This window comes from Vidua macroura, chromosome 5, assembly GCF_024509145.1.
Source record: "Vidua macroura isolate BioBank_ID:100142 chromosome 5, ASM2450914v1, whole genome shotgun sequence".
Lineage (NCBI taxonomy): Eukaryota > Metazoa > Chordata > Aves > Passeriformes > Viduidae > Vidua > Vidua macroura.
Genome location: NC_071575.1, coordinates 7,028,643 through 7,099,739, shown reverse-complemented (window position 1 = coordinate 7,099,739; position 71,097 = coordinate 7,028,643). Strand labels below are relative to the sequence as shown.

Below are 71,097 nucleotides of genomic sequence, written 5' to 3'. Positions count from 1 at the left end.
CCAGGCCTGGCCCGCTGGGCCACAGGTGTGAGCTACCGGTGCTCTTCTTGTTGTTCAATCCAGAGCAGGTTTGAGCAGGTCCAAAGAAAAAGAAAAACCACAGCCCAGGGAACTTCTTTGCCTCAGGTAGCTAAAACTACCTAAAAAGCAAAGGAGAGCTCTGTCTCGCTGTCTGCCCATCTGCAGACAACACAGTCCAGGAGAAGGAACGTGGAGGAGTGAGTGCAGTTTCTGAAAACAAACTCGACGCTTCTTCTCCTTCCCTTCACTCCTGGAACAAGTCTTAAAGGTGCAAAACTTATCATTCAGCATAAACAGAACAGATGATTGGGGATAGAAGCATCATACAGTCAACCTAGGACATTCCACCCCTTATCCCCATATTGTCAGCTTACTACTAAAACTAATATATAGATTCTAACTATACAAACACATCCAATATACAGCTATACAAAGACAATGGTAGTAACCTTCAGCAAACAGTGATATTTACACATAGTTCTCACCCAACAATCAAATCTCCCTGAGGTACACATCATGTTCTTCCATCTTTCTGCATTATCCACCATGTGCAACCTGGTCCTTGAGCAAAGACAACCCCACGAATGGGTTTGTCTGTACTCGAGGCAGAATTGATCCACACTGTCTTCCCTAACAAACCTCTGACAGGTACCACTGGGACTTTGTCTCCATCTACTATATGCAAAGGCTCAGATTGGGCAGGGCCCACTCGATTGGTGGAGCCTTGGGTGTTAACTAACCAGGTGGCCTTTGCCAGATGCTGCTCCCAATTTTTGCCAATGCTGCAGCATCCCAAAGACTGACTAACCAACTAACTATAGATTCATCAGGTCTTTGAGTGTAATCCTTTCTTAGGCCACGAAGGTCCTTCAGGGAATAAGACTCAATAGTGGCTTCTGATCTTGTATCAGTTGCTTTAACTCCAGCTTTTGTGTCAATAATTGGCTTTGAGGGTCCTTCCCCGAGATCATCATCGTCGGTCACTGGCCGACTGGTTTTGCCTTGTGTGCTTCTTTCCCGCAGCGACTGCCAGTGGTTTAAGGTTAGTGTCTGGTTTAGCTACAATCTGAGTACCTGGGCTGTTGGCTGAATGACTGGGGTAGCTGCTGGTTTATCTCCCTGCCCCCCTGTCTCTATCTGCTGCCCTACAGTATCTAGCGGTGTGTGATAAGCATAGGCCAGGGCCCAGCTTATTGCAATGAGCTTTTTCTCCCTAGAGTCATCATGGCACTTCTCTCTCAGGTATTTCCCCACCTCATCTGGGTTCTGAATTTGTTCACGTGGAAAATCCCACTCTACAGAATAGACAATTGGGGATAAAAGCATCATACAGTCAACCTAGGACATATGGCTTTGAGAGAAGCTCTGATGATGGTAATAATAAAAAGAAACTGTAATAATTTTTCATGCACCAATGTTTGGCTGTTCCTGTACTTCATGAAGAAAAGCACCAAGTTAACTTCAGCTTTTACTTCCACAAGCACAAATATCCCCAGCTTTACTCCCTTCCTTCTTGTTCTCCCTGTGCTTATAGTGCAAACAAGGGGAGGTGAGGGAGAAGAGAACTTTTTCCCACTAAATTCTTTGCCGTAAAACACAGAATCACACTTTCTCCACAGCTGGAAAAGCAAAAAACTTCCCTGTACCATCTACACTCCCACAACTCCACATCATATTCCTCCCCAAGAACAGAAGACTGATTTGTTCCTTTTCCCCATAACTCTATAAAACCCTATAAAATACTGGCCACAGGTGCACAGAGAGCACTGCCAGTGTCACTCAGAGCTTCTTGGCACCACATGGGCTCCTGCTGTGGGTAGCTTACAAGGGGCCTTTCACATCCCTGAAATCTGGGGGAAAGGAACACAGAGAACAGGTTTTTTGCCACTAAAAAGGGAGGAAGTGCAAGCTGCCAATTTATTTGAGACAAAGGAAACAAGCAAACTGATCCCATCTAAACTATCATAGAAGGCTGATGCTGAAGGACACACAAGCACCATCAGAAGGTCAAAGCTAGTCATGCCAGAGGCCTGAAAAAAACCTGGAAATCAAGGCAAAAGCTAATTCATTTGATGAACTAGCAGCAGAGTTTATTTTCACTGCGAAAAAAACTTGCCACTGGCAGAACAGAGACTGGCCTGCTGGCCAAAGGCAACATCATTTGGCATGAAAATAAGCTTTAGTTACCAAAGCAACAAAGGATCTCCAGACCTGAATTCTGGCATCACACCAGTCCATTGCTACAGGAACAAGGGACTGGGGGACTTGTCCATACTATGTCACAGCTGACCCCTGACTTGTACAGCCCAAGACTCTGATTCCATCATCCCGGATATCATCCTAGATTAACTTTTGTGCTGTTTGTAGCTGCATATTTGAGGACACAGATAGTTGCTACAGGCCCTGCTAGTTGCATAATAAAACATATATATATTTTTTGAGTAAATGAAAGAGGAGGTACGGGAGGATTTTAATCAGCCCACACAGATAAAAAAATGTCCAATTAAAAAAAAAATGGTTATAGAGACACTTTGGTCTTTATTAATGGAAATATCATGTACTTCAGATATTCAGGATAAAAAAAAACTCTCTGGAATGTTCAGCAGTGACTTTCTGCTGTTGTATTTAACCTCCTTCACTCAGGTAATTAAGACAAGAAAATGGCATGCAATTTAGAAAAAGAGCAAAGCAAAGAAACTTAACAGTCCACAAACAATCCAGAGGCTGGAAATGATTTAGCTGGAGTATTTGCTGGGTGTACATGTTACTCTGGAAGAAAATGAGACCCAGAGAATTTTTCTGCGGTCAAAAAGGAAGAAATTCAGATAACAAACCTTCAGTTATAGATTTCACAGCAGATATCGATTCCTGCCTTTGCTGACTTGTCTGTTAGATTTCCTCCCTGCTCAGCTTTCCAATTTTTTTATTCTATCCTTCTATGTATGCAGAAAGCTCCCAGTCATAATGTGTAAACAGCATTCCATGTCTGTCTTGGTATATCTCTTTAAAGCTTACTCCCTGCTCTCTCCTTTCTAGAGGAAGGACAGACAGCTGGTGTTCCATGGCTGCTGCTCGTTATACTAATCTCAAGCAGTTCACAGCTCCCGTGCAGCCCTCCTGGCAGCTCATCTCTCCCTGGACACGCAGAGAGCTCTGGGGCAAGCAATATTTATTATCATATCGAAGCACTGAGCGTCGCGCAATGGAGCTCAGATGTCTGACGTATCCAGATGCTGTCAGATAAACAAGGGAATCATTTGACACAGCTTTTGTCACCGCCATTAAATCATCTGAAGGGGTTTGGTTTTGGAGAGCTCGGCAGCACAGTTCTGCCGTTGTCATCTTCTATTTTTGTTTGCACAAAGTGCTCTGCATTGCTACATCAGAGGCACAGATGTTGTGCTGCTGCTTTTGGTGGAGTCAGCCCCCACAAATCCAAGAGAAGGTACTGGCAAATTTGAGTTTTATTCACTTGTTTGTAGGCTGGGATATTGTATGGAAGCTTAAAAATACATGCACACAGCAAAAGAAAAAGTGGCAGCCAATGTTACAAAGGCCAGACTTTGAGCTAGGACCAGGAAAACAAATCCTGGTGGAAAGTAAAATGTTTGTAAGTCTTGGTTTAAAAGGTTTCTCTTAAAGCCACCTTTGCAGCATCCTGATTTTGTGGCACGCAGCTTCAGCCTGACCTTTTCCCTTGCTTGGCTCAGTCATGTTTGCCAAGGGAGCAATTGCCCTGCAGCCACTCGTGTTCATTATGAGCCACTCATCAGCTCCTGAGCAGTGGCTGCAATCAGCTGATGGTCTGGCTAGGGGACAGTTTGCTCAGAGACAGGAGAATCCACTTGCCTTAACATTTCTCAGGAGCTCTGTCCAAGTTTCCCACAGAGTAGTGCTTCAAAGGAGACCGAGGCTCAGATGCTCTCATCAGCCAGTTGTCCTTTTGCCTGCTGGCATCAGTGGCCAATTCACTGCTGAGCAAAGGAGCAGCTCCCCAGCTGTTCTGTACGTGTTCTGAGGGAGCAGCAGATGCTCCCACTCACCTTACTGGGAACTGAAGGCACCATCCACCAAAAATTCACATTTACACATGTGACTCAGCCTCTCTCCAGGGAAATCTAAAACTGTCTGGTCACACTTAGAGGAGATTCACAGCACAGTTCAGAGCATAGTGAAGTCAGACCTCATTTTTCACAATGACCCACGATTAGTCTCTAGTTAGAATTCAAACTGTGGATCTCAGAGATTATCCCCTCTATATATCTTTGGCTAACTAAGGGGTTAGAGGAAAAGGGCTGCCAGTATCCAATTTATAACACTGATATTATACTTGGAGCACCTTTTAATGAGTGCAAGGCCTTTGAAACAGCTGTCATTTGGAAATGTACAGTCATCATTCAGTGCAGTGTTAAAAAACAGGCCCTTTAATCATTAGGTGCCTGTTGAGAAATGGAAAGTTTTTGGTTCTGTTTGCATTTTGCTCATAAGAAGAACCACTCTGCAGAGAAATGAAATTCCTCCCACGTGCTATTGCCAAAGCTTTAAAAAACACTGCCAGGGCTGCTTATTTTTTATATTAAGCAACTTGTGTGACCTTACTGTGGACAAACTGAACCTTACACTGACTCTGTCCAGAGGATGACTTTGTCTCCCAGCAAAAAGCCAAATAAGCAGAGAGGGCAGGAATATCTTTCTCACAACTAGGGGTTCAGAACACAGGGTTGATGTGGCCGAAGGAGATGCAGGAGCAGCTACAAGTATCCCTGGATGGGAGTTCCCAGTAGGATTATTTTTTATTCAAAACCCAGAATTAAGCAAGGAAAGCTTTCTGAGAGCAGAGAGGACACAAGTGGTAACTCCTCTGGCCTGAGAGTAAAACATGTGCCATTTGGCTTGAAATGAAATTTGCAGAAAGAGGACTTAGGGGCACTGCTCACACACAATGTTAGAAACAGAAAACTTTCTCATTTATCATGTCTGTGGTTGGACTTGCTCAATCCTGTGCTGGTTGACAATTTCCAGCTCTTGTAGATTCTCTTAGAAGTGTTTGTCAGCTCCATTCAACACCTTCTTTTTCTAGATTATTTTGCCATTTTGTTCTCCTTATCTCTTCCTCTTAGATTTCCTTTTCACCCTCTCAAAAGCAGCACATTTATCATGACTCTCACATGATTTTTGCTGCCAGTGTACTCTGCTCCCTCTGTATTGGTGCTATTTACACCACCTAGTTTGGGGGGCCAGCCTTCCCAGGTGTCCTCTGCAGGGGGAATAAAGGCACGCCACAAATGTAATTCAAATCCCTTGAGAACAGAACTGCCCCTGCATGTGCCTGTCTCTCCCAGCAGTGACTGATGAGGGGTCTAAAGGCACCAGACCTCCACTGGGGAGCAACAGGAACAGAGCTGCTCTATGAAGGACAAGAAACCAAGGGTAACCATGGGCAGATGCAGCACGCACCTGGCCAGAGAACCATCCCCCAGAGCCTGAGCAGAGCAAGCAGGAATGGGTGATGGCAACAAGCTCATTTGATGGTACAAACAAATCAAGACCAAGATCAGCCCTGAAAGTCTGCTCAGCACGATGGGGCTGGGTGCTGGAACACCTCTAACACAGCCAAAGCCACAGGTGGGTGCTCATCCCTGGGCTCACAGATGTCCTGGGGCAATGACAGAAGGTGCACGTGGGGAGGCTGCAGCTCAGGGCAGTGAAAGCCTACGTGGTGCTCAGGGCCACAGTAACCAAACAGCACAGTCAGGGGCCCAGAGGTAGCTCCTGAGAGTTTCAGCCAGCCTCACTTGCTGTCCTGTGTGCTGCAGCAGAGCTTCCTGGATGGATGGCACTTGTGCTGGAAGCACACAAGTGCCAGAGCCCAGGAGCAAGTGCCAGAGCTCCCCAGCATCGCTGGGGTTCATCTGGGTGCAGCTGCGCGGTGGCTGTGCCTCTGCTCTGCCTCGTGTCCCCCATGTCCCCAGTCACTGCCTGCACCTGCTGCTTTGATCTCAGCCCTGGCTCGCTGCTGCAGGGGGTCACAGGATCATTAAGGTTGGAAAAGACCTCAAGGATCAATGAGTCCAACCTGTGACCAAACACCACTGTGTCCCCCAGCCCAGAGCACCAAGTGCCACTGAGTCCACTCATCCCTTGAACACCTTCACATCCTCCCTGGGCAGCCCATTCCAGTGTCTAACAGCCCTTTCAGTGAACAAACACTTCTTGATGTCCAACCTGAAATTCTCCTGGCACAGCTTGAGGCCATTTCCTCTTGTCCTGTCCCTGTTCCCAGGAGCAGAACCTGATCCCCACCCAGCTGTCCCCTCCTGTCAGGGAGTTGTGCAGAGCCACAAGGTCCCCCCTGAGCCTCCTTTTCTCTAGGATGAGCCGCCCAGCTCCCTCAGCCCCTCCTGGTGCTCCAGCCCCTTCTCCAGCTCCATTCCCTTCTCTGGACACAGTCCAGCCCCTCCATGTCCATTTTGTAGTGAGGGGCCCAGAACTGGACACAGGATTTGAGGTGTGGCCCCAGCACAGGGGACAGTCACTGCCCTGGCCCTGCTACCAAATCATTCCCAGCCAGATGCCTCTTGGCTCTCTGGGCACGGCTGGCTCATGTTCAGCTGATTGTCAAGCAATGCCCAAAATCACTGGATTCTTGCCTGACCCAAGAGCCTTGCTTATCATCCCAGGTCCTCTCTGATGTTGTTTGGATCTCTGGGACTGTGCACTCAATGAGAGTGCTACTCCCATCTGCCTTGCCCTTGCTGCTCCCTGACACAGGGGGAAAAAAAAATTATACCTGAAATTCTGGAAATACCAAGCAAAGGTAATTTAGCTGGAGTTTTGTCACCCTGTCCCTGATTTTGACATCCATCTGTTCACACGGACACTCACAGAGCTGCACTCATCATCAACACATTTCTACAACGCTGCACACAATAATGTCAAACAGGTGAGTGTGAGGGTAGGAGCCAGGATCCTGTTTTATGGGAAACAGGAATCCTGGAGGAGTAACTGAACTCCTGTGTGGGAGAGGTTCTCTTGCTGCTTCACAAGAATCACAGTCTAAAGATAAAACTCATTCCCTCTGCCCTTTCTTTTCAGAATTACATTTTGCTCACAAACCAAAGAATTGCTTAATGGAGGATAATAACATTTCTCTTTTTTTTGCAATTCCCAGATACTTAAATTACACAACCTTAAATCACTTCATACCCAGATAGAGTGGGTATTAGAAATGAAAGGACTCAGATTCCAGTAAAGCCTTCATTAAATTTGGCCCATCTCAGTTTCCCTCTGAAATGGATAGCCTAAAATTACAGAAGCTAAAAGAGCCCAGGTGATAGATTATAAAGAGAGGCATTGGCACAGGTCATAAACCAACTGAAAATGGTCCTTTCAAACCCACTGTGAGGTGACCGCCAAGGGATAAAAATGAGACCATTAGTCACCCTTTTGTGACATTTTAAATTAGCTACTTGCATCACTTTCATTGACTTTCTTTTCGGGTGCCATCGCCCCCACTGATTCACAAAGTCTCATTCATTCAGGGAGTGAGGTTTGACTGCAAAAAGAGCCACCTCAGAAAGGGATTAATCGTGAGAATTTGCAGGAAATAACCACAGGAAGGAACAAGCCAATAAAAGGCAAAGGAAAACGACATTGCACACTTGCTCTGGGTGTACAAAACAATGCAAATGCAATGGAGTTGCTGTTGGCTGCATGGGAGCCTGAACTCCTGGGACCATTAACTTTTGCATGCACATTTGGTAAGGGAAGATCTATTTTTAAACAGTTTTAATCACTGACATTTGTTCCATTTTTATGATGAAAATTAAGAAGAACAGAGAAAAGGTTCCTAATATAGATGTTTTTCTATTAAAACTTGTCCCTCAAGATCTTCCATCCTGCCAACTGCTACTTTTCTAGCAATTAGTCCTAATGATTTTCCCAGCAGTAAAGGAAATTACTTCAAAGTGTGTAAATACAAAAACATATGTAGTTAAAAATTTATAAATAATATATTGTCATAATTATTGCATATAATGAATATATGGCAATAATTTAATGTGTATAAAAATATGATTGGCAAAATCCCCAGAGGGAATGGATAGAATTCTTTTCCTTGTCTTTCAATTCCTAGATTTCACATTTCATAATAAAGATATTAGATAATTATGATAAAGAGTATTAAAGTATCTGGTCAAATTCCAACGAATTTCCTTTTCATTTCTTTGGGAAATATTAAAAATCACAATGAGGACAGCAAGCAAAGAAACTTGGCATAAAGTGATGCATTTTAGCTAAAACTGAGATCAACTTCTCAGCAGAATCCAGAAATAAAAATCATGTCATCTAAATGATTAAAACCAAATAAAAACCAAAAAGACAAAAGATAAATATGTTTCTCTTCCTTTCAGCCCAGTAAGACCAGCCATGGGGTGTTCCAGAACTACACAAGGGGAAGATGAACCCAGATGTGTCTCTGCTTTTTTTTTTTTTTTTTGAGCAAAACTCAAGAGAAAGTTACCTTCTCTCTGCAGAGGTGATTTTCCCAGGCTGTATTCCTCCACAGACTCTGAAACACCCAAAATCTGGCTGCAAATTCAGAAGAGAATTACACAAACTTTCTTGGAAAGACCGTCAGACTTTGGGACTTGCTAAGGGTGGAAACTAGAATCCCAAAAATAAAACCCTCTGTGGCCAGAAAAGAGAAAGAAAAAAAGAAATTAGGAGGAAGAAAGAGAGGAAAACAGCAGCATAGTAAGAGAAATAAAACTAGATTCCCTCCAATTTTATTAAACCACCTGCCTTAAGGTCTCTCCTAAGGGCCAAGGAGGTGTTGGGAGAATAGATCTGGGGATTCACAATCCACATCCTTCTACCTCAAAGTGATTTTATTTCCCTGGGACTGCCTGATGCTGGCCACCATCAGAGGCAGAATCCTGGACTCAAGGAAGGTCATGTCTGAATGAGTGTGGTGAATCTTGCACTCAGCCAAGTCCCTTACACACAGGCAGGAGGTGAAATAGGCCCATTCTGCATTATTTTCCCCTTTTCTGTTCATTGTAGCAAACAGCAGTGCAGCATCTTTAGAGCCTACAGGATGAGGTAAAACACTTACACTGATAACACCTCCAAATCCTCCCCAGTGTTAGGGTGGGAAATGAAGCCTCTTTGTGATGCTGTTCCACAGGGTGTCCTGCCAAGCTGTTCCAGCTTAATGCCTCTGGTAACTCCAAGGAAAACATGAGGATTACTGAGCAGGAATGACAAGTGGCATTCACAGGGCACTGCCTCCTACTCCAGACACTGCCCCTTTCTAACCCACGAACACCTTGACCTTCACAAGTCTGCTGGAGTTGTCCTGGTCTACAGCAGCTAAGTCCTCTTAAGTGCTATTTAAATAGCAACAAAATCCCTTTCTTCACATTTTACATTTATCCCAAGGAAAGAAATCACAGCTGATTGAAAAAACAAACAAAACAAAACAACAAAAAAACACATGGAAATATGCTAGGAGTTTCCTCATCCTCAAAACTTGACAATAAGCACATTTGAAACACTCATGTTGTTGCTGGGAAGGAAAGAGTGGTTTAGCCAATATTTAAAGAAATGTTTAAAATCTGAACAGAATAAAGAGGGTTTGTAGCCATGGTAACTTCCACAATCATTTATTAAAAAACTATAATATCCCTGAAGAGTTGTGACACGATGCAGTAGCCATGTCACATTGTGTGCAGTGATGTTATGTCTTGAAAGCCTGAATGACTTGATGAGACCTGGCATGATGCTATGGATATTTAAAATTTTTCAAGGGAAATTCTGGTTCTAGTGGCAGGTAGAAAGAAACAAATTTTCACAGGGGGATGGAAAAGGACACAAACAAATGACAATTGTAAATAAGTCCTTAAAATTCGTGCATTTGCAGAGTAATTTCACAACACAGAAGGTGAAAGATAACAGAACACTGTGGCTGCACAGGAAAAAGTTCTTATCCAACACGTAGCATCTCCACTGGGACTACACAACTCCTGGAGTAAGTAGGCAGTGTCTTATTTTTGGTAAACACAAAGACATCATTACTGTAGAAACATATTACAAATTCAAATGTAACCACTGGAAAGAGATTATACTTTGGATTTTTTTTTTACAAATTAGACAGTCACATTTGGAACTTTAAAGCACTCATTTAAAATGAGAGCATAAAGTCTTTGTGCTTTGACATCTTTTTTTTTCCTATTTTGAATGAAAATTAAGACTTGAAAATAATTTTTTGAGCATATGATTGTGAAAAAAAAATCCTTTCTGCCTGTTCTTTCAGACTGTTCTTTTAATGTTCAGACCAGGCACAATATGTGAGATCAGGTGATTGCCAGCTGAAAAAGGGGATGAAGCTCAGGACTGATCTGACTCCAGTCGGAGAGGGAGAGGATTCCATGGGTTATTATACCCATGCATTGCAATGAGACATCTCTGACAGAGATGTCGTATTCCCAAAATAGCATTTGTCACCACATCAGAGCAGGCATTGGCTTGGTGCAGAACATTTTCTCTTAATTTACTATCTTTTAAGTTGCCTGGGAAGTATCAAGGAATGTGAGATCATTTGAAGCTAGTGTACATATTAACAAAATAGTGGTGAAAACTAAAAACATTCCTGCAGCACTCTCAGAACAACTTTCTCCCCCAAAACAGAGGTACATCAGTTTTAAGAGGATTATTTTATAAGAGAGCTCCAAGAAACTCCCCCTGAAAACTGTCTTTCTAAGGGGAGTTTTACAAATTTCTTTCTTAGCAAAAGTTTGACAAAATACATTTAGAAAGGCATTCTGCATGGAAGAGTCTTGCACTGGCTCCGAAAGGATAATGATGATTTTTCCTTGGAGGGGTATGATTTTGAGAGTGTGGATCTATCAAATAATGGTTAGGAAAGATCATCCACTGTAGTCCTGTTGGACTTGGTCCCAAAGGCCTGAGTTATCTCCATCATGTCCAGAGACATTATTCTCTCTGCCCCAGAGATGAGTTCCCTGCCTGTGCAATGTGTTCTCTTCATTGCAAACAACAGACTGCAGAGCCAGAGCAGCAGGAAATCACAATCAACTTTATTTCTCTTATCTGGACAAGTTGCCTTGTCCCAGGTACTTGTCACCAGAGTCACTTGTGAATGTTCAATGTAGCTCAACCCATATTTGTGCTCGGCATCACCACGGGCTCGTGCATGACTGGTTGTAGAATGGTGAATGAACTAACGAGCCTTTTCTTCTTTCACAAACCTCAGTCACAGTGATTTCTCTCAGGATCTGCCAGAAAATGTTTAGCTCACCCACTGGCAATAGGCTCTGCCTTAACTGTCTAAGCGCATGACCATTCCATAAACTAAAGGCAGATTTCCACCCAATAGACTTTAATAGCTGATATTTGCTTGGAGACCTTTTGTCTGCCCTCCACACGCAGGACCTGCTTCCTTTTGGAGATAAGTCTTAAAGAGATGAACCATAACTGAGACAGAATGTGTCCATTTAAATTTCTTCTCTTCAACATGTGGAACTGTCTAGAACACACCACATGCTCACAGACACTGACAGAGATTTGAAACCCAGAAAGATGAAGAGAGACTATTGGCCTGGCTCAGAAGGACCTTAAAGATCATCTTCTCCCAGCCTCCTGCCATGGGCAAGGACACCTTTCACAACCTGGCCTTGGACACTCCCAGGGATGGGGCAGCCACAGCTTCTCTTGGAAACCTGTTCCAGAGCCTCAGCACCCCCACAGGGAAGAATTTCTTCCTGATATCCAATCTAACCCTGCTCTCTGTCAGTGTGAAGCCATTCCCCCTTGTCCTGTCACTCCAGGCCCTTGTCAAGAGTCTCTCTCCATCTTTCCTGTGGGCTCCCTTCAGGCACTGCAAGGCCACAGTGAGGTCACCCCAAAGCCTTCTCCTCTCCAGGCTGAACAATCCCAGTTCCCTCAGCCTTTCCTCCCAGCAGAGCTGCTCCATCCCTCTGATCCCCTGGGTGTCCCTGCTCTGGCCTGGCTCCAGCAGCTCCCTGTCCTTCCTGTGCTGGGATCCCAGGGCTGGAGGCAGCCCTGCAGGGGGGGCTGAGCAGAGCAGGGCAGAGGGGCACAATCCCCACCTTGATCCCCTAAATCCTCACCCACTGTGTACTGAACCAACTCACTCGTCTGACTGCAGCGCGGTTCTGCCATTTTAAAACCAATAAATGTTTATTTTACTGTATTTTGTTTGATCTGGTTTGCAACAAATAAACCAGTTAAGTTTTATGATACACCCTTTGAGATGTTATTTTTCTTTGGAATCTAAATTTAATCTAAATCAGTCTCTGGTCCACCAAGGACAAATATTTTAAAAGTGCTGCCAGCCATGCCCTTTAGCCTGTTGTCTCCCCTTTATAATTATTGATGTTGGCATTATACCAAGAACCCTTTTCTTGGTGTATCAATAGAGCTGTGTTTAATTTGACATTTTACTTGCTGAATAAAAAACTGGTCTCAGTCATGGCATTAGTTTCAGTGTGTGCTTTCAAGCAACAGAATCCATAATTTCTGTGCTTTAACAGCATTTCATTTCCCTGATATCATTTGACCTCTTGACCTTCAAACATTTTGGCCTCATAGCCCTTCTGTCTTCCCTAGGACCTGCTCCCCACCAGGCTGCTTCCAGTTGCTGTGAATTAATGAACCCCGAGGAGAATTAGGCTTTCAGTCTTGTTCGTATCTGAATGCACACCTTAAAGTGTGGGATAAATGTCTAGTTTTGTCTCATGTCTGGTGATGCAGTCTTTCTGCCACAGCCACCTTCAGGACATTAATTATTCACTAGAAATAATAAGAGGACTGACACTCAATAAAAACCTGCCAGGTCTCCAGGTCCCATTCAGATGCTAACATTAGCTTTTATCTTTCAAATAATATAAATTGAAATTCATTTGCTAACTTATTATTCGGCAAAGGAGCCACAGGTCACATTAAAGTTAATTTATGAAATCATTTAAGTGAAACCCCACACCTGCCTTTACCTTTCACTTCTGCAGAACATTAGCAGGCTGTATCACGTGTCATTGCAAATGTTTTTCATTAGAGTCAGCAACAAAGGTGACTAAAGTGAAGCACAACAGCTGGATTTAAGAAAAGTAAATCTTGGTCAACTTAATTGTAAAGGCCCTTGAAACTGGGCTTTGCCATCTCAACACTAATTCCTGAGTCACATGTGTGCATCTGTATGTTAGAGCCCTGCTTTGAAGGCATTTCAATGCCTCATCATATCAAATATTGAAGAAACATGATCAGCTTTCGCTGCACCACTGAACTAACCAATTCCTTCTGTCACCTGTCTGTATTAAAATCAGGAGGCTGGAAATGTGGAAGTGTTCTCTAAAATAATCACAACTTTCCTGAAGTTCACGTGATCGTGTTCAGTCAACACGTAAGGAAATATGAACAGACTCCTGTGACCATAGAGACCTGCATGCTCTCATTATTCCTGTACACATAGTGAAAAGTCAGAAATGTCCTCAGAAATGTCAAAATACAGCAGAAAATTTGCTCTGGTTTTCCTCAGCATAGCTTTCGTATTTCCATTAAGTGGGTAGAAAAGCAAGTACTGACAGTTTGCAAGTATTTGTAACTTCCCCTTCTGTTTCTACATTTGCTGAGGGAAATTTGTCACTTTCCCCCTTTTAAGATTTTTACCTCCAGCTTTGGCAGGCTTCAAGTATAGAAATAGGGTTTTTTCCCCTTCATTCAAGGGAGTTCCAGATATATATGGGCTTTCATGCTTCTTCTTGGGTGGTGGACAGTTGCTACTCATGAAAGAGGTTAGGATCATTTCTACATTATTAGATATGGCGTATTTATCAGCAAAGTTCCCTGCACACTCTTCTTCTTGCAACCTGAATCTCTCTATACACAGCTCTCATCCTGTCCCTGTTCCCTGGGAGCAGAGCCCGATCCCCCAGCTGTCCCCTCCTGTCAGGGAGTTGCAGAGTGAGAAGGTCCCCCCTGAGCCTCCTTTTCTCCAGGCTGAGCCCCCCCAGCTCCCTCAGCCCCTCCTGGTGCTCCAGCCCCTTCCCCAGCTCCGTTCCCTTCTCTGGACATGCTCCAGCCCCTCCGTGTCTTTCTTGTCCTGAGGTTCCCAGCCGTGCCCCAGTATCTGAGGTGTGGCCCCAGCAGTGCCAGCACAGGGGACAGTCACTGCCCTGGCCCTCCTGCCACACCCTGGCTGGCACAGCCCAGGTGCCATTGGCCTCCTGCCCCCCTGGGCACACCTGGCTCCCGTCCAGCCGCTGTCCCCAGCACCCCCAGGGCCTTTCCCAGCTTTCCAGCCCCTCTGCCCAGCCTGGAGCTGCAGGGGGTTGGAGTGAGCCAAGGCAGGACCGGGCCCTTGGCCGTGTGGACCCTCAGAGCACTGGCCTGGGCCCATGGATCCAGCCTGTAAATCTCAAAATAAATTTACACCTGACAATGACATTGCTGGTAGTGACCAAAAGCCTAATGTGCTGAGCCTTTCAGAAGCAGAAAGGTCAGTACTAACCTGTCCCATATTTGAAATATCTGAGTTACCTTTTAGCCTCCAAACTGTCACTCGATCTCCCATGGCACAATAACATGAAATGATCTGTGGTACTTTGTGCTGCCTCATCCTAAAGAATTCTGAGGACAAAAACATGACTGAGAAAGGCTCATGTGTCCTCTCAGATCCACTGCTACAGTGGATCCTAGCTATACTTCTCACTAACTCTGAACAGAGAACTGAAAAAATTTGGGAGGTGGAATTCCTCCTTTGGTGCTTCCTTAGCAAGTATAGACTTGCTGTTTACAAGGCAAGTACAACCCTAAGATTCCCTAATTTCTGGTCAGTTTTCTATTTCTGGATGCAAAGTTGAGTTTGCTCTCCAATTTTAAATGATTGCCAAGCCTGGAATGGGCTGCCCAGAGGGTGGTAGAGTTCCCATCCCTGGAGGTGTTCAAGAAATGACTGGATGTGGCACTCAGTGCTCTGGTTTAGTTGACAAGGTCAGAAGTTGGCCTTAATATCTTGGAGGTCTTTTCCAACCTTAATGATTCCATGATTCTGTGGTTCTGTGGAGGGGACCTTAAAGACAGTTCTTTAAAGAAGTCACGTATCAAAATGCCAAACCAAACCAACAAAAACCAAATTACCAACCAAAAACCCCATCAGTAACCCAAAACTCAGGAAACAGGAAAGTCTCCCTGTAGGGTCACTGAAGTCTGATACTCTACTTGTCCATGATTAGATCAAACATTAAGCGATAATAAATATATTAGACACAAAGTAATCCATAATTGACTGATTTCTTCAGATACACATTTTCTCTGAAAGTTTCTCAAAAATTTCTTTAGATACACATTTAATTCTGAAAGTCTTTCTTCTAAAGTGCACAAAAGAAGCAGAATGAGACTAAATCCCAGATGAAAATCTGCCTTCCTCGCCCTAAAGTGAAGAACACTTCGGTAGTGAACCACAGTAGAACTTGCAGCAGAGGCGACATTGCTTTGTCACAGTACAACCCAGATGAAATTGGGAAGAGAGGAGATGGCTACAAAGAGGTTGCACAATAGAGAACTGTTAAAACAAACTGTTTATATTCTAGAAAAGCAATAGGCAATCTGCCTGCAAACTACTTGCCCATCAAAAGAGATACAATTTTCAGTGAATCTACTTGAAGTGATTTTAGTTGAATATTCTCTCCCAGGAGAAGAATTCACCTCGCCTCAACTCCACTCCCCAAACCTTAATTTTCTGAAACATACAGGAAGATTAGTGCATAAAGGAGAGACCATCTGTTTCCTTTCATCACTAAACTAAAGATGGTTTCCTCTGTGGAGAAGATTGCAGCCCTTAAGATCTTGAGACTGAAAGTGTTTGTAATTTAAATGCAAGCAAGGCAGGAATCTAACAGGTCATTATTTCCTTTAAAAATGAGGGAGGGAAGTTGAATCATCAATCACTATCTCACATTATTTCAATCTTATCTCTTTTTTGGCTTTAACAGGCAACCCCAGGCACATGGCCAGCAGTATTCACTTTCAACCAGGATTTTGTTTTCTTTTCCTCCTGGAATACCTGGATGACTCCAGGTATTGAGACACATTTTTAACAGACACACACATGAACCGCTGGAAAAATCCTGTTCGAAGCAAATGTGTGTCTGGTACATTTAACACTATTTTATATGGTTGTAGATGATTAGCTCTTTCCTTTTCATGGGATTGACACTGTTAGTATAGATAATTAACATAAGCTCAGGAGCAAGTCTGCTCTTTGAGACTTGATGTTCCCAACTCTCACGCTACTTAATTTCATCTAGAGGAAATAATGGGGTTTTGCCTTCTTGAATTGTTCCATTTTTATGTTTTCTAGAGACAGGAATGGCTTTAAAACATGGGCAAGCAGAAGTTGGAGCTGTCCCTCTCACAGATTGATTTTTGCAGCTGAGGATTTGAAGGTGCTCAATGCCTAAAGTTTTTGATTAAATCCATGTATCCAAGGTCCATTAAAATTTATGATGTCACTCTGGAATTCACTGCTTCAGCCCAGAAAATAATGTTTCCCTTCTTATCCATAGCTATTCTAGAACCACCAAAACTGTTCTACATGTTGAAACATTGCAAATTTGAAAAGCTACACCTGAGGCCTACATGTGATATAATTTTATCTTTAAAATCTATCCAAATCAGGGGATTTGGAGAAGGGGGGAACGATATGACTCCACATGGGCCAAAAGGGTCCACTTACGGTGACCTGATTCCAGGCTAAAGTCTCTGAGGAAAATAAGCAGAAGCATCTTACATTCCAGCTATTGCTACTGGGTACCTATTTTACAGAGTGAATTTGGCATGTTTAATAAAAAAAGCCTCAAAAGTACCCCAAAAACAGAATATCAGAGAGATATCAGCCCAGCAGTATGCTTAGTCTGATTGCAGGTTCCTTTCTCTGCACTCAGATGGACACTCTGAGAATGATGAGAACCTCTGTGATTATGACTGTCCCGTGTGTTTTATACCAATTTCACTGAGGAATAAAAACACTACAGGTGAGTCATTCCAGATTTCCTATCATGATATTATCTGACTATCATGCCTCTTCCTAATAATTTTTTTTTTATATCCCATACCCATGCAGATCTTCCTTTCAGTGGCATCCCTGGACTCTCAGAGAGCAGAGGACAATGTCCCTCATCCTCTTCTTTTTGCCTGCCTTTCTTATTGTATCCCCACAGTTTGCACCCTTACCTGTTTATCTCCTGTACCCATTAGGGTCTGTATTCCCTCCTTCCACTTTCAGATTAATAATATTTTAACTATTTATCTCCCAGGATTATACAGTACCTTCCTTCTCCAGTCCACAGCTGCCCTCATGGTGGGAATTTCACCCTCACAGAGGAAACCAAATAAAAAAGCAAGGGTGTTGCCTTTGCCAAGAGCCACTTCTGCAGAGACCATTTGGAGGGCCCTGCTGTCCCACAGAACTTAAATTGGACCTTTCAACAGCTCATGATTTTACTTGAAAGAGAAGAAAAAAAAAAAAAAAAACCAAAAACAACCCAGAGATGTTGAGAGAAGTTTCCCAAGTGAAACTCAAGTCTCAGAAGGCAAGGAAAGAAGGTTCTTTTTTAAAACATAAACTGCTATAAACTATAGCACTATAAACTGCTGCTCTGGAATTGGGATAAATTTAGTATGGATTCATCACTGAGAAGTAACTCCTCTTGGTATGTGAGTTATCTGTGATCTTCTGAAGCTGTCTTCACTGGACTCTACAGAAGGATAAACAGGCTGGCAAATCTCACTGTATACATGCTCTTGCATGGGAAAATCCAATTTAATCCCTGGAATTTCAGCTTTCCCTGTTCTGTTCTTAGCCAGGCAGCTGCTTTTAGGAAAATCTTTATCTTCAAGCAAGACAAGGAGCAAAAAGTATGGACTGCATGTGATTAGAAGCAAAATTTCTACTGCAAACACCATCTGCTTTGAGCTGTTTTAAACACCTGATTTCTGCTAAAGAGTATTGTGGGAGCAAAAGACAGCAGACAAGACAGAAAGGAATCAGAAATGAGAGGGCTAATTAGAGATCTAATAATAACTCTTTTTTTTGGTCACAAATTCTTCTGGAAGTTATTTCATGGTTTTCAAGTTTGAAGACCCCATACAGGACAAAACACATTTCCTTTGGGAGATCAACTCAGCGAGCCAAGAACTTTACATTTACAATATTTGTTTTCCATCTTTCAGTGCTCTGCTGGCTGTCAAAGCAATGCACATTTCATGGAGCATGAAGAGAATCGCTAAAGAGAAAGGCAAAAGAGCCACTGAGGTCACCGATCCTACAGCTGATGTGAGGGCAGATTTTGGGGTTGTCAGGTCAAGTTTTCTTCATGTGGTGAGTGGTTCAATCTCTTTGACCTGGAATCTTCTCCCACCTGATGTGAACTGAGTGGACTTATCTGTAGACCAGCACTTACACTTTTCTACGTGTGACAAATGAAGAAAAAAGTCCTTACTTTTGCACTTTGATTAAGTGCAAGTTTGTGGTTTTTCACACTCATATTGCATTTGCATATCATCATATAAGTGTTAGGGTGGAGAACAGTCTAAATTTAAATCCTGTGTGGGAAAAAAAAATAAAGAATTGTTGGGCCACCATAAGCACCAGACATTAGTAGGGAACCATGATCATTCAGTCTAAGTTTCACAGCCAGAGATGGAAAGATTAATTTCCTAAACTTCTGAGCAAATAAAGAACAATCCACAGAGACAGAGAAACTTCATGGGATACAATAATCTGGCAAAGTACTCAATCAGATTTAAAAAAAAAAAAAAAAAAAAGCTTTTTCATATATTTTAAGAAGAAAGGATAAGTAATAAGTAGTTACAAGCAAGAGAAAAACCCCCATATTTTGAAGTACATTAAGAAGGATGAGGGCAGAACATCTTACCAAATTTACCAAAGCTCAGAGACTAGGTTTTTGGGAGAGCTGGAGTTTTGGAAGATGGAAGAGCCTGTGTAAAAAATATTCACTATCAGAGCTCTGCCCTGGTGCCAGGCTGTTTTAACCTTTAACTACCTAAGGGAATGAGATGTAATCATACCATTTTATCTTAATTTATGTGTACCAAAGGCATTTCTATGCCTCATTTTGTGACCAACATAACTCCTCTGACTTGTTACAGCTCCAAATAACGTGAGATCCAAACTGGATCAGTGCTACTGAAAGAAAATTGTATTGTGTGGTATCTGAGATATCAAAATAAAATTTCATGTACTGATAAAAACCTTAATCTCTATTAAGCTTTTCTGGCAACAGAGAAACAAACACAAGGCCTGTAGCACCAGGGTGAAGCACAACAGAGCTGTTACCTCAGTAGGGCTGGTATTTTTTAAATCCTATTCATTATTCTTAACTCTTTCACAAGTATCAGCTGCTCCATACTTTTCTTCCTTGTATGATTGAATTGACAAACACACTTTGAGGTATGGGCTCTAATTTCGGGTATATCTGGAAAGGAATGATGTCATTTCCAGAATGGGGATCAGAAGAACAAAACTACTCTCCTCACAGATTATTCTACACATTCAGTGTTGGAACAAGTGACCATCTATAAACTACTCTTACGCATCAAATTATATCAGAAGAAGGCCAAAAGTCTTTCTGAAAACAGTTTGTGTTTTAAGTCACACACACTGTGGTGTGCCTCACAATCTTAAATTTATGTTGGAACAGAGCTGAGGTCTCTACATTATTTCTAGAGTCTTTTAAAAAGTGGTTACACTGCTAATGTGGCCCTTGAGTGAAGCTGATTTATTGACATTTCTTTCAGAAATGTCACAAAAACTGTTCTTAAAGTCATAGCTACCTGAGACAAAATATGGATGGAAATCTCCTGTACATCCTGCAGCTTTTTCACTGGAGATATTACCATCAGAATCCCATTTAGAGATATTACCATCGCTTTAGTCAGGCCTTTTACTGAAAGGAAAAGGCTGATGAAATCACTTCACCCCATGAAAGAAAGATAACACTGTGCTGGCATCGGCCTGTTAAAATTCACTGGGATCAGTGGCCATGGAATCAATTTGCCATGGAATCCTAGTCGGTGCAGATTTTCCTCCTTTCCCCTTCTCTTGCATGTTGTTGTTCTGTGACTAACAGAGACACGTTTCCAGCACAAAGCAGACAGGATAACGGTGAAGAAGCAGAAATGGGGGGTGATTTTCACTTCACCCCATCCTCATATCTTGGGAGGTTCAAGCTGGTCACCAAGGGGTGTTCTCACTTGCTCGACTTGAGTACTCTCTTTGGGATATTCATTTCACTGAATTTTTGGAGCTTTGGGGTTTGTTATTTTTCCAAAGTCATTCCCTGTTACTTTCTTCCCTGCTGTACAACCTTCTTTCCCCAAGCCTTTCATACCTTCCTTATAAGGCTGCTAGCAGCCTATTTGGTACATTTATTTGCTAAGATAGATCTTTGGGGCTCACTGCTACACAGAGAAAGGGGGGTTGTGTAGCCTGGAAATGATTTCCATTTAATCAAAGCACTTTCCTCAGAATGGACTCCCTGTGTCCAAGGGGAGAGCAAGAGAATATTCTTACCTCATTTTCACATGATTCACCTGCTTATCAGTGATTCCATATTCGTGGCCTGGAGCCATGGCAAAAGAGTTTATTATTATTCCATGTCCCATCCATTCTCTTACACGTGTGTCTGCTTTTCCTCGGACTATACCCCTCCAGAGGATGACTCTCCTTCATGCCTATCCTCAAACTATGGGTACCATGAAAAAGAGGAACATTTTTTTCACCACACAATCACTTGTAAAGACCCTTCTAGGCCTCAGTTTCTTTTTTTTTTTTTTTTTTTTTTTGAGGGTGGGTCAGGAGATACTTAGCTAGATTTTATTCTTAGAACCTTCTTATGTAATGAATAAAGTAAGTTGCGAGGAGAAATTTTTATTCCAATTCATACCTGTGCAAACACAGAGAGCAGCAAAGGTCACCATGGAGTTCTTAAGTGCTCATCTCAGGGAAGGGAAGTTTTACCAGCAATTCATATGGACAGAGCCAGGGAAGTCAGGGTTTTAGCTGTCACATTTACTCAGCTGCACTAGTCTGGTTGGCCAGTTTTAAAAACTGCAATTAACTGTTGCCTGTCCCTTTCCTTTTCCCATCAGCTCTTGCTCATATTCCTCACAGAGAACCTGTTAGATGATCAAAGGTAAGTGGTAAAAGCTGCCTTTCTGCACTGCATATTGGTGTATCAAAGTGCTTTAAATAGACCTTATTAAAAAAAAAAATTACTTTATATTAGAGTATTTTCTTCCAGAATCTCAAACCTTGCCTAGCAAATCTCCAATTTAAGTGAAGAAAAGTTGGCACAGTTATGAACTCCTGGACTCATTCTCTTTATAGTTAATTGTACTTTGAAGGTTTTCAGTATGAGCTTTATTGGTGGCAATTTCCAAAGGAGGCTGAGCAGGGAGTACTAGTTTGGTAAAACAGGGTGGAAAAACCTACTGAGGAAAACATGTCCCTCACATTTAAAGATCTTTACTTTTCCCTCTATGTGTGCCTAACAGATACGTGCTGGGAGCAGCTTGGTTTTTTGTCACACTAATGAAGCACAAAAAGAATGGAAAAAATCAAGGAAAGCCAAAGCAACCCAGAAATTCCCCTGGGTGTGGTGTTGAGACTGGGAATTCTCCACCTCGCCACCTGCATAACCAGGCAGTGCCAATGGGGCCCAGGGATGCATGACAGAGGATGGAGAATGGCATTGGGAAGGCTCTGAAAGCAGAATTTTGTTCTCTAGTGCATCATTCTCATAGCATAAGAGCAAAGCGTACCTGAGCAAAGGTAGCAATTTCTGTAATCAGATAGGAAAGTGTTTGCTCTTACACTCTATTTGCCTGTCAGCCTGAGCTATGCAGGGTCAGTGAGAGAAAGAGTTGAAAGAAACTTGCCCAGAGATGTTCTGTGTCTGCCCCATTCCTGGAAATGTCCAAGGCCAGGTCAGATGGGGCTCTGAGCAGCTTAGTGGAAAGTGTCCCCCATAGCAGGGAGTTGGAACTGGATGGGCTTTAAGATCCCTTCCAACCAAAGCCATCCCATGATTCTGTAAAACTCGTGGAATACCAGGGTATGGAATTCTTGCAGTCTGGTGGTTTTATGCAAATTCTTCATTGACAGATGGGATTTCTTTTCCCCCTCAGTCTCGTTTGTGACTCTCTGCTGAGGTGCTTGCACGAGTATCTTGGCTCCACACTGTTGCAGTGAGTTGCCCTGTTTAAGCCAATCCAAATGACTGGTTATCCTCCAGAGAGGTTTGTAACCTCCACACAGCTGAGGGATGATAGCTGTTGTGTTCCATTTATAAAATAGTCCTTAGCCAACACACAAGCTGCACTGAGGCTGCTGCTGCCCCTCCAGTCCCCAAAGGCTGCTCTGCTCATTCCTCATTCTCCGACACTTCTCCTTCCCGGAGCGTTAGAATCCCTGTTCGGATGTCCTGGAGGCAGAGAAAGGAGCACTCTGCTGTGCTTCCTGAGCAAGAAGGGAAGCCATCACTCACACCTCATTAGCTGGTGTGGAGCACACAGCTGTTCCCAGCTTCCACACTGGCATCCATCTCACCGATGGGCAGGAATGGGGCAGACCCCAGAGTGAGCAGAGGAAAATTAATTTGTGCCTTTTACCCCATCTTCTTCCCAAAAGCTGCTTTGAACTTTGCTCTTTAAGGACAGAAACTACTGGCCCTTGACTCAGCCAGGGCCTCAGCATGGTTCAATAGGGTCACAGAATGACAGAATGGTTTGGGTTGGAAGGGACCTTAAAGACCACCTCATTCCAACCCCCTGCCATGGCCAAGGACACCTTCCACCACACCAGGTTGCTCAAGATGCTTATTCCTTCCTTCCTCTGGTTGGCAGAGAGGGGATAAGGGGACACTCTCCCTAGATGACCCCTCAGCAGCAGCACTGATCCTGGCACTGCCAAAGAGACAGATTTTGGCCAGTTATGTGCAAAAAAGCTCCAACCCAGCCACATTCCCTGCAACACATTAACTTAACCTGGCTCCAAACACCAGGTTCAACTCTGGCCTAAAAGGAACTTTTAAACCCAGAAGCACACGAGCACAGAGCTCCTCTGCCCTGGTTTTGTGCGTGAGGCAGGTTCAGGGCCTGGGTGAAAGACTTTACTCCACCCAAAACTGAAGCAGGATGCTCACTGCAGCACCAGACCTGCTCATCTCTGCCACTGGGAAGATCACCCTGACCCTGTCTAGCATTGATTTTCTTCCTTTGCCTTCTGCAAATTACATAAGTGGGGAGCCCCTTGGAGGCAGAAAAGAGGGGCTGTGGTGGCAGCTGCTGCTCCCTAGGAGGGAAGGAAAACAGAGCAGTGAGTGGAAAGGGACTGTCACAACCAGAGTGGCTTTGCTGCAAGTAAAGGCTCTCCAGCTGGGGCTGTGTGGGAGAGAGCAGAGATTCTGCCAGCAAGCAGAAAGGTGGAGGATTTATCGTGATGTGGTTATGTTGTTTTTTTTTTTTAACACAAGCTAGTTTTATTTCTCCTGTGGCCCCTTCCTCATGCAGAGCTCTCGAAGGTAAAGAGTTCACAACTCTTGAGACAGACTGGGCAGACAAGGCTTGTATCAACAACCTTGAGCATTTTAAACTGACAGCAAAGAATCCAACCAAATGTATCCTCTCTCTATCACCAACAAAACATTTTTGGTCATGATCAGATTTCTCATCTTATGACAGCTCTCATGTTCTATCCACAGAGCCAAGGGTGTGTGGGTCCACACATGAGAGAAAGCAAAATGACAGCTGAGAACCTATGAAAGTTGTCAAAATCCAACATGATTTCAAAATTATATTTTGGGGGGAAAGAACAATAAAAATATCCCAAACAAATTTAACTCTTTGTGCTTCTTTCCCACCCTCAACTTGTTTGCACTCTGAACAGGGTGAGAGCAGCTCTCTCAGAGCACATTATTAATATTTTCTGCCTGCATCTGCTGTACCCAGGCAAAAACTGCTCCCAACCCTGCCCCAGCCTCACATCTCCCAGTGCAGTTAATGTGCTGAGGCACTGTTTTGCCCTAGTAATCTTGTTTATACATGTTTCCTCTGCATTTTATTTTCTGCATGCCTGTGCTGTAATCCCATTTGCCAGCCCGAAAGGTAAAAACAAAACAGAACGAGCTACCAAGAACAAAAAAGAAAAGGCAGGAGGCTCGCAGGAATGCCCCTGCTCATCTCACGTAGGCAGGAATGTGCTTTTCCACCGCTGCCACGTGAGGAATGGCACCTCTGTGCTCAGTGTTCCCCGGTCCTGCCTGAATTCCCGAGTGGGCAGCACAAAGCGCAGGGATTTGCGGGCAGTTAATTCAGATAATTGTATTTTCCTGCTGCCCGTGGAACGGAAACGCCGGAGCTCCGGGGGCAGAGGATTCCACGTGCGCTCGCCTGCCGTATGTAGTGCACCGAATGCCTGCAGCTGCCCTCCCCGTGTCCCATCTGTTGGAGATTGATGTTGATTTTGCTCATCTTGCCTCCTGAAAAGCCAGCAATAATAATGAATGAACTCGGCGCTCAGCAGAGTGTTGGCAGCCGAATCAGGCTGAAGGCAGGCACATGCTCTGCAAGGCTCCTTTGCTGCAAACACGCTCACAAGGGGATGGGACTGGATCCTGGGATTAAGAATCCTGTCCTAGACAGGTCTTTGCACCACCTTCACCTCGGTGGATTTCAGTCTATCACTCTTCTTATCATTAGGAGGCTTCTGTTGTGTTTACTTTGGACCTTTTTTACTGTAACTACAGGCACAAAGTTCAAGCACAGAGCTAGGTGCTGGTTAAGGACAGTCAACTTCTAAGCAAAATCTCCTTTTCAGATTGAAGATATTTTCATCTAAATTTAATCTTTTATTGCAAATTAAAAGCTGATAAATAGAATCAAAATTATTTGATTAGCCTAGCCTGAAACTCAAGCTTATTAAACCATGAACTTGCTTCCTATGCTCTAATAATGACAAGGAGAAGCTGGGATGAAATTAATGAACATGCTTTTGGCAAAACAGCAGCAGTAGCTCACCTAAATGAAAGAAGATGCTCTATTAATAGAAACCTTAATTATAAGCCAGCCCCAGCTGTTTGTTTATAGGAACCTATCTTGTTTCTGATTGGAGATGTCTAGATGTGTATACTATGCCTCCAGCTGTAAGAGGAATCACGAGCTGTCCTTTTGGGGTACGTGAGAAAATGGAGCTCCACTCAGTTCAGTCATGGAGGTGTAGGTGTAGGTAAGTCACACAAGGGAACACCTGTTCCCATCACCACTGTCACCACTCACAATCCTCAGGCTTCTCCCTGGAGGTCCTATTGCCCGTTCCCTGTGGTAAATAGCCCACAGCTTGAGTTGGTTCAGCCTTCATTCTATTTAAATGGGACATTTTGCAATTTGTATGATTTAAAATCCTGAACAGAGGCTTGGCATACAGCACTGAACAGACAAGGACAGGAAATGTCCTTCTGTCTTTGCCTTGTAAACAGCTGTGTTTGATGGAGTCTTACTTGCAGCAAGGACATGTTCCCAACACACTGAAAGTGATAGAAAATTTCCCACTGACTTCATTAAACCTTTGAGACCCAAAGGAATGTTATAGCAATAAAAAGCCAGCATTGTACAATGGCCTCGAGTTTCTCCTGGCAGTGAATGTCATTTCCAAAGAAAAAGCCAAAAAAAGCTGAATCTCCCCAAAGCAGGAGAGGCATTGAATGGTTTCATGCCCTTGCTCTGAGGGACTTTAATGTCCATGAATGCTCAGAGCGCTCAGATGTTTGATAAGTTCACTCTAAGATCAAAGCCTGTTTCCAGAGACTCAGAAATCTCCTCATTAAAGCCTCAGTCCTGCATCCATTTGTGCATCTGTTCACATCAGTCAGGACTATCCCTCAGCACAGAACTGAGCACCTCACTGGATCCATCCAGCAAAAGAAAATCAAGGGACTTGGAAGGAATGGGAAGATCCATGTGACAAGGATGAAGCCCTCCAGTTAAAGGCCTAAGGCTTGCATCAGCCCACAGATCTCTCAGGTCATGGTACTCTTTTCCTTAGTAGAGAGGGTTACAAAAAAACCCAACCAAATTGCTTTAAAAAGTTTGTGATTCACAGAAACAAGTTGCATTTAAATGCAGGTAAACTCTGAGGTGTTCAGTGAGCAAAAACCAGAAGAGCTCCACTAATGTGAAGGAAATGAGGCTGATTCATGCCAGCTGAGAATCTGCCTAAAGGACCTTCACAAGGCAGGGCGAGGTCCTACAGCATCCAGTTCCAAGAGCTGCACAGGGTAGTACTGTCCTCACAAACTCCTGGTGAAATGGGTGACACTCCACTGATTTATGTAATATCAGTTCTAAATTTAGCCATGGATAAGAACTGAAATAAAGAACATAAACCTTTATGGAGCAGGAAAATCTACCTTTCAAGTCCAAACAGACTTATGAAGAATTATTCCTGAGCTGAGCTTACCACTTGCTGGTAATTTTTTCACTGTCTCAAATCCCACATCAAAAGAATTTCAGGCTGTGACAGACAGATATATATACAGATATGGATATAGAAATAGATATAAATAGAGATTAGCACATTTTAAATTATCAGTCATTATTATTCAGAAACTGTTATCACTGTCATGCACACGTGATATGGTTCTGAAGAATGGAGACATTATTTTATTGAGTTATAGATGGGGAAAAGGCATAAAGAATACAGGTAATGCACATATTTGAAATAGCAATATAAACATAAACAGAAAAATGTTCAAGTCAAAGTCACATGAAAAATTAGACTAATCTCCGGATGCATTCTAGACTTGTATGTACAGCATTTTTACGGTCAAAGTAGAAATATAAACTCCAGAGATGCAGCACATCTCAAGAATACAAAATAAATAAACAAAGACGAGTGCAATAAAAGAAAGAGAACTAACACTTGAATCTTCTTCCAGAATGATGAGAAATTTTGATATGTAAGAACCACGGGAGAAGATGCCCAATCTATGACAAGAACTCAATTTATTTCCAAACAAAAGCTCAAATGAAGTCTTGTGCCTGGGAGTGAGCCCCAAAGTATTTAAACTTTTCTCACTCCTGTTGTGAAGCTGAACAGTTCTTCTGTGAGAGAAACCTTGGAGCAGACCAGTCTTTCAGCATTCCTAGTGAAGGAATCCAATTCTGGGGATGAAGGGGACATCACAGTTATTTATCCAGAAGGAAGTTTTTCAGCAGCTTCCAACCCAAGATGACTTGAGAACAAGGAATAGGCTGGTTTGGTTTCAGACTCTGCAGCAGTGTCTTTCTAATGGTCAGTGCTTGCAGGAGGAAGGCAATCAGGAGAGTGTCATGCAAAAAGCTGCAGTAATTAAGGAGGAAAAACCATTAGGCTCCACACTGGACACAAAATTATGGCTTAGAACAAAGTGGAAGGTGTCTTTTCCCATGGCAGGGTGTTGGAACTAGAGGATCTTTAAGGTCCTTTCCAACCCAGGCCATTCTATGATTTTCTGATTCTCTGAAGGATTAATCATTATTTCACTTCTCTTTCAGGAGTGTTACACTTCTGAGTGACGCTGAGCACCATCAGCGGTTTTCCTGCTGGAAGCTTCTCCCTCATCAATTTGTTTGCATAACCAAATATCCTAGAGAAAAAAAAAAAAAAACAGCCCTGTTTCCACTCCCACAATCATTGCAAATTAGATTTTTATGGTAGATTTTTCCTCTCCAGAAAAATAGGTCAGTTCCCCTACAGTAATGCACACAATCTGAGGCCCATGTTTCTGCTTGGAATGAGCCCACATGGAATGCAAGTGCCCCTTGGAGCTGGGCATCTGCACATGCCACCCTCTCCTTCAGCTGGTCAAGTGACTATTTGCAGATTTCCCCTGCCTTCAGAGCTGAAGCGAGGCCTAAATACTTAAGCCTTTTTCTACTTCCAATCTCCCTCTCTGAAAATATGGACCATAAATATCCTCTCCCAGGAGATTAGTCCTAGAACCTTATTGGGCTTAAAGTTACGTTCAAACAATGTCCTAATAAAAACAAATAGTAAATAAAGTGCGTTCCAAGGACATCAAATCATGATTACAATGACTTCCATTTTTGTAGAACTTCCAAAATAAGTCTTTCTTTCTTTACGCATTGGAAAATAAAAAAGACTTGGTACACGGGAATAAGTTAAATAGATGGATATATAAAAGTAAAAAATAACAGGAGATTGCTTGAGAAGAATATTTAAAACCAGAAAAGTTATTCCCAAGTAGCTTCACAGGCAGCTTCTGTAAGACAAAACAGAAAAGAAAGAAGAAGAAAAAAAGGGATTTTTCAGCTCAGTGGGATGAAAGAAGTTGGTTTCAACGGGGTCTGAAAGGGAGCAAGGAGTACTCTGACCATAACTGCACACCTGAACCACATGATTTTACACACACACACCCCTCCCTTAAATCCATCACAATGGAACAGTGCCTTCTTTCAGCGTGTGTGCAAACGTTCTGCTTCATAAAGCAGCTCTGAAAGGGCAAAGGGAAAAGAGAGCCCTACAAATACTGGTCATTCTCCCTGTGAGTCCTGCAGTGTGGGGACCACACAGCTACCTCCCTGCCTGTCTCAAAAGGCTGTTCCTCAGTTTTGGTAATGTTTTACACAGTTTTTGAAGGTGAACTTAAACCCAAAGGCGACTTAACATGAAAAAAAAAAAAGAAACGACAAAAAAAAAGCAGCAAAGTGAAATCCTTTAGAAAGGTTTTGAAGTGAATCTGTGTGAAATGAAATAAACAGTTCTCCCCACTCTGAAATACCAAAGGCAGTTTCTGTCAGAAGAGCTCCCCACGTGTTAAATCTGCAGTGAAGCCTCAGTGCCAGAGCTGGCACCCTTTGAAGTTAAAGGAAAATCTCCTGCTGTCTTTGTAGTGCCCAAATTCCTTCCAGGATTGAAAAGTACCAGAGTAAGAGGTTTCCTAAGCTCCCAAGAGCTCTCTGAAGATCACTGACCAGTGATTAGAGGAGATGTCAAAGGGACTGGGTTAGAAACCCCACAGTGGCTGAGCTGGAAATGCTCCCTAGAGGGATCCTGGTTTTGTTGTGAGTGATCTTGGAACAAGGCTTATCAAATCTGATGGCAGATTTGAGTAGAAAAAGAGAGATTCACAACTCAAAATAAAATACTTGGATTTTTTTTTTATTTTATTTTACCAATTCCACTTTTCCTACTTTTTTTCCCCTACTGATTTATGTTAGCTAGAATCAAACTTGAGTATTATGTGGGTTTTCATGGTATTTTCATACTCTTCTCCTTTCTTTTCTCCTTTTGAAGGAAGAAGGAGAGGAAAAAAAGGTTGGAAAATGAAAGGGACTTCACTCATTTAAATTTTGAATAAATAAATATTTTTCAGCTGATGTCAAATTAACTGAAATTGACATTTAATTAACTGAAATTTACATTTTCATGTAAACATGCAAAATACGAATGTAGCATTTCGACGCTCTTTGATTACGTATTTTCTACAGCAGGAATGTCGTGATTAAGAATTTTCAGCCAACTTGAGGGCATGATTATTAGGAGTCCCTGCAATCTGGCATCCTGAGCCATAATCTTTCTGAGTAGCACGGAGGGATCTGTTTTGAGCAGCAGAGCATCTACACTACAGCAGTGTGCTGCCTGTAATACAAGTGAGGATAACACAGGGCAGGAGATTAATATTCTGCATCACACTGGGCTCTGTTATTTTTATCCTGCTGTTTCCTTCACTCACCATCTCATGACTCACACTCTCCCCACACTGGAATTTCTGCCTCGGTCTCGTGGCTCACTGGTGTGTTAGGGAAGCCGTGGAGAGCTGTCTGGAGAACACCACTCCTGCTTGAGCTCCAGGTTGCTCTGGAAAACACAGAGAGGCAGCAGAATTTACTGGTTTATCACACACCTGCTCTGGCTGTTGCAAACTGTCTACAGCACTTGTGAGGGTTGCAGTTCTTCCTTGTTTCTACAGCCTTAGTGACATGTCTGGTTGCAAGTCCCAGTTCCAGACAATCTCATGGAAAGCTGGCACTGCACCAGCCTTTAGTAAAAGTACAGGGCTCAGCCTGTGAGGGGGGAAAGGGCTCTTGAGAGACAGGTGGATGTAATTCAAGATGAGTAAAAGACCCGCTCCTCACACATTTCTTGGTTATCACCTCAGGGATATGGTCCTCGGTGCCACACTAGGCAGACTGTCCAGGGTTGATGCTTCCTGAGGCCAAACCACAGTTCCCTGACGTGGGATGGGAAGGCCAGGTCACAGGAGGAATTAGATGTTGAAATCCTTATTAACTGCACATATAGCTATGGTGATTCCAAACACAGAACATCAAAAGCCCAGTACAGTCTGCTGCTGTGGAATCCTGCACTCACCCTTCCCAGTGGATTCAGTTCCCCATGTGCCTGGACTCTGGCTTCTCTTTAAATCCAGAAGTAACACGGAGTTTGCCAGTAAGGAACCTAAATTCTACCTCTTCCCAGAAATGAAGCTGATCAGAGGAAGTATAATTATTTTCTCTTACCTCCTCATGGAGTGGTAACAGCCTCTGCTCAAGAATTCCAATTCCCTCCTTTCCCTCTATCTGGACTTCCATCTCCATCTTCCTGAGGGCATTTCCAAGCCAGTCAGAAGCCAAAAGCACAGAAGGTTTTCTCTTTATGTGAACAAGCAAATTATTCTCTAGGCTAGAGGGAGTACTTCAAACAGCAACTGGATACCATATCACGCTTCAAAAAAATATTAATACCAGAAAATAACAGATAAATCTCACTCTAGATGTTTCCCCCTCTTTTGCCCTGACACTTTCAAAAATGAACTTCATTGAAAGGTGTCAAAGAAGCCTTGTCCACAGAATATTTACAAAAAAAAAAGGCGTTTTTCTGGGGAAAGGGGAATAAAATCCTAACTTAGCTGTGAGAATTCTACTCACAGAATCACAGAATCACAAGGTTGGAAGAGACTTTCAAGATCATCAAGTCCAACCCAGCCCTAACACCACAACTAAACCATGGCACCGAGTGCCACATCCAGTCTTTTTTTAAACACATCCAGGGATGGTGACTCCACCACCTCCCCGGGCAGACCATTCCAGTATTTTATCACTCTTTCAGTGAAAAACTTTTTCCTAATATCCAACCTATATTTCCCTTGGTGCAGCTTGAGACTGTGTCCTCTCATTCTGTCAGTTGCTGCCTGGAGAAAGAGACCAACCCTCACCTGACCACAGCCACCTTTCAGGGAGCTGTAGAGAGTGATAAGGTCACCCCTGAGTCTCCTTTTCTCCAGGCTGAGCACCCCCAGCTGCCTCAGTGGTTCCTCACAGGGTTTGTGTTCCCAGCCCCTCTCCAGCCTCGTTGCCTCCTCTGGACGCGCTCAAGTGTCTCGACGTCCTTCCCAAACCGAGGGGCCAGAACTGGACAGAGCACTCCAGGTGTGGCCTCACCAGTGCTGAGTACAGGGGGAGAATGACCTCCCTGCTCCTGCTGGCCACACCATTCCTGATCCAGGCCAGGATACTCAGGAGCAAGATTCCCCTCACACTGAAGCAATGGGCTTTCCAGGACATTAGAGTGTCTCTAGCCAAAGTCATGCCCTTTTTTGCTGAGAAGGTAGCTAGGTGTCAGCTTGGTTCTAGAGTCAGCTTGGTCTGGAGTCAGTTTAGCATAAGGGTCGCTTGTGATCCACTGTGTTATTCCAGCTTTCCCAGGAAAACATAGCAAAGGATGTCAAATAGCCCTTTCTCACAAGCTTTTAGATCCCCTGGCCTCCTGCTTTTTCTTTCTGCTCCAATCTGGCTCTCCAGGTAACACTGGAAAACATAAAGCATGTTTTATTTCTGTGGATGTTTTGTTCTCCAGATTTGTCCTGGGGCAAACTTCCTACCCCTCATGTCAACTCAAGTCCTTCACATGGACTGCTGCTGATGACTCAGAACAGTCAAGGAGCCTTTTGTTGGTGACACAGCCTCATCCAGCAGAGACTTTGTTGCTCAGAACCCAAACACCAGCTTGAGCCATCCGTCACATGCTCTGCCCTCTCCTCTCATCCCTCCCCAGCATAAGTGGCTGCCTGGAGGGGGGCAGATGTGCATGATGGAGCAGGAAGGCTGACAGCTTGCACACCCACATCACATCCAAATGTCAGGTCTCCCCCGAATGCAAAGGGCAGAAGCTTCCCTCAGTCCACCCTCACTAGAAATGTGACCTCAACACAACAGTCATGCCCTTCCTCCCAGACAATTCCTCCAGCTGGAGGATGATCAATGTGAGAGCCCCAGGAGAGGTTGAGGAGGATGTGATTACTGACCTGAAATGAAGCCTGTGCACACTGAAGGAGAAGCTTCCACTAAAGTCTCTTCCACTGGAATCAGCACCTCAGGACAACAAATGCTGCTGCAGTTTGAAAGATGATTACCAAAAAAAAAAAAAAAGCTAAAGGGAATTGGAGCAGCCAGAGAAAATCTTGTTAATGCAGCAGTGTCCTGCTGTGAGCTTTCTGTTTAACAGAGAGGCTCCTTGGTACTACTGAGTTAAACAAGTTTTTGCTGTCAAACACCTGTCAGTAGTCCTTCAGAGTAAGGTTTGTCCTGAGCTGCAATCTCCTGTCCTGAACCTGTCTTTGTCTGCAGCTCTTCTAAGCAGACTCTATGAATCCAGAGGAACTCTTCCCATCTCTTACTTCTCAGCCCTGTCTTATCACCTGAGGTGCACAGAAGGTCAGGAAAGGACATAAAAACATCTCAAACAGGGCATCAAGAGGATGGTGCCAGGTTCTCTTCAGTGGTGCTCAATGACAGGACAGGCAGCAATGGCCATAAACTAAACACAAGAAGTTCCACCTCAGCACGAGGAAGAATTTCTTTCTGCTGAGGGTGGCAGAGCACTGCAACAGCTGCCCAGGGAGGTTGTGGAGTTCCTTCTCTGGAGACATTCCAAACCCACCTGGATGTGTTCCTGTGTCACCTGCTCTGGGTGACCCTGCCTGGGCAGGGGGGTTGGTCTGGATGAGCTCCAGAGGTCCCTTCCAGCCCTAAGGATTACAGAATCCTTAAAGCCATCACTCAGAACAGTCAGGAAATGACTTGCAAAGAGCAGCTTTCCATTCACATGGAGTTGGTCTCTGCACTTCCTCCCACTCTTCTCCAAACACGAGGAAAGGAAGATGCAGGGACACTTTTGCCAAATGGAATAGAGCAAAGTAAAGGACTTCCTCCATTCACTGCTTTTTCTGGAGGATGTCAAGTGCTTGGAAGATACATTTTTCATGGAAATATTCCTGATTCAATCCAGAGTTCTCTGGCAAAAATTTCCTCAATCCTATGGGAGATGAGCTCTTTGCCACCTCTCACAGACAGTAACTTGCAGCTCCTACAAGCTAGAGCAGGGTGGTTCATTTTAAACAAGATTTTTAATATTCCAGAAAAAAAAGCATAAAACTAATGTGATTTCCTTCTAGTGATTCAGAAGAAGTTGCAATCCAGAGGGTAAACTAATTACTAAAATGTATATAATCACTATAATTTCCAGAGAGCAATGATCAAAATTGCCTCACATCTGTACACTGCATTCCAGGAACTCAATTTTCATAGCAAATGGATGCCTACCATTGGATGAAAATCTCATCTGGCACTGAAAACAACAAAGAAGGATGGTAGTTCCTCGCTCAGAGCATCACTGAAAAGCACTTAAAATTATTGATGTAAGATTAAAGCCTTAAAAATAAAACTACATCATTAAAGAGCAGGAATTTTGCCTTGAACACAAAGTCACCAGTTTCAAGACAAGTATAGTTCTATTTTTGGAACAAGAATTAATGAGAAAGGAATCTGAAAAACCCAAACATCACTACTCGGTATTTTGTCACAAGAAACGTGAGATATTTCTCCATCTCACAAAGAGTTTCTGTCCTAAGAGGAAAGGTTCACACTTTGCTTTTTCAAGAAACTACAAGTTTTGTACTTTCTAGTATTAACTGATTTATGCAAATTTTATACTTATCCTGTCCATAAATTAATGAGTTGCCAATCTTGCTGTATTTTAAGTCAGATCAGCACCAGATGGAGAGCAGACTTGCTTATAAGGGGTTTTATCAAAAGAGTAATTAAGCAAATATACATCTGAAACCCAGTGTCAATACTGACAAATCTAACAAATTTTCCTAAGGAACTACCTGATTCTGTGCTGACTGGATTCAGTTTTAAGTTCTTGGCAGAGATCAGTATTCTGCACTTGAGCTGTGCTGTCCAAAATGTCTAAACTGAGCCCTGAGCTCAGTTCTGACCCCCGTGAAGTCAGTGGCACCACACCAAGTGTCTTCCACTGTGTCAGGACTGTGACTTACTGTTTTTGAGTCAGACATTGGCAAATACCTAAAGTGCACCCTTTGGCTGCCATGGCAAAGCCTAGATTAACTCTTTCACCTCCAGCTTAATTAGAGCAGCCTTGGTATGTTCAGCAGTATGAGAGCAATCTTTCTGTGGCATTGCCTTTCCTCTGTTCCTGCTCCCACACAGGCTCTGTGAGCACAGACTTTTGCTCTGTGAACTGGGAATGCAGACCAGGAGCACCTTCCCATCAGAAGAACACAGGCTCTATTGAAACAACAGCAACTCCCCCCATGAAATGCAGCATCGGGCCAGGTTTGCCTATGACAAAGGCAAATTTAGGCTGGCACAAGGCAGTGTTGAGTCTGACAGTGTGTGACTTTCGCAGGTGCTGCTAGAGCTTGTGGGAGGTGTTGCTGTGACTCATGGAGGCTGGCAGAACTAACAGGGCAGAGTGGTGAGACAGTCCTGTTAATGACTCTGGTGGCTGTAGGAAGAACCAGGCCATTCACAAAGTGAAAAGGGACAAAAGATCTTTCAGGAAAGGGCATGGGAGCAGCCACAGCTTCTCTGGGCAACTGTGCCAGGGCCTCACCACCCTCACAGGGAACAATTTCTTCCTAATAGCCAATCTAAACCTGCTCTCTGTCAGTGTGAAGCCATTTCCCCTTGTTCTGACACTACATTTGTAAAAAAAATCCTCTCCATCTTTGTCCCTTCAGGTACAGCAAGGGATTTGTTCCTGTGAAGCCTGCACCTGCTTCAAGAAAGGCTGAATGTCCCCTCTCAGTGAGTGACACACCTGGTGTAATCATGGCAGAAGACCAGGCAAGGCTCCCTGGTGCTTGCGTTCCACTGAATATTTAAATTTCTTTGGAAAGATAGACATGAGATAGAGTAGCCTACAAATGATCAATTCGTGTACAGTAGTTAGGACAAAAGGAATGTTAAGATTCTTCAGAGAAAAAGGAAAAAGCTGGGTGAACATACAGCAAAATGGCCAGTAAAACTTGCAGCCAGTAAAATCTTGTATCACAGAGATCTAAACTTTTGTCTGAGTTCTGAAAAAACACATTCTGAGTATTTATAGTGATGCTGGTTAAAAAGAAGCCAGCCCAAATTTAAATCTGAATCAGGCTAAAGCTTAACCAACAGTGAATATTCAAGAGACCTGGCTGCCACCACTTAGAATTTACAGTCAGTGCTCTAAATTCCACCAGTGAAGAGTTTCATTACCTGCAAAGTAAAGGCTTGAGTTCACTACACAGGGCGCAGTCACAGCTGTAACAGTGACAGGGTGTGTGAGAAAAAGAGAGTGAAAGTGAAAATATCATCTTTACAGTAATCCATGGATCAGCCCATTTTAGGATCCAGCTTCAGGTGCTGGAGCTTAAAACTGACTAAGAATCCTTACAGGAGATGTATTAATGATCCACAGCAGAAAATTTAAAATCAGGAAAAGGAATTAGTTTCTAACAGAAGATGCAATTAGGCTATGGAACTTAGTGACACAGGTAATCAGAGAAGCCAAAAACTGAACCAGATTCCAAAGGCCCAGGACACTGAAGGAAATATCCAGATTATAAATTACAGAAAATAAAAACATGGAATAGATTGTTATTCCAGTTATCTTTTCAAATAGCAAACACTAATCTGGCATACTGTGAATCTACCTATACAAGGTCTTTACACATCAGTTCAGCACTTGCAACCCCCCAGGTAGGATTCCTTAAGGAAAGTCCAAAAGTCCCATTTGGCTAGAATTGGTCCCACCTTCTCCAGCTCCATTTTTCCCAGTTTAAGCATTATGGACTGACAGTGATACCCAGCCTCATATAAGAGACCACAGAAATAGATTGATTCATAGTTCAGGCTCCAAGCTGACAGTGGGGAATAACTGCCTCATCCTGATCCTTTTCAAAAGTGATTTTTGCCACCAGTTCAAAACAGGGCTCAGACAAACCCCTGCTCCATCCAACCAGCAGTGGGAAAGTTTACCAAAATCAGCACCAGTGCTATTCTATCCTCTCTCTGTCTGCTGAAGCCAGCTGCAAAATATCCATTCAGTTCTACAGCAGAACAGGTCTTCAGAGTCCAAACACAATTTGAAGCAAGTAAGGGTGGAGTGGGCATCTCTCTGGCCTGAATTCCAGTCACAGAATCACAGAATGGTTTGGGTTGGTAAAGATCATCCAGTTCCAACCCCTAGCCATGGGCAGGGACACCTTCCACTAGCCCAGGTTGCTCCAAATCCCATCCAGCCTGGCCTTGGACACTGCCAGGGATGAAGCAGCCAGAGCTTCTCTGGGAAACCTGTGCCAGGGCCTCTCCACCCTCACAGGGAGCAATTTCTTCCCAATATCCAATCTAACCCTGCTCTCTGTCAGTGTGAAGCCATTCCCCCTTGTCCTGTCACTCCAGGCCCATGTCCAGAGTCTTTCTCCATCTTTCCTGTGGGCTCCCTTCAAGTCCTGGAAGGCCACAATGAGGTCACCCCAATCCTTCTCTTCTCCAGGCTGAACATCCCCAGTTCTCTCACCCTTTTTGTATGGATATTTATCATCCCCATCCTGGATTGATCCCAGGGGTTAGTGCTCTGCAGCTAAGAATGGTAAAGGTTTTTTCATCCCTTCTAGGATTAAGTTACTTTTCATTCAATGCCTATGAAATTTGATAACAGCTACGACACAAGTGCTGTTGAGCAGCACAGGTCACCCTCAATGCCACCTGTACTTCACCGTGGGTGATACCGATGGTCCTCGACACCCACAGGTGATAAAAGGAATGCAGCACACCAAAAAAATGTTGCTCAGCACCGTGTTGAAGTGTTCCCTTTGTGGATAACAAATTATGGAGATGGCATGTCTGTTTGCAATGACTTCAGTGTCCTCCCTGCCTTCTGAGATGACTTTTAAGAATGGAGACTGTCTACCAAGGAAAAAGCCATGTTTGTGCTGGTTAGTCCCTGCACAGCCATTCTGCTTTAAAATAATAGAGGTTAAATTTGGTTTGGAATTCCAAAGTGGACTCAGTTACACATAAGTCAGACCTACCCTTATTCTAAATGTGATTATCCACAAAGGAGTGTGCAACATTTTAAGTCATTGTAATTAAGAACTATTTTTTTTGATTCCCATTCAGATTCCTAAATGTTCCCATGTAGCTGAAGCCTTACAGATTTAGGAAAAAAACTCTCCAATCTCTGGTCATTCTTTAGAGAAGAAATATTGCTGTAAATTCTTGCCTGTAAAATCTGAAGAGGCACAGTAATGTCCCTTTTACATGCACTGCATTTTCCCCAAACAAATGTAGCAGGAGCAAAACAGGTCAAAATTCTGCAACAGGAACTACAAGATGATTTTTAGAACATACATGTGTTGTGGCAAAGCGCCAGATACACTTCTGTTCCCAAATTTGATTTATCACCTAGGGTATAACGAAAGGTAAAGCTCAGTTATTGCAGATTTTGCCTTTTTTTCTATTTTATTTTTTTTTCCTTTTTCTTTTCGTTATTTTTTTCTGGAAGATACGCTTTTGTAAGACATTTCTTGCTTTTAGCCTGTGTGTTTATAGCATTATTTAGAGAAGCCACAGGGCAGATGGTCCCCAAATGTGAGTTAATAACTTGCAGGTAGCTTTTGGGGAAGCTTTTTGAAATCCCTTCATGCAAAATGATTTCACAAACTGCCTGCATGCCATTCTTTAGCTATTTGAACAGACTATTTCAAAATGGTCAAAAGAAAAAAATGGCAGATTACATTCCATTTGTTTTGCAGCAGGCTGCTACACTTATTTTACCATGGTAAAAGAACACAAAGGGAAAATAAAGTACATACATGCCTTTCACTGAAGATTTTTCTAGACCTGGAAGCCATGACAGACTTCAAGGTGAGGATGTTTGGGCCTCTGCCTCTCTTCTGCAGCAGTTCTTACCTTTCAAAATCAGGTGCTTTTTGAGAGAGGCTGAGTGTTCAACAGTCATGAGTCAGACTGCACAGCATTGTAAGAATAATGTAAAAATCAGATTTCAAACAGGAGGCTCTTCCTCTTCCCCACTGGTTTGGTACAGATTCCGTGTGCTTTGCATGGCATAAAGTCAGAAGTGTTGACTTTGTCTGGTCTGGTGAGCATTTCATCACTGGTTTTGAACAGATTTCACCAGAAATCCATCACTGACAAAATTCTGCAGCCTTTCTTAACAATAGCAGCACATCAAATGCCTTCTGATCCTCACCCAGATTTGCCTGTGTGTGAACCAATCAAGCATGACTGCCCCTCTCTCCAGGGTGATTCATACCTTTAGAAAATAGAACAAAAAATAGAATATTTTTAGTTGGAAAGGCCCAACTGTCTGAGCACTCCTCTCCTAGTGCATGTTGCCCAGCATTCCCCTGTTCCAGGTGCAGAATCCAGCATTTGTTGTTGTTAAATTTCACCCCATGGCTCACAGACCGTATCTCCAACCTCCCAAGGCCTCCTGGCTCTGTAGAAAGTCAACAGCACCTCTCAGTTTGGTGCCACCAGCAAATTTCTCATGGTGTGTTCAACTGCTGCATCCAGGTCATTGATAAATAACTGGACAGGACTGGCCCCAGACATGAGCCCTGAAGAAACAAGGCCCAAGGTATAAAAAGCCATCAGCTCAGAGCCCCAGGCTGATACTTACAGCAACTGGGAGGGGAGGGGAGGGGAGGGGAGGGGAGGGGAAGGGAGGGGAGGGGAGGGGAGGGGAGGGGAGGGGAGGGGAGGGGAGGGGAGGGGAGGGGAGGGGAGGGAAGGGAAGGGAAGGGAAGGGAAGGGAAGGGAAGGGAAGGGAAGGGAAGGGAAGGGAAGGGAAGGGAAGGGAAGGGAAGGGAAGGGAAGGGAAGGGAAGGGAAGGGAAGGGAAGGGAAGGGAAGGGAAGGGAAGGGAAGGGAAGGGAAGGGAAGGGAAGGGAAGGGAAGGGAAGGGAAGGGAAGGGAAGGGAAGGGAAGGGAAGGGAAGGGAAGGGAAGGGAAGGGAAGGGAAGGGAAGGGAAGGGAAGGGAAGGGAAGGGAAGGGAAGGGAAGGGAAGGGAAGGGAAGGGAAGGGAAGGGAAGGGAAGGGAAGGGAAGGGAAGGGAAGGGAAGGGAAGGGAAGGGAAGGAAAGGGAAGGAAAGGAAAGGAAAGGAAAGGAAAGGAAAGGAAAGGAAAGGAAAGGAAAGGAAAGGAAAGGAAAGGAAAGGAAAGGAAAGGAAAGGAAAGGAAAGGAAAGGAAAGGAAAGGAAAGGAAAGGAAAAAAGGAAAGGAAAGCCAGACACAGTTTGCCTTACTTCTAAGCACACCTCTACTTCTTGCTGTTACCCTGTAAATCCCATCTAGTTAGCATTTGCAGCACTTCAGAGAAGTCTGTGAATATACCATGGTCTCTCCTGTGTTGATAGAGCAACAGTTTAGGACAGGTCATGCCACAGCTTTTGCCCAAGAAAAGCAGTTTTAATTTCAGTCTTTCTTTCCCCCAGGCCGCCAGCTACCCTTCCAAAAGCTGTAAAAAGAAGAATCCTTGTCTTCTTCAAGGCCAGTGTCCTTTTGCCAAAGCTGGTTGCAAATAGCTAACAAGTTCAAAAGCTACTGATGGACAAAAGAGTGACTAAAAACCACCAAACCCTTCTCCAGACCGAACCCACCTCAGCTCACTGCTGTCTGCAGAGCTGATATAAACCCATTTCTGCAGTGCTCCACAGAGCCAATGTGTGTGAAAATAGCTGTACCTAAACTTCCTGCTAAGGCCACCACTAAGCCACGGTGTCCCTGTGTGGGGAACCATCCCCAACACGAGCCAAGCCTGGGAACCCTGCTGGGGCCAGAGCATGTACTGGCATCACCATAACCCTGCTGAAGGGTGCCTTCAACTCCTGCATCCAGGTGGTTGATAAATATGTTGAAGATGATTGTTCAATAAGGAGCACCAGGCACAGCCCCATCCACTCAGCTTGGAGTATGGAAATCAGGGAGATGATGATGAGGCAGAGAGAGAGGGATGTGTCCTGGAGTGACTTTATGATGCTGCTATTCCCATTTGTCTGTTTAGCCCAGAAATAAGTTTTGCACCTTTCAGACTGGTTCTGAGAGTGAAGGGGGGAGAGAAGCACGGAGTTTGTTTTCAGGAACTGAATTTGCTCCTCTGCATCCTCTCCTGGACTGTGTTGTCTGCAGCACAGACAGACAGCAGGACAGGGCTCTCCTTTGCTTTTAGTTAGTTTTTAGGTAGCTGAGGCAGAGAAGTTCCCTGGGCTGTGGTTTTTCTTTTTCTTGGACCTGCTCAAACCTGCCCTGGACTGAACACCAGAAGAACACGGGCAGCTCGCAGCTGTGGCCCACGGGGCCAGTCCTGGGCCGTGGCATCTCCAGCACTGCAGGGACTGAGAACAGCCTGGGTGAGCTGAGCTACAGCCCACCATGGGGACTTTCTGAGTTTTTTTGAGGTTTTACTGTTTAATATTGTTCAAATTTTTGTGCTGGTGAATGCTTTGCCTGTTAAAAAAACAGGTTTTTTCCACTTTTCTCCGAGGAAATCTTTTCCTGAACCGGTTGGGCGAGGGGCCACTTGAATTTGCTTTCTAGAGGAACCCCTTTGGATGTTTCCTCCCAAATTTGCCCTAAACCAGGACAGGACGGGAGAAGGATGCTGTGCACAAAAGCACCCTGCCACTGTCCTGGGATGGCTGATGTGCCCACCAAAGCTGGAGGAGAGCCGTGCTGGCTCTCTGGAGCAGCCAGCCAGGGCCAGCTCAGCACATCCTGATCCTGCCGGGCAGCAGGGCAGGCTCAGCACCGAGCTGCTCCCCGAGCACTGCCTGGCCTCAGTGGAGCCAGCAGCTCCAGGCTCCCACCGAGAGCCAGAGCCAGCAGCTCCAGGCTCCCACTGAGACCCAGAGCCAGCAGCTCCAGGCTTCCAGTGAGACCCAGAGCCAGCAGCTCCAGTGTCCCAGCGAGACCCAGAGCCAGCAGCTCCAGGCTCCCAGCGAGACCCAGAGCCAGCAGCTCCAGGGTTCCACCGAGACCCAGAGCCAGCAGCTCAGTGGGAGCTGGCTGCAGCCCTGGCTGGAGATTGAGCCGTCTGTTCTCAAGCTGATGCTGCGCCCTCAGTGCCTGCCCTGCGCTGCCTTAGCCCCTGTGCCACCCCCTGCTCACTCAATGTGAGCCTGCCACCTGCCAACAAGGCATTTGTTCTGATGAGGCAGCAAACGCCAGCCCCCCACAAAGCCTATGAAAGTTGCTGACATTCGCAGCACCGCGAATCAGCTGCACTCATCCTCCAAATGCCAGCAGCTAGCTGGGAATTAGAAAGCTGCAGGTTTGGCTCACTGCAAACCAGCTCAGCTCTAAGCTGTCTTGTCCCAGTCGTGTCAGTACCAAACTGGAAGGAACAGCCACAGGTCAGGCAGATTTGTCTGCACCACTTCACAGTTCAACCTTGGGAAATCCATTTTTCACCAGGAACTTCTCCTGTCTCTGTACCTCCCTTTGGGAAAGATGCTAACTGGCTGTTTGTCATCTGATCAGAAAGGGGAATTGAATATTGCCTGGCTGAGTCACAGCCTGCTGAAATTCACTGCTGCCCTCTCTTTAAATTGAGAAGGCATGTCTGGCACACACCTGAGCAAGACACTTTATAAGCAAGGCTTCTTTTCAGTACAGGTACCTGGCTCATGGTTCCTATCCAACAAAGACTAAGACTTTACAAAATCAGCCATTGGCAGTGCTCCCAGGATATTTTTCCATTTGCACATATTTCTAAAAATGTCAACTCCAGTCTAACCATTCTCATCTGGGGAGCCTGACATCAGATGTACATTAGCCTGGGAAAAAAATTACCCAAAATGCTAGCCACTTCTAAAAAGGAAAACAAATTCCAAATATGTTACACTGGCTCCTGCCTCTGGGCTCTCTGCAAACGAGAGGAGGATATTTACAGTGTGATTTTACAGCCACGATGATTCAATTAGAAAATCAGACAAGGGAATAGGGATGGGTTTTACAGGGATGAGAAGTGGATGATATGTGACATTCCTGTTCAAGCCTGACTTCCTGTTTGTTTGGGTTTGCTACCCAACAGCAGACAAAAAAAGTCTCAGGCAGAATCTCAAGAGCCACGTGCAGTCCTGGAATGAAATCCAGACAGCTAAACAACACTGCATCTGGCTGTGGGAGAGCTTCCCTAGGGAGAAAGCATTTTGGCTTGAGCATTTTGTTCCAGTCATCAGTCTGATTATTTTCTCTTCCAAATTCGGACCCTTCACACCCCTCCCCAGCATCACCTGCCCTGCCTGAGGGACGAGTGCAGCCAGGACATGCCATGCTGCCACTTGGCCACGCTGAGGCCAGGCAAGAAGTGATATTGTTGCCACACCGTGCCCACAGCACATGCCGTCAGCATTCCCTCACTGCTAAGAGAGATCTCCGTTTAATTTGGGCTGTCAGGGGTCAAGGAAAACAAAGGATGTGACTGCAGAGCTCAAGTTGATCTGAGCAGGACTCCTGGAATGGAATCCAGTTGTCTTCAGTAGGACTAATCTGCAGCTACAGAGTGAACAGAGTGCAGGGTGTGCTTCTGAGATATTTTAAATATACATTTCCATGAATGCTGCAAAAATTACTTTACAACTTTCCCTCTGGGAAATAATTAGAAAGCCCTCCTCCCTTTACTGGCTCTGATGATGATTGCATCTGCTCACCTCCAGGATGGGTTTGGCACCTGAATTACACTTTTACTTTCTTGCAAATCTTCATGTTTTCTACATGTTCATTTTCACTATGTGTCCTGTCTCTAAACATTAACACATAAATACAATAAACAGAGTTTTCAGCCTTACTTGATGAAACAGACCTCAAGGACTGATACCCTGGCACAAAAAGTTCCATGACTTTTTCCCAGGTGGTGTACCTCAGCATTCCAACCTCCACATTCTGCTGGTCTTTTCTATATGACACCCACACTAAACCATGTGCCCACTCATCTGCTGAAAGAAAAATCCCATCAGTCGGTTCACTTGTCCTTAGTGGTCCCTTCAGAGTGATTTACTTCTCACCATCTTTTTAGGGTGGTTGACAGCACTGACATCTCAAACTATTGCAGTTAGAGCTGTCAAGACCCATGGATACAGGAAAGATTTTAAATGGAAGTTTACTTGTACTTCAGTAGAAGGAAGTAGGAAGTTTACTTTTTCTTCCTCCTCTGACTGAATTTAACTCATGTCCCATTCCCTGGGGACCACTGGCATGCAGGCTCACCTTGAAGACACAGAAGAATTGTAGCACTGGCCCATTTTCTGCCTGTGCTGGGTGGTCTTTGCTTTCTTCAGCACTAGAATGCAACTAGAATGCAGTGTCCCCACCCCTCCCTTGTTTTTTTTAGTGTTTTTTGGGGTTTTTGGGGGGGGGGGGTTGTTTGTTTTTTTTTTAATTTCCAGTCATTTCATGGTGGATCCTGCTGGACAGCAAGACCAGGGGATATGCACGGCCACCAGGGCCTCAACTGGAATTCTAAGCAGAGTTAGAAGATGCAGTGACTGAAACACAAGATACAGCTACACTATGGCCAGGCAAACAGGAAAATCAGCCAAAAACCCAAGCAACAGTATCCCACTCCCACTGTCAGATCCACTTGTGCTCCTCTGTGTGCAGCTGGAAGAGTGTGGTGATTTTTAGTTAGAGTTGCATATAAATGAGTGCAGGTGGAAGCAGAATTAGATGAGAACGGATTTTGGCAGGAATAACTGTTTTCAGTGAATAGAGACTGATTACTGTTTAAGAATGTGCCAAAAGAGGGAAATATATAAAGCTTTTAAGATACCCCAAAAATTACCTGAGGGCAAGAGGCATCAAAGCAGGGTTGCATCTACACTTGCCATCTCAAGAGTTTGAGGGAATGTTCCCAAGCAATTAATCACAATCAACCACACTTCAAGCCTCCTGGTCACGCTGGTAAGTCTGCACCCAAGCACTCTCTCCCAAAATACTTCCTAGGCACGAGATGGGCGTGAGCAGAGGCCAGGAAGGGAGCCCAGCAGGCTGAGTGCTGAACACCTTGTTTCAGAGCGAGCCTCTGGCAGCAGGAGCTCAGCCTGTCTCCTGCCAGCTGGCCTCAGTGCCAGGGAATGGTCCTGGGCACATTTCGTTTTCTAATATAGATGCAGTCAGGATGTCTATGAGAATTTGTATCTCCCCCTCAGTGGAATATCCAGCTTCCTTTTTAAGAACAGAGCTACCCCGTTTTCCACTAGCAAGAAGCAGTGCAAATGCTATTTTGAAACGCCCAGTGCTTCCAAGCCTCCCAAAGAGATTTCTCTCTCATGCTCCAGAATTCTGCACTTCTCAGACTCTGCTCCACTGTAAATATGCATCACTGAGATGGAGATACTCTGGGAGTGGGAAAGGAGAATCTGACCCAAAGTTTGTTGGTTACTGGAATTTACTCTGCCAGACCTGCAGGAAAATGCCAGTGTCTGCCTTAGATCCACACTTCAGCACATTCTCCTAAAGGCAGGTACCTGTATCCTTTCAATGCACTGGGCAGACTTTTAAAACACGATCCTGAGCGATCCTGTGCAGGTATTTTGCCCAGTGGCTGAAATGCAGAGACAACTGCAGAGACGACAGAGACAACACCATCCTTTTGTCAGTCAAATGCTCTGATATCTCAGCTTCAGATTCCTGCTCTTCCCTTTGCTTCCTCTGTGGCTCAAGGAACACTCTCTCCTTCAAAGCACAGAGGCTAAATTTAAGCTAGAGGGCATTCCTTCCCAGAACAAGCTTTGTCACCCCCCAGATTCTCCGCTTCTTTGCACCATTCTCTTGCATAATGAAACACCATGTATTTTCACAACAGCCTTCCTTTAAACAGCCCCCCTGTGCAGCACTGCCTTGAAAATTACTGTGTTTTCTGAACTGAGAAACTCATACAACTGGCTCTGCAAATTCATGTTATATGAATCACATTCAATCACATCCCATTAGATCTTCAAATCATTTTAAACAAGGCAGAAAAAAAGAATTATAAGGTTATGTTGCTTAAATAATTCAAATAATTCTTCACCTTTCCAATCACAGGCATTTCTACCTATAATTAAGCAGGGAGGAGGGAGAGAGAGTTTTTAAATGTGTTGAACTTGCTTGAGAGAACTAAGTATGGTATAATGTAACCAATCTCTACTAACTGAAGAGAGCAAAGCAAGCCCTGGTATGGATTTTGTGATATTTTGTAGGGGAATTACTACGTGCTAGGACACCACCACTGGAGTGAAATCATGCAAAGGAAGAAATTCTACCTGCTGCTTGTACACACCAGACCCTTACACCAGTGTAGTCCATTTACATCCCATCTTTTCCTCCAGCATCTTCATGGAAACATCAACCCTGACATGAGTGCAGCTGCACTGTCATGAGAAGAGCTGCAAGGTTCCACTGCACTCCTCACCCACAGGAGTGAGGAAACCACCATTCCTGGCCAGGGTTGGACATGGGATTTGAGAGAAGAGACCTCATATTTCAACATTTATGTCCAAACTGGCTTTGTCAGAAAACTGGAGAAGGTCAGAGTAACCAGTGTCTTGAGAGGGAAATTATTACCTGTTTTCATCCAAGGTGATTCTCCAGCAACATCCTTTCCAATGTAAATTTTAAGACAACCACAGCTGTTTTTCAGAATATTGCAAATTACAATCTCCATGGCACACCACAGTTGAAGGACAGAAATAAGATATATCTTTTTTTTTTCTCTTCTTCCTGTCAATCAAGTGTTAAAACCGATTTATTTGGAAACATCTCCCTGATGACTGTGAATTATTTACACAGAAGACAACTTGCAGATGACTTTTGGTAAATTCTAAATTCTATCTGGAAAATTATTAATTCTGCAGTAAACATAAAGACTGTGTGCTAGGAAGCCCAAGCTCTAAATAAAACACTTTGTTGCCATCTAGGAAGGACAGTCATTTTACTATTAGATCAGGTAATTTCTGGGGCATCCACAGCTTCTCTGGATAACCTGTGCCAGGGCCTCACCACCCTCACAGGGAAAAATAAATCTGCTTAATATCCAATCTAAACCTACTTTCTGTCAGTTTGAAGCCTTCTTTTTCTTTAAACAAGCTGGTATTTCTCTTCAAAACTTCTAATTCCAATTAATTCTTTAGTCATATCGTTATCAGCTTTATTTTTTTCCTATTCCAATTAACATAAAAGTTTTTATTTCATATTATTTCAATGGCTATTATAACCACATATTTCATAGTATTTCATCATAAAAATATTAAGTATGTTCTGGTCAATTGGCCCACAGAGTTACTGGTGAAATTCCATGTAATGAGCTGACACACTGATGTCAGGAGGCATGACCCAGTCTACTGTAGCGTGTCAGTACCCTGAGGTCCCAAATTTTGGCCAGAGAAGCAGAACTTCAACAAGCTGAGCAGAAGAACTGGGGAATAGTTAATGCATACAGAAAGAAAGTTAAAAAAAAACAAAACAAAACAAAACAAAACAAAAAAAAACCAAAAAAACAACAAAAAAAAAAAAAAAAAACACAACAAACTACAAACAAAGCAACCAAAAACCAAACATTACAGAACCTGTGAAAAGTCTAAATGGCACAATCTAAAAAAAAATATTTAGTGGTGCTGTGTATAGCAAAAATCATGGCAGAATGATTTTTGGAACAATGATTTTAATTGGTCATAGGCTAGACTATTCTAAAGACTTTTTCTATTTCTATTTTTTTAGACATTTGTAGCTGTGGAGTGAGGCTGGTGGTCACACAGTGACGTGGATAAAGCTGAACCAAAGGCAGGCAGATGCTGTTAGAGCTTCAGCTGCCCATTTCCCTGCTGCCCCTCTGTCCTGCAGGGGGTCAGCCTCGTTACACCCTGCCTGCCACACAACATCCCGATCCCACCGCTGCCCAAGTGGCAAGGCCAAAGTCCTGATGAGGTGCTTAAAGCCCTCTCTCCCTTATTCCCTAAATATGGCAGCAGCCACCCCGAGGCCCCTGCCAAATTCCACTGCTGTTCACGGCATCTTGCTAAATGGCTGGATCAGATGTCAGTGAGGCAGCTCGTCCCTCACCGCGGCTCAGTGGCACTGTCACATGCCACTGAACACTCTCCTCATTTGACCTCAGCTCCAGCTTCACTAACACTGACCAGGAAGAAGAATTTCTTCACAGAAAAGGTTGTCAGGCACTGGAATGAGCTGCCCAGGGAGGTGGTGGAGTCACCATCCTCAAAGGTCTTCAGGAAGCAACTGGCCGTGGCACTCAGTGCTCTGGCTCAGTTGACAAAGTGGTGATCTGTCACTTACTGATCTCCGAGGCCTTTTCCAACCTCAGTGATTCTGGGACAGGTTTCAGAAGAGTCAGACTTTTTGTGCACAAACATGTCTCCCCCTGAGAGTGCTCTGACATGTGCTTTGCTCCCTAACAGGAGGTGAAGGGCAGTGCCTGAAGAATGTCTCAGCACCACCTCCACCAGACCAGCAGTGTCTGATGCTGGAGAGGCCAGGGAACAGCCTGTAGGAGTGCCATGTTCTCCTCACAGAGCCCAAATGAAAAGAGCACACAAAAGAGGGATTTGTTCGTGCTGCTCAGAGCAGCATTAAGTCCCCTCTGTGTTCAGTGACCCCACCAGATGGATCATGGTGCACAGCTGCTGGCATCCAGTCCTTGCCTGCAGAGCCACCCAGAGCCATGCAAGAGACCACAGGGGGAATCTCTCTTCCCTGAGATCCACATTTTAGACCTCTCAGTCCAGCCAAACCCACTCCTGTTTGTGCCTCTCCAAGCCCTGTCCCCCTCTGGAAGGCTTGGTCTTCCCTTCCTCAGCCTTTTCTTTACCCTGCCTGTACAAAGAGCGTGGTGCAATTGTTCACAGAGCTCCGGGAGATGAATGGTGTTACATAACTGCTCGGTACTGTTTCATCGCTTTTTAGCATGATGGAAAAATAAAAGGGAAATGTGGACTCCCCTTGGGGCCAGGTGAAACAAACTAAACTTACATTACTGGTGATCCAAATGAACATTCACTTCAGCACCCCCCAAGAATGCATTTTAATGCACAGTGTCCCACGTGAGAGGACAAGCCATTAATAACTACAGCATGTGTGGGGTGAGGCAGCGTCACTGTTGCAGCTCCTATCCAAAAGAGTTTACAAAAAAGTGTTGGTTTGCTGTTTGGCTGGGTTTGTTTGGGGTTTTTGATGTCTGCAATGATTTGCTATTCATTAAGTGCTGATATCTTGATGCCTTTGATATGGCAAAGAGATCTGATTCAGCCTGCTGTTCCTTGCAGGTCAGCTAACATAAAATCAATAGTGGTTAGGGTGTATTACCTTCTTGTGATGGCCTGGAAGAGAAAATTCTCTTCCTGTCTCACATTTCCAGGAGCCTTCTTGGAGGGATTCAGTTCTTACTCTCACACTCTTCTGCAGCACAAATTTGCATTGGCACATTATGTGATTGTACCATGTACCCACATATTTACCCCAAAATCCAAGGGGAACCCATGGCTCCACGGTTTCAGCCCTGTTTATAACTTATCTTTAAATAACCATCAGAGAATCAAAGAATATCTGGAGCTGGAGGGGACCCACAAGGAACATCCAAGTCCAACTCATGATCTCAAACCTCAAAATCATAAAAATCAGTGCATCTAAAACACCTGCTGAAAATTGTATTGGTTTAAGCATGTATCTGTGCAAAATGCTCTGTTGAACTGGGCTGCAACCGTGTCCTGGTCACATTACTCAGGGTTTGGCAGCAGTACCTGTCATTAGAAAGCAAATCCTTTACTGCCCTGTAAGCCAACAGAAATTATGTATTTATTTGTAAAGGTGTCAATACCGAATTTGCCTGAATTGTGCTTAACAACTGCTTAGAAACCCACGCCAAGCAAATCTTTTTAACTATACTTTAGAATGATTTGTTTTCTTTCTATTGGAAAGTTCTGTTGTTTTGTTAAGGAAAAATACAGCATATTCAAACAGAAGACTGAATTCAATTTCCTGCCAGATAAGTGAGCTCAGGCAGCTCCAGGAAGAGAAGGCAGCACTTGAACTTGTACTTCCACGAGGAGAGAACCAGTTCAGTGAAAGCAACAAAAAAACACATGGTGGGGAGAAGAAAAGTAAAAAAGGAGGAAGACCAGGCCTTCCTTTTGTGTCACCATGATCAGCTTGACCCATGCCCCACAGCCCTGATCTGCTTTCACCTACATCAGCTTGCTGCACCTACTACACAGATGTAATCCAGATCTCTAAAATCCTTACAAAGGATTCCAAGCAAGTGGCTGTGTGGACACAGTGCCCCTGCTCCGAGGAGCTGACAGCCCAATCCAACACGACACACAGTTGGAAGACCAAACTCTGGTGGTCAGGCAGGTGGGGGTAGTAGTTCCAGAAAGACCACCCCAAAACTTTATCCTGAAAGACTCACTGCAGTTATCTGGTGCGTGTTCAGGTGAGTCAGATGGATGTGATCACTGAGAGCAAAGCAAAGCACTTGTCTGAGCAAAAAGCCTTATTCTAAGTCCATCAGTGACCTAGGTCTCAGCACGTGCAGCAGAGTGACACCACTTCTTTGTTTCATCTGAGATTCAGCCTCACCAAAGAGCTGATTCTGCACTTCCCTCTGGTGCAACAACTCCCACCAAGGCAAAGTGGAGATCTCCCTGAGTCTGGAGTGCAGCTGCACTGGATGCTTTTCCTGTCAGTCGTGTTTCGGACAGCTCCTCAGCACATTACAGCCTCATTCCACAGCTAAATAAACAAGCAAACCAACCAAGAAACCAACATCTAAAATTCTAAAATTAATGTGAAAGATGCCGTTCTCTATTATGAGATTCCAATTCCTTCCCCTCAGCCCTGGGTTTTGGGCTGAGCACTCTGATCATTAAAAGTATGACTTGCTTGGCAGTTATTTTACTGACCAGGAGAGACAAAATCATCATGCATTTGGGCACTATCATTAAAGAGCACGGTCAGGGACAGGAAAGCAGCATTTGTGTCTAGGGGAGAGAATGTCAGAGTGCTGCTCTGAAAAACTGATCTCAATTTATCTCAGGACATAGATGAGGTACTTGAATAAATTATAATCCCAACTGAGCATTTAATTATATTAGAAAATTTGTCAGAAACAAACCTTGAGCGATGTTGACAATTAAGCCTTCTCTTCTCTGCTACACTTGCTGTGCCACAGGATGTGGGAAAGGCATGGAAATCCTTCAGCAATACAACAGAAGCTGGAGGGGGAAACAGAGATGTCCTTTGCAAGAGAAATTGTAAGAAAGCTCTTTGAGCTAAAGGAGCAAATTTGTGTCGGTCTTCAGAGTTATCTGTGATCCTGACGAAGGCAATGTGTCACTCGTCTCTCAACACCACCTCAACTGTAAAATCCACAGCGCTGAGGTTTTGTTTGGAAATTGAAGAAACCAGGGGTGTGTTTTGATGAAAAGATGGTGCTTCCCATCCGTGTCCAAGAGAAAAGCCAGGCGATGGTTGTTGAAGCAGCACAGCACGCCACGTCTGACTCCTGAAGTGCCATCCACTCCCGGTCTGAGAGAACTAAAACCAGAGAACTGTGTGCACAAATGGTGTGTGCATGCATAAAGGTGACTGATACACACGCTCAAGGAACCTGGAGCGTACAATGAAAACAGTTCTGCAGATATTGCACTCAATATTCTCCTTTCTTATCGTGCCTATCCGCTCCCTCATGTTTTTGATCTGTTGTGCACTTGAAAATCTGTTCAGATCACTTTCGATCCATTGTGCACTGGATTGAAACCAGTAACAGCAGACAGTGTATTTTTTTCCTTTAGGTCTCAAAAATATAACAAAGATATAAAACTGAAAAACCACACAAAAAAAAAAAAAAAAAAAAAAAAGAAGCAAAAAGCTGCACATACTTTTTTGAGTGGGGCCAGTAAGCACATGACTGAGTTACTCAGAAATTCTGAAACAGGAAGGTAACTAATAAAATTATTTATAAAGAAGTATATCTACAATATTTAATAATTTAAGGCTCACAAGAAACTAACATATCAATGACAACGGAAGTTTTCTGCTCTAGGGTTAAAAGCACCAAATTCACTTCACATACAAGATAACCAGATCTGAACTGATCACTAGTGGAAAACTCAGAAAGTGCTGAATTGCTAATGTTCCTAGTGCTTTAATGATATCATATTTCACAGGAATAAGAAATCTCCTTTCAACCATAAATACAGTCATACAGATACAAAATATATTTGAATAATTTCAATTTGAAACTACAGTACAAAACCCCACAACCTCCCCCCTCCCATCCCCAGTCCATTCATTCCTCACACACACATCCCCCCAGTTCTTTACACTAAACTCGGAGCAACTGAATTGGTTACAAATTACCCATTCAAAATCAATGACCATTTGCTAAAATAAGTTTCTACAAATTAGATTTTTCACTGTCATAATTTACCAGCTCCTGCATCATGGAGTGTAGCTTATTCTTAGTCTATTTTAAAAATAGGTGACCCTTTGTGTCATGGAAAAAGAACATAAAAACATGTATTCCTGGAGGACTGCTCAGGACAGCGATCAATTTATAAAATACAGCCTGACTTAAAAAACTAATTGGTACTAAAAGAATAATTATAGTAGCAAGTTTCTGACACCAGGAAATCCTTCTGCCCCTCTGAACTCTAACTGTCTCCTCTCCTCACAGGTCTGTTTCCCTATTGGTGTCCAGACAGAGAGCATAGAGGGATTTTCTGAGATCTACGTTACTTTTTGCTTTGATATTGGCTTTCTCTAAGGAGCTGGTGCCATTGTTGAACTCCTCACTGTTTTCCAAGTGCACAACAGATTTGTTCAGAGAGTTTTTACTGGGTCTTCTCTTCACTTCTCCCCCTGCAGTGCTGCCCTGAGCACTACTGTGTTCATCTTTGAGGACAGCCTGCTCTTCGTGGTCAGTCTCTCGGTGGTAGAAGTAGTTGAAGTTGGACACGATGACAGGGACAGGCAGGGCAATGGTGAGCACACCCGCGATGGCACACAAGGAGCCCACAATCTTGCCCCCCACAGTGACAGGTCTCATGTCCCCATAGCCCACAGTAGTCATGGTTACCACAGCCCACCAGAAAGCATCAGGGATGCTGGAGAAATGAGACTCGGGGTCATCGGCCTCAGCAAAGTAAACGGCGCTGGAGAAGAGGATCACCCCGATGAAGAGGAAGAAGATGAGGAGGCCCAGCTCCCTCATGCTGGCTTTCAAAGTCTGTCCCAAGATCTGCAGTCCCTTGGAGTGCCTGGAGAGCTTGAAGATCCTGAAGACTCTGACCAGGCGGATGACTCTGAGGATGGCCAGGGACATGGCTTGCTGCTGGCCCCCACCCCCATTGCTACTGCCAGCCCCAGGCTGCTGCTGCTCGTGGGCCAGCTCGGTGCCCAGGGTGATGAAGTAGGGGATGATGGCCACGATGTCGATGATGTTCATGATGTTGCGGGAGAACTCGGGCTTGCTGGGGCAGGCGAAGAAGCGCACGAGGAGCTCGAAGGTGAACCAGATCACACAGGTGGTCTCGATGATGAAGAAGGGGTCAGCCAGGCTACTGGGTGGTTGCATGGGTGGGGAGTCCCCGGGCGTGCCATTCAAACCTCCACCTTGTGGGGGCAGGGGTATGGGCATCTCCCTCTCGTCCCTGAACTCGGGCAGGGTCTCCAGGCAGAAGGTGATAATGGAGATGAGGATGACCAGCACGGAGACGATGGCGATGGCCCGGGCTGAGCTGGAGCTCTCGGGGTACTCAAAGATGAGCCAGACCTGGCGCTGGAACTCATTGCGGGGCAGGGGCTTCTCCTCTTCTTTGATGAAGCCCTCGTCCTCCCGGAAGCGCTCCATGGCCTCCTCACCCAGCTGGTAGAAGCGGATCTCGTCGGCGAAAACGTCGATGGAGACATTGACGGGCCGGCGGAGCTTGCCCCCGGACTGGTAGAAGTAGAGGATGCCGTCGAAGCTGGGCCGGTTGCGGTCGAAGAAGTACTCGTTGCGGAGCGGGTCGAAGTAGCGAATGCGCTTGTCGGGGTCCCCCAGCAGCGTGTCGGGGAACTGGTTGAGGGTGCCCAGCTGCGTCTCGAAGCGCAGCCCCGAGATGTTGATCAGCACCCGCTGGTGGTGCATGGCGCCCGGGTTGGCCGCCGCCGCCGCCTCCTCCTCCTCGTCGCCCGCCGCCGCCATGGCCATGCCCCGGCGGTGTCCCCCTTCCTCGGACGGCCCCATGTCCGCGGCGGGGCGCGGGGCGCGGGGCGGCGGCCGCGGCGGCGGCGCGGGGGCTGCGCGGGGCTCCGCCGGCCGCTCGTCGGGGCCGCCCGCGCCGCCTCCTGCGCGGGGACCCGGCGGGGGCCGCTCCCGCTCCTCGTCCCCCGCGGGCGGCGGCGGCGGGGCCGGCGGGGCGCTCTCCTTGCTGTCGCTCAGCTGCGGCGAGCCGGCGAGGTGCAGCAAGTTGCCCCGCCAGCGCGCCCGGCCGCCGGCGGCCGCGGCATCGTCGCCGCCCGCGATGGCCGTGGTGCCGCCGTTCTCCAGAGTCACCAGCGCGATCTCCATGGGCAGCAGCGGCGGCGGCGGCGGCGGCGGGAGGCAGGCGCGTCTGAGGCGGCGGGCATGCTGCGCTCGCCGCGCCGCTGCCGCTGCCGCCGCCGGCCACCTCCGGGCGGCCGCGCTGCCCTGCCCTGCCCTGCCCTGCCCTGCCCTGCCCTGCCCTGCCCTGCCTCCCCTCACTGCGCCGCCGAGCGCGGCCGAGCGCGGCCCGGGGGAGCCGCCCGGGGACCCGGATATGAACGAGCGATCATTATATTATGGTCGCTTGACGTCAAAGAGGATCCCTCCTGCTCCGCGCCCCCGCGCAGGCAGCGGCAGCATCCCCCGGGGAGCCGGGATGCCGCGTCCCCCCGCGCCCCGCCCCGCCCCGCCCCGCCGAGGGGCTGCGCACCGACGCGCTGGAGCAGCGGGGCCCGGCCGTGGCGATACCCACAGGTGCCCGGGAGGAGGATGAGCGGCGGGGGCACCGCTCCGGAGGTGCGAGAGGCCGGGCGCCGGCAGTAGGTGCGCCCGGGCAGGGGGCTGGGGCTGCCCTCCGGGCCGGGGGCGCGGGGCACAGCGCTCTCCGCTCCGCAGCCAGCGCCCCCGCCGCGCCGAGGGATTACGGAGCGGCCCCCGCGCGTGGATTTGCTCGCAGCGAGCGCTTCTGGCTGCAAACCCCCGCTCACCTCTAATGAAAATCAGAATTGAAAGCCCCGGGGATTCCCGGGTCCTCGTGGCGTGTGTCCCCCCCTCCCCATTCCCCAGCGGAATAAGAACAAAGGAAGGGATTGGGTTGTTTTTTTTTTTCCGCTTTGCGTTTGCTCTCCTCGCTTCTGCTCCCTCGAGTTTCTCGCTGAATTAGTGCGGCTCCAAAAGGTGCTTCCCGAGCCAGCAAACGACATTTCTGCTGTGTTATTTTCATGTTAAAATTTGCAAACACTTTCCCAATGATGCATTCTTAAACGCACATCCAAGGCTAAAACATTTCAGTAGATGCACATCTTATTAGTGAGAATCGAGCAGCTTTACACAATGACTTCAATTACAGTTCAGCAATACAGTCGATGCTAAGAGCTTACTTCCTATATTCAAGCCATGAACTCATCTATTCTACTCAAGGTCTGCAGGGAAATACACTAAATATGTATATAAATACTGTAGGATTAGAACCTATTGGTATATATACACCACTCCAGTCTTGTGGAGTTTCTGGTTTTCTAACAAAATTGATTGTGACCATTTTGCCTTCCAGTTGGCATCACAGTGACATTTTTCCCTAAATCCTTATGTTACTACTCACAGCTCCATCAAACACTTCACCTAGATTCGCTGTGACTAGTGGCTTTCCCCTAATTTAAAACATTACCTCTGTGTATGAAATCTGCCCAAAGATATTAAAAGCAGTGCCAAAATAGAAAACCATAATTGTATTAAAAGGTTTCTGTAAGTGGTGGCTTGCATTTTATCTCCGAGAACTGAGCACAGAATTACCAACCTGTTTTGCCACTGTGCCAGTGAATAAAGGACAGCTTTACTCACGCCAGTAATTTCCAGAAGCAAAATTATGTGGAAGATAAGTTCTTCTTTGAAAATAACAGCCCTTTGATTTACAGTTATTTAATGGGATAACATATTAAACCTGCAAAATGTAGGATAACACCCTGTGGGATGAGCAAAACCCACGATAAATACAGGCACACCACATACACAGCTGTGCACCCCAATAAGGAGTGGTTAATCTGCTTCCAGTGCATATCAAGGATTACAACCAGAGTAGGGCTTGCACACTCGAAAACTATTCTGGTTTTTCAGTTCTGTCAGCTCCAGTAATTGCAAGGCATTCTCCTTCCAAACATTGCCTCGGGAATAAACATTTATTATTTCAGGAGAAAACATCCTCAGACATCTGTGATGGTGGGCACCACTTGGAGCAGAATGAAGTGTACAGAAGAGCAGTAAGTTGCTGCCTCTCAGATGTTTGTATCCATTCTGCCATTCCTTCATCAATAGCAGGGAATGCCTGGGAGGGACCACGCCGAATTTAAGTTCTAGTTCAAGTTTCTAGCTTTTCTAAGTAACAAGTTGCAGTGTTCACATCCTGAATTCGAAGGCAGATGGGATTATGCTAAAGTGCAAAGAAAAATAAAGACTTGCCCAAATTCGCTTGGATGAAAGCCTTGCAGAATACCCTATGAAGAAAATGTACATTATTAATTGATAGATCAGAAAAAGGCAGCTGCTTGTACAGCATTTGAGTAACTTGTAGCTACTTTCTTTGTAGCTTTAAAAGGTCTGAGAATCTATTACGGTGTCTGTTTGTGTGGGTACAAAAGAAGAGCAGAGAAAAGGGACAAGAGAAAGTGGGAGGATGGTGTTAAAGGGGAAGGAACATCTACTCCAAGCAGGGAATTTTAAAGAACAATTTTTATTTAATAGTCTTCATTTTTTCAGCTCAGTGTAAAGACCCTGAACATGCTCTTGAAGAGCAGCAGAAAGCCAAGGTACTGGAGAGAAAGGATGACATGCAGACTAGGGAAGAATAGTGCTGAGGTGTACTACTAGTGTTTTAACCAGGCAGTCCTTGAAAAGAATTTATTTGTCCATGAACTTGTGATTTAGCCAGAAGTATTTTCTACCCTGAACACAGTCCTGCGCATCCACAACAAAACCTAGCATTCACTGCAGCTCCCACTATGCCATTCCATAGCAGGTGTAGCTGCTGGGAGCTGTCCTTCAGTGTCCCACAGCGAGATGAAAGACCCATCCCATGAAGAGGTCCCACATGCTGAGAAATGAGCCGTGGGGACGGTCAGCAGGGGCTACCCAAACTTACTTCTGCACACAATACACTCTCTGTTACCCTGACCAAGGACACTCTGGGGACATCAATCTCACAAATACTACCTCTTGTGCCATCCCTGTCACTGACAGGGAGTGGTAGCATCACAAAAATAAAAACACGATGCTGAGCGCTGAAGAGGGGCACACCAAGCTCTCGAAGCTGCCCACAGACCTCCTCCTCCCCAGTGCTGATGGGACTCCATGTGCCTCCCTTGGCACATTTTGTGGGTACAGGGACCCCGGGGTGACATGGGTGACTCCTTTTTTTCCTTCTCCATGTGTTGACTAAATAATGGCGAGGTTGTGGCAGATGGTGAGGAAATCATCTGAAGCTGAGAAGAAACCGAAAGGGTTAAAGGCAAATCCGTGCCTCCGCCACTTGGTTAATTCCCCGGCAGCCTGATCCCGTGCTGAGATGATTCAGGCCAGAGAGAGGCACTGCCACAGTCCCCAGGCAGACCCTAGAGAAAAGACTCGTATTTCCTGTCCAGGAGGATTAAGTACCAGGCCATTGAGAAATCACAGTAAACATCTGGATGGAGCACTCCATCTATCAAGCCCTAATCCACGAAGCTATTCATTAATGAATTCAGCACATTCACACTGTTCTATATATAGGGCTGGCTGATTTTTCTAAATGTTTGGTTTCTAGGTGGTTTACATCTGTATCAACAGATTTTTATTTTTTGGGTGAAGCAATCTACTGTATTCTGCTTTTGCTTGTTTAATTGTTTAGAGTAATTCTTTTGCCTTTTTAAAAAAAACAACACAGCTGTGTTTTCTGATAGTATATAAAAAAATCCAATAGTTAAAACCCAACAGCATCCCTGCGTTTTATATTGCTTTGCAATTTTAAGCCCAAGTTCCTCTGGAAACTTTCCATCACACAGGGATGGAAAAAACATTAAATAGTAATTGATTTTCTTTTCTGTATTTTGTTTTGATTAAAATGAGAATCCCTCTCATTTATCTTCAGAGAGAAAGTAAGCACTGAGTAAATGGTCTGGTTAATTCAAAAGTAATTTGATCAGAGCATCCATAATTTACATTGACTGGAACAGCAGGAAAGATGCTGAGCACTACCAGATATCAAGCTTATTCATTTCAGCTGCCTACTTGCACTATGCTTTACATCTTGTTCATGTAAACTGCTCTACGAACATCTAATGACCCACAGTTTGTAAGGGGGAGACTTACACACCACCATGCCCTCAAAAGTCATCTGTTAAGATTGAATAACACTGGTGCTCCCAGTAAACATGCTGTGGAGCTGAGTGTGCTGCTTTCCACACAGCTGTGCCAGCCTCCTTCCAGAGCAACTGCAGCCTTTGTCACTCATATTGGTAGAACCAGCATTTGGCCCGGAGGTTTTTCACAAATCCAGCTGTGACAGGATATTTTCAACCCATCCTCAAAGCTTTGGACTCTACCAGACAGCATGAGCCATCCAAGCTTGCAATTTATAATTTCTCTCCCCTTTTTACTTTCAGTGCTTTGCTGTGGCATAATCTTTAATTCCAGGGACTTGATTTTAGAGGGGAAATCCCATTCAGTGCCTTTATTCTCTGTTAAATTCCAGGAGCACATAGCTGTGCTCTCAGGTTTTTGTCACAACAGGGTGGCCCAGGTGGACAGTTCCAACTGGGACAACCCAATTTTAAAACAGGAGAATGAAGCCAAGCAAGGGCAATCTGAAGGAGTAACCTGCAGAGCCACTCAGCTATACCACTGCAGTTTTTTCTTCACTGACAAATGCAAATACCCTCACAAGTGAATTTTGCTTGCATCAATGCTTCTGTAACAGCTGTGCTCCATGCCAATGTCTGTTCCTGTATGGAAAGCAGGGTGTTTCTGGGCAAACTCAATCCCTCCTTATCAGTCAACTGAAAATACTTCATTTTCATCCTGTGCCATGAAAGTCACACCAACAAAAAGCTCTTGCTCATTCAAGATCAGGCCACTCACTCAGGCTGTGAGGAAGAGGGACAGGAATAAACCAAAGGTTTCATGTCTAGAACAAGTGGTGACAGCGGTGTCTGATTTAGGTGATCAGTCACTTCAAGTTGTCAGGTGACAGATTTGTACATTCATGTTTTGTTACCACCTATGTGGCCAGTGACACTCCAGAATCCATGGCTTTGTCACACATAGACACAAATTAAGCTGCATAGGCTGCCTTAAAAAGAAGGTAAATGGCATGTTTAGAAACTCATGTGTTTTAAGAGTGGAAAAGCAAGGAGTAATCTCATTCAGATTTCATGCTCATTTCCTGCTCAATTTTTAAGCAGTCATGAGTCAAGGAAAATCAAAATACATTATGCTTATTCTGGTATAAAATTATGAGTGAACTTAGTTACTACATTCTGAAAACATTAAAGTGAGGGGAAACTGAGGTTTCAACCTACTCATGTATAGGAAAAAGAGCATTAGATTGCTTTGTGAGCACAGATAATTTAGCCAGCTGCAGGAAATGCTCTACCATGAAACTAGGAGGCCAAAGGTACTGATGGTTTAAACAGGAGAGGGCTGTAAATGAATCATTAGGTGGACTGGAGTAATGAAACAGCTTTACTTGCACTGAGTCTTCAGCTCTGGAGAGCCCCCAGGGGAAACCTTCCACGTGAATATGTTAGATACACAGCAGATCCCGTTTTCTTGTCTTTCCAAACAAAGGGAGGAATGAAGGACCCACCCAAGGATTTGCTAGTTAAAATTCTGACAGAAGAACTCCAGTATGCAAAAGTGTCACGATTTATTAATTTATTAGCATGGAAAAATAGTTGACAGGAAGAAAACCAACTAGCACAGATGAGTGATTCTCATGCTCACCAGTGACAATCAGAAGAGAGACTGCTCAAATCAAAGGAAAGACATTTATGATGTGTCCTTGTGACAGTGTGAACAAGTCCTTTGTGGCTGTGTGCGAAGGGGAGGAGGGTGAGGAATGGCAGAATATTGTTGTATCTTCCATATGTGTGTGGAGGGACTGAAGGAAAGGATTGGGGTACGAACACAGAGCAGCGAGGAACAAGTTGAATTTATTTTTTGTGGCCACTCGACTCCAGATTGGCGTAGGGCACACGGCTCTTTGGGGTACATCCATCTGCTAGGTTCAGGCCAGCTCTAGTCTTCTGGACATTCCCAGTGGAGTTGGACTTCCTTATATTTGAGGTGGATTTGGCTTGGCAATGGCAATGCCTCATGTCACTAATTCAAATCCTCTCCTTCAACACCTTTGTGTCTCACAAAATATCACTACTCTGTAGTACCGGTTTTAATCAGCTGAGCAGGATTCAATCAATAATTACCACTTGGTAGTTTAATTAGTATCTTCAAAGTACTACCACATCAAAACTTTAACAGTATTTAACAGTCTGCAGATGAATATAAGTGCCAAATTCTAGTCATAATTGATTTAGGAGCAAAAAAAAGAAGCCAAATAGTGATGTCTTAAAATCAATGGAGCTATACAGCTTTGTGCTACCCAATGAATTGAATTTATACATTTTGTATTAATTCTTATACAATTAGGTAATGGAGGTGGTTGCTTATGGTGTTGTTAAACTCTTTATGTTTGACAAGAAGCAAAATTTAAAAATAACAGCATTAAAAATAATAACAAATTGGAGAAAAACCTTATGAACATCAATCTATTCTTTCTAGTTCAATTATGGCATCTACAAGGAGCAGTACCAAGTATCTTCATGCATTAAAATCCTCTATTGGTATGAGAGCAACCAAAGGGAAATAAGCATTCCAGAAAATGGGACATGGTGATTTACTGCACTGGTTTCTTATTAGCATGAAAGTGCTAATAATGCCTTCTTTAGCTTCAGGACAGTGAAGACACCTGTCCAGCCAGACAACCCAATGTCCAATTTCCTTGCTGCTTATACATCAGGACCACCCCAGGCCTAGTAAGAGCTTCCTTAGCAGGACAGGGTGGGATGCAGTGTCCCACCAGCAGTCCCTGTGGATTCCTGGCTGCTACTGCTACCTGGACATTGATTTCCAAGCTGGAGGCACATGGCTCTGCCTGACCTACAACACCAAGCTGAGATAATTCTGTGGATGCAAAGAAACCCTCTACAGCCTAAGAAATGAAGCAGGGAGCTGTAGCTGCCTGCTAGACCTTGGACACCGAGTTAAAGATGGAAGGGAAAAAGACCTTATCTTGCAAATGTCCCAAAGCCTGCGATGCTGGTGACTACTTGGCTTAGCTTGGCCTCATCTTAATGAACTCTGCTCCTCAGTTCCTTAATCCCTGAGTTTACATCACTCCTTTCTTCTCCCTAACCTGGGGTATTTGAAGGCAAGGCATGAGCCTCACACACACTCTCCCCAGATACATTTTCTTCCTGAAACCACGTCACAAGCAGCAGAGAACGCTCATGTTCATCAGGCTGTGCCCTCTGTCCTCTTTGATTTCCATCAAGTCAGCTTTTCCTGCTTTCCCCTAATGTAGGTCTGATAGTAGAAGTGCAGGAAGAGAGCCAGGAGGCTGAGGATGTAGAGGAAGACTGCGGTGTTGAAGCCGTCAGGGAACGGGCACTCCGTGAAGAGGTTGTAGGAGGAATGAGCAGCAATGGCCACAAACTGGCACTGGAAGAGGTGGAAAAAAATAAGCAGCCAGATTAGGAAACCTGCATGAGATACACCTCAGCTGGCCATTGAGACCATCACAGCTATCACAACATCCTAGCAGTGTCCTCAACCCACAGGATCACCTGCTTGCCTCTCCTGACATCCCTGGTAACCTTCCTTTCAAGTTTAGCAGTGTTTTCCCACCAGGAAAGATGTCCACCAAACCTGGAGGTTTAACCAGTCCAGCCCCTCCTGCCCTTGGCCCATTTCTCTGCCATAGTGCAGTAACGAAGATGCTGGAATATGGAAACTGAAGGTGAGAGATTCCTCTTCTCCAGTGGCAATCAGGTTATTATACCCATAATTATTTTGATTTGTATTTTAACTTGCAGAGAGGAACTAGAGATACTACCTTTATTCATTTAAACATTCAACATTAATATTTTTTTTTGTATTTTACTAAGTCACCTGTCCTAATACCCTGAAGCAATGAGTTCTACCAACCAAAGAGCTATTAAATATTTTTTCCTGTGCTATAATTTGCATTATAAATACCTTTTTATTTCATACAATGCTTTCTTGTTCTGCTTTGCCATGCAGGCTAAGTGAGAATTCTGGAGCAGCCTTCACTGCACCACTGTTTTACACATATCCTCTTCCTCTTCCCTTGTACCTGCATACTTTTGGTTTGCAAAGCCTCTCTTTGAGTGGAAAAATCTCTCCTACAACCCTTGTCCTTGTCTGGACGATTGCATTTATGCTGTATCTTTGAAAAAAACATGGGCTTTTCCCCCAGATTTGTAACTTCATCAGAGATGAGGGAAAGAAAATCCAAAGGGATTTTCAGGAGAAAGAGTAAAATTCACGTATTTCTCCTTAACTTGCCTGTTTGCCTGCAGTTAGAGAACCCCTTCCTTTCTGAAGGAACTGAATCAAGGCTCCCCAGTCTGCTTCCCTATTGAGAATCCAAAGTTTCCCTGAACCACTGCCCCCACCTCTCCACATCAAGCTCTGTTTTCAGTGCTCCATATACAACATAAAAAGGAGGAATCCAATTGTTAATTTTTCTCTTCCCTTCCCATTACAAAGCTGTGGATAATTAGTTTGATACGGTCACTGAAGGCCCCTGATAGTCTTGTGAAAGCAGCATTTGGAGCAGGTCACCCGTGGCTTCACCTCTCAGAGTGGCACACGAGAGCACCTGGGGATGTGCTGCCCTCCGTGGGCCGTCACTATAGGACACGAGGAAACACGACTGCGAGCAGCGAGCTGCTGCTATTGTAGAGGTAAAAGAGCAAGTTAATATTTCTGACTCCAGCCTTTACAGTTTTCCAAAGGTGCCAGTGGATTGGAGGATGAAAGTGCCACCTCTCCAACGACACTGGACAAACTACCAGTCCATCAAATTTCTCCTCCTCTATGAAGGAATGCGAAAACAATAAGTTATTTACAGAAAGTGTGTGAGAAAGTTTGCTACAAGAATGTAAACTCAGAAGGCTTTAGAAAATCTTAAAAAATCAGGGCGACAGTGGGCAGCAAGCAGATGGAGCCTGTGAGGTGACAGACAGCAGAGGCCATCACACCTGAGGTGTGGGAGGGCAGGGGTGAACACCTGGAGCTAATTACCAGCTGCAGGATGGTCAGGTAGCGCTTCCACCACAGGTGCCGGCGCATCCGCGGTCCCAGGCTGGCCAGGGCGTAGTAGCCGTACATGAAGATGTGGACAAAGGAGTTCAGCATCCCAACAAAGAAGGCTGAGGAGTGAAGAAGTGAGGTTGAACAAGGCACACCACCCATTCCAGGCTAACGCCGTGAAGGGCTCACAGCCACTATGACGATGCTTCCAAAATACACCACACCCACCTCTGCGCATGAACATTCCACCTGGGATCTCATACCTCCCATGCAAAACCAGGACACCGTGGAAGCACGTCAGCTTCCCCCTTCCTTCAGCATCCAGAATCACTGGATGGGTTGGGTCGGAAGGGACCTTAAAGGCCATCAGCTCCAACCCACTAGAGTCGCCCCAAAATTTTATCTGGCCTTGAACACTGCCAGGGTTGGGGCATCTATGATATACCCAACCCATATCAAGTGTTCAGGGACAGAGAGGGGCTTCAAAGGCAGACTTTGATCGTCTGACCTAAGCATTTTGCACCATTCTGGTGTCAAGGCCGTGTAGCCAAAATGACTTCCCAAAAGTAGAATGCCCCAGCATCTTGTATAGAGCTTACCTAGAGTGGCTGAGTACCCAGATGCTTCTCTTCCAAAAGGGGCAGCATTCTGGATACAGCCAAGAAATGGGCACAGGCAGAGCAGGAAACAGAGCCAGAACCTGGGCTGCTGCCCCAAGGCCTCTGACTGGGGAGTGAGGGAGCACTGCTCTGGGAGGAGATATACATAAACCTTCTGTGGGATATTATGTTTTTCTGTTTGGATCCACTCTGATGGCACACTCTTATTCTGGGTGAGGCAGTGAACATGGCAGCCTAAATAGTCCCAAGAGCTGAGCAGATGGGATCATCTGAAATCAGATGGGATCATCTGAAACAAGCTTTTCTCACCTTTAGAAGTAGGTGAGCTTCCTACCTGCCAGTCAGCCCATCAGCACTGTTAATGCTACCTCCACGGCCCAAAAAACCATGAGAAACACAAGGTTTTCTTGCAGCAGCATTTTTTACAAGCATACCTTGTCCTCCAGGCACGTATTTGACCCCTGACCACCAGTTGAAGAGCATAGAGCCATGATGGTACACGTGCAGAAAAGTCACCTGCTCTTGTTTCTTGCGCAGAATTAAGAAAACCTGAAAGAAGCCAGGCAAAGGAAAACCTTGAGTCAATGTGTTTAGACAAAAATTTCACAGTAAAAAATTATAAAAATAGCTAATGATGAGTCTGAATCTCCCAAACCCATTTCCTCTGCTGTTAACAAAAACTGGTGAAATGCAATAGAACTTATAGGGGGAGCTGGAAGACAGAATTTCTTCCAGAAAGACCCAAATATTTTTATGTCTGGATTCAGGGCCCAGACTCCAAAGAGGACACATCTGAGACTCAGACTGAGCTTCCATACAATTCACAGCTGCTTGGATCTGCTCCTTTTCAGGACATAGGTTCTATATTTACTGCTACCAGACAATAACCCACAGAAAATCCACTGTGTTGAATGGCCAAACCCTCCTGGAATTTGCATTCGTAAAGAGAATGGTTTTGCCAGATGAATAAGTGTCAGGTCATTGCATTTCACCATGCACATTCATACACACACACAGCAAAAAGTGAATCTGCTTTTTAGGCACTCAGGACTGGCAAAAAACTGCTTTTGTTGCGGATGCAAACAGAGAGGGGATTGGCCAAAACCCTGGCAATAGGCCTAGGAAGGATCCACATGTTTCTTCACATTTCAGTGGGTTGTTAGCTTACACCCCAAAGAGCTGTGAAATTTCATGCTAGGACACAGCTGTCTTCTGCTGGCCAAGCAGAGGCCTTGTCCAGTCACTTAGTTCATTTACAGTGCAGAAGGACACCTGAAGACAAGCTGTAAAGAGCTGGACTTTCAATTCCCCCAGGACACAAACCTTTAGTGCAGAGCTCCAGGAAAATCCATGGCAGCAGAGATGCCAGGACTTGTCCAGCTCCTTTTCTGCCCCACTGTTAATCAGCCAGCCAGGCAATAGCAGAACCTTTGTGGAACCAGCAGCTAAAATTTTGGGGACCCACTTGGCAGCAGCCAGGGGTAAAGCCTCTCCCCTAGCACTGTGCCCAGCCTCAGGAAGGGTGCTGGGGAGGGAGTGTGTGCAGCCGAGGGATGGAGACAGGCAGCGAATCAATACAGGATCAGCCCAGGACATCAGTTCTGGCACGCTCCCCTTTCTGACAAAGAAGTATCAGTGTCCAGCCCCGGCCCCGCTGAGGAGCTGAGCCCTCCTTACCGTATCCAGCAGCTCGATGACTTTGGAGAAGAAGAACCACCAACACACTCTTGCCATCTGCTGGGCAGCACAAGGCACGGCGGTTAGAGCTTTACCCAAAATCAACACATTTTCAACCACGCTGTATCCCTGCCCACCCGGGGTCTGCAGCAAGGGGGGAAAATTAAGGGGTGCTTTTTTTTTTGTTTGTTTTTGTTTTTGTTTTTGTTTTTTTTGTTGGTTTTTTTTTTGTTTTGTTTGTTGTTGTTTTTTTTTTTTTAATTCCAGATGGCAAGACTCTGAAAAACTGAAAAGATAATACGATGCTTGCATCTGTTCAAAGCAAGGCATTGTAACTCCAAATTCAAAGAGAAAAAACTCATGCAGCATTTTTGGAAAGCTAATGCTGATGGGACCCAAACCCCTGTAACGACCAGGGAATAGCTTTAGCTAAACCCCGCTGCTAAAAGAAGGGTTGAGTGAGATTTCTGTCATGCAAGGCAGAAGATATAAAAATCAGTTTTCTTGTTGGAAGAGATCACCCAGAATCCTTATAATCCATGTGAATAATCACATCTATTTCAATAATAGATTTGCAGTATTGATACTTCAGCTGGTAAGATCACCCTCTCTGCAGTGGTCAAAGAGCAAACTTAGATGGCTGGGTTGACTGAGATGATTAATTTTAGAGAACTAAAGTAAAGTGCAACAACTGTTGAAGCAGACAGTTTAGTGGAATAGATTTACAGGCAACAACAAACTGGAGTCAAAGACTTCTTAGCCATGCAAATTGCTGTTTATGAGCAAAAGAATCTGCCTAGCCACGGGAGGGCAGGGCCTAAGGCAAGCTTTCTCCAGAACTGTACCCTCATTCCCAGCTCACTCCGGCTGTAATCCACTGGCTGGCACAGGTAGCTGTAGTTGGCCAAGATTGAAGTGACCAGAAACTGAAACAAACGAAAAGCAAATAGAAATCAATTTGCTGTTCAAAGCCATCGGTTCCAAAAAAGATGGGCATGTTAATGCTAAGGTAGTAGGGTCTCAGTCTTATAGTTACTGACAGAAAATCCATGGACAAAGAGTAAAAAGCTAAAACAAAGTACTTCACATCCTGGTTGAAATCTCAAAAAAAACAAATTTGGCCTGGGAAGATTTGTAACTCTTTTTGTAATCACTGGAGGGCTCAAAACTACTTTGCAAGAATACTGAATTCTAGGCTTCTGAGTCTTTCTGAGAGACTCTGTTCTCCTTTGCAAAGATCCAAGGCTGATCTGTTTTGGTAGGCTGCATTTACCTGTTCATTGGAAAGCCAAAAACTGTACCAAGTAACCAGTATAACTGAACAATCAAGCACAGAAAAGCAATTTACACACCTGTCCTCAGATGGAGCAGCATTTGTTAAAAAAAAAAAAAACAAAAGCAATTCATACTAATGTAACACTTGCGATACAAATTAAAAGGGCACATTTGTTGGCATCATGATGTTTTTGAAACCTATTTGGCCATGTTCCCTCAAAGAGTTTTCAGTGGCCTACATAAACTAGGGGGAACAGGCTTGTGGAAAAGCTTATGCATTAAGAACAAGCAGAAAAAAAAAATGTTCTTAACACTCTCAGCAGCAGGAAGACAGAGAGTGCTTGGCACTCCTGGAGAGAACTGCCAACTTTGGAAAATCATAGGATGTTAAGGGGTTGGAAGGGACCTTAAAGATCACCTAGTCTCAACCCCCTGCCTTGGGCACCTTCCACTAGCCCAGTGGTTCTCATCCTCAGAATTGGATCCATCACCAGCCAGACTCGAGGCGAAAGGAGGTCGTTTCACATCCTCCACACACTCTGTACCTAATGGGGAATTCTCAACTAGCAATTCATTCATTCCTTCAGGATGAATGAAATCCCGTGTTCATTTCATGAATGGCAGGGGGATTGAGAAACGAGAGGAAATCAAGCACAGCAGGACAATACTGCTCCTCTTGTGGCAAAACAGGGACACGTCCAAGACAGCTCCCACTCCCTTCAGCAGAGTCCATCAGCAAAAGCTGTTCAAACCCTGGAATCTGGAGGCTCTGGAATTCAAACCCTTCTCGGGTGCTTACCTAGGAGCCAATCCTGCCTCCTCACCTCGTAGAACATGTAGCTGGGTAATGCCACCATGGCCAGGTTGTAGGCGAGCAGTGGAGCCCGCAGCTCCAGCCGCCGCCGCTGCCGCATGCAGGACGGCCCCAGCGCCACCATGAAGAGGTAGGAGGTGAAGACCAGGGTGACTGGAAGTGGGGAGTAGACCAGTGGCCACGGGTCTGTCCTTGGATCTGAGAAGCAAAACACACAGCCACAGCTGGCACCTCCACACAGCACGGGGAGGATATATTTAATTGTATTTCATTACTTCCCTTCGGCGCACTCGCTGCAGAAAGAAAATTGGTGTCTTTGTGTCTTTGCCAAGCTGCACCTCAGTCCTTCTGCTCTGACTCTGCCAAAAGGCTTTAGCACAAAGATTTTAGCCCAATTTTTGGGTATGGACTACAGTACTGGAAGACAGAGCTTTCCTGGGATGAGCTGGAGCCCTCCCTGGGTGAAAGGAGCAATCCCAGACACTGTGCAGGGAGGCACAGGAACAGCCAAAGCAACAGTGGCTCCTCAGGAGTGTAAATCTTTACAGCTAAATAAAAAAAGTGTTTCAATCACTGATGTTACTTCCTTGCAATCCTCAGGATACCTGAAATTCTCCACTCCTTCGTTTTTATATCTTATAGAGTGGGCTCTCTTAAGAAGCATGAATTCACTGGGAAATGCCAAAACACTTACCCCTGCTGAAACAGCTCTTTGGTCCTACAGCAAAGGGAAACTCAAGAGATTTTCTGTCATACCACCTCCTCCTAATCCTGCTATCCTGCTAGGATATGTTATATCAGCAAAAGCATCCCAGGTACCATTCATGCTTTCCTTTCCTGTGCAATCACTGCTCTGTCAAACTCTTTCATTTTTTTATAAATGCTGTACCAGTCTTGACAACTCTGTTAATCCCCCTCCCTTCTAAACCTTCCAGTTCTTTATGATGGCTGTTATGGGCTGTGTCAAGAGCTCTTTGATATTCCATTTCTAGATTTAGCTGTTCATCAGAAGTCCTGAATCCCAATTTACACTCTATTGTGAAATTCAAGTCCTGAAACATTTACTGAGCATTATGTAAAGTCTGAGTATTATGCCCCATGTCCTCCTCCTGCAAGTCTGCTGTTCTACCTTCATGGCATTTTGTGGCTTTTCTTTACGTCTTTGTGGCTTTTTCTTCAACGTCAGACCTTTGGGACCAAATGGAGCCTTTAACTACTGAAGATCGGATGTCTCCTCACTGCAAGCTGTCAAATCTCAAGCACTGAGGAGTGGTTACTGCCAATATTTCATTAGATAACAGGTTTTCCTGGCATCACAAAGAGTTTAAACCCCAAAGTATTGACTCTTTGGTCAACTAAGCTTTCCCATGACACATGAAAATGCATTTTAAAAAAATCACTTCCTTTAGTACTCCAGACTCCACAGGCAATCCCAAGCTCCACATCTTGTCAGAGCCCACTGGGAAATCCCCCATCCCCTCATTCTTTACTGTGATCCAACTGGAGGGTTAATGAGATATATTTCAAGGGAAGTTTGTGATCACGGAGAAGGAAAAGTGGAAATCTGCTTAGTGAAGAAAATGTAGGCTAGTGTAAGGATTGCATTCCTTCTAGGTTTGGTTTTCATGATCATGAAAAATGATCATGAAATTATGCAAAAATTCCCATTTTAGACAGCATCTCTACCTACCTCCACTTTCAAGAATCCAGTTGTAGAATTCCTGAGTTTTCTGCCAAGTTGAAGCCATCCCAAGTTCTGCAAATAAATTAACTTGACTGAATCAGGAATGAGGAGGCTCTTTAGACAAAGGCTCAGAACTACAGCTAATGAAAGGACAATAGTTTGCTTTCTAAAAATTTAACTTTTAGAGCAGGATTAAAGTCCCCTTTAAAAAATTAAGAAAGAGAACACTCCCCCTCCCCCCTTGCAATGATCAGCTACTTAACTTCCAGATTTCATTTATTTATAAAAAAATAACTTAAAATTTAATTTCCAGATTTTGATATTTCATGGAGTTTTCACCTTTAAAACATGCTCTGAGCAGCTGCATGTGATCTGCCAGATCCAGGAGGGAACTGCCAGTACCATTGGGAAATCAGTCACGTGGCATTTTTTCCTAAAGCAGTGCAGGCATGACATTCACATGAGGACACACACCAGGTGTCATAACTGCATTTTCTGCAGGTAGTATTGGATATTCCCAGTGCTGGAAGGCAGCTAGGGATTCATTCAGCACTGCTGCAGCTCCAGAGGGGTTAACAGAGCTGGCTATTTGGTTTTCTGAGGCCCCAGGTTATACATTAATTTTGTTTTATCTTGTATAGATTCTGTAATATAGTATATAAAGTAGAATACTCATACGTATTTTAATGATCCTCCTCTTCCCTTCTTTCCTTTAGCAGGGAGATGTTTTCAAAGGCACTTAGCAGTTCTCCTAGAAAACACTTTTCTGCAGTTAGTTTCAACAGCTGGAGCTACCTGATCCAGTTCTCTCCATTAGCAAATACACAGGAACAGCTTCCTCCCAGTTTCACCTCCTGCTGGCATTGAGAAAAGCACATTTTCTCCTTTGACCCTCCTCACAGACTGTGACACCCAGGCCCAACATCGTGTCGGTGACAGACACCCCCAAATTTCTCTCCTGCAGTTAATCCTTGCAGTCAACCTCCTTTTTGGGTGTTCCTCTGGCACAAAGCCGGAGACCCCTGGGAGGTGTCACACCCATCCTGACCCAGAGCCACATGCCCTTGTGATCCGGGTGCACTCTGCCAGCACCCAGATTAGTCGGTGATTATCAGTGGGCTCTGAGTCAATCCCGCAGGGATTCCACACAGTTACAAGTCCCCAGAAAATCCACACGCACTCCAGCTCTCTCCACTTCCCTTCCTTCCCCCCAGACCCGTCGGGAAAAGGCAGGAAGGAGGAGCAGACTCACCGCAGCAGCGCAGCCGGCTCCGAGCATCCCTTTTTTCTCCAGGGCTGTCCCCAGCCGGTCGCGGCGCAGGTGGAGCCGGCAAAACAAGGAGCTCCAGGCTGCGCTCGGCTTTCCTCTCCACAAGGGAGGTGAGTGCATCCCCTGTGAGTCTCCCACAGCCGTGGTGGATCTTCAGGCCTTCTTCTTCTTCAGCCTCCCAGCGGCGGCCACCAAAACCCCACCGCGAGCCGCAGGCACCATGGGGTTGTCGCGCAACTTTGCCAGAATAAGAGGTTACATCACATACTCCTCCCCCGCCCTCTCTTGCCTCTCCCCACACGGTTTATCAGATTAGGGGACTGGAAAGAAGAAGGAAACGAATGCAGAAGATTCCTGGGATTCCACAGGAGTGAACCAGTGACCTTTAGTGCCCGGGCCCGGCCAAGTGGGAACCGGGCCAGCATTTCTTGTGCAGGTTTCTTCAGGACACGGCACGACAGGTTTGCAGATAGTAGAAGATGAAGGATCACGGCTGGAAAGCAGTCTGTTTGGAGCACTCCTTCAGACCAGCACAAGGGGCTGACAGCAAGCCTTTTGTGTGCTCAAAATAGGTCCCGACCACCAAATGAGGGGACAGAGAACAGTGGGAATATACTCACTCACTCACTCACTCACTCACTCACAGCAGGGAAAACTCAGCTGGAGTCA

At 44.9% G+C, this 71,097-nt stretch overlaps 2 protein-coding genes and 1 long non-coding RNA gene across 7 annotated transcripts; all 3 read right to left on the bottom strand.

Annotated features, from left to right (window-relative positions):
- Positions 1-26,776: 26,776 nt before the first annotated feature.
- Positions 26,777-51,698, bottom strand: LOC128807520 (uncharacterized). The gene is made up of 3 exons (XR_008437178.1): positions 50,612-51,698; positions 29,874-29,998; positions 26,777-27,478 (listed from the first exon to the last, which is right to left on the bottom strand). It is a non-coding gene; the product is annotated as an uncharacterized LOC128807520 (long non-coding RNA).
- A 145-nt stretch (positions 51,699-51,843) lies between these two features.
- On the bottom strand, positions 51,844-54,052 carry KCNA5 (potassium voltage-gated channel subfamily A member 5). Its single transcript, XM_053977710.1, has one exon. The coding sequence runs from the start codon at positions 54,050-54,052 to the stop codon at positions 52,169-52,171; it is 1,884 nt and encodes a 627-aa protein (XP_053833685.1). The 3' UTR covers positions 51,844-52,168.
- A 5,562-nt stretch (positions 54,053-59,614) lies between these two features.
- On the bottom strand, positions 59,615-70,752 carry LOC128808112 (elongation of very long chain fatty acids protein 4-like). 5 transcript variants are annotated; one of them, XM_053978934.1, is made up of 8 exons: positions 70,411-70,748; positions 69,165-70,015; positions 67,485-67,672; positions 66,231-66,311; positions 65,386-65,445; positions 64,143-64,257; positions 63,080-63,207; positions 59,615-61,471 (listed from the first exon to the last, which is right to left on the bottom strand). In XM_053978934.1, exons 2-8 carry the CDS (start codon positions 69,220-69,222, stop codon positions 61,301-61,303), a joined length of 801 nt encoding a protein of 266 aa, XP_053834909.1. In that variant the 5' UTR covers positions 69,223-70,015; positions 70,411-70,748; the 3' UTR covers positions 59,615-61,300. The 5 variants fall into 5 exon arrangements, with proteins under 5 accessions (XP_053834909.1, XP_053834910.1, XP_053834912.1 ...); XM_053978935.1 differs by having other exon boundaries at positions 69,165-69,230; positions 69,837-70,747; XM_053978937.1 differs by having other exon boundaries at positions 64,135-64,257; positions 65,386-65,442; positions 66,248-66,311; positions 69,165-70,750.
- Between the last annotated feature and the right edge of the window lie 345 nt (positions 70,753-71,097).

Coding starts and splice junctions, on each gene's coding strand:
- KCNA5 (XM_053977710.1), bottom strand. CDS start 54,052: ATGGAGATCGCGCTGGTGACTCTGGAGAACGGCGGCACCACGGCCATC.
- LOC128808112 (XM_053978934.1), bottom strand. CDS start 69,222: ATGGCTTCAACTTGGCAGAAAACTCAGGAATTCTACAACTGGATTCTT. Junction 67,673..69,164: donor CTGGATTCTTGAAAGTGGAG/GTAGGTAGAGAT, acceptor TTTGCTTCTCAG/ATCCAAGGACAGACCCGTGG. Junction 64,258..65,385: donor TCATCGAGCTGCTGGATACG/GTAAGGAGGGCT, acceptor GGCTTCTTTCAG/GTTTTCTTAATTCTGCGCAA.